The 72089-nt window shown below is 41.8% G+C and overlaps 2 protein-coding genes across 3 annotated transcripts; both read left to right on the top strand.

Moving 5' to 3' along the window:
- Positions 1-14820: 14820 nt before the first annotated feature.
- On the top strand, positions 14821-28603 carry LOC123401235 (myosin-8-like). Its single transcript, XM_045094983.1, is given in 40 exon segments — positions 14821-14918; positions 15997-16125; positions 16284-16427; positions 16564-16709; positions 16840-16996; positions 17091-17149; positions 17243-17402; positions 17782-17931; positions 18032-18168; positions 18249-18395; positions 18513-18614; positions 19418-19475; positions 19583-19684; positions 20241-20278; positions 20381-20402; positions 20404-20508; positions 20583-20753; positions 20857-20988; positions 21063-21172; positions 21269-21329; positions 21912-22089; positions 22191-22396; positions 23010-23129; positions 23442-23540; positions 23953-24165; positions 24356-24495; positions 24611-24725; positions 24823-24861; positions 24951-25034; positions 25106-25276; positions 26132-26287; positions 26378-26563; positions 26690-26818; positions 26911-26981; positions 27059-27158; positions 27233-27289; positions 27394-27450; positions 27562-27642; positions 27876-27958; positions 28059-28603. Coding segments are annotated over 40 exon segments (4533 nt in total). The 5' UTR covers positions 14821-14915; the 3' UTR covers positions 28174-28603.
- Positions 28604-29346: 743 nt separating this feature from the next.
- Positions 29347-35156, top strand: LOC123401237. 2 transcript variants are annotated; one of them, XM_045094984.1, is made up of 7 exons: positions 29347-29517; positions 30383-30589; positions 31201-31764; positions 32671-32735; positions 32836-33053; positions 33134-33372; positions 33686-35156. In XM_045094984.1, exons 1-7 carry the CDS (start codon positions 29362-29364, stop codon positions 34991-34993), a joined length of 2757 nt encoding a protein of 918 aa, XP_044950919.1. In that variant the 5' UTR covers positions 29347-29361; the 3' UTR covers positions 34994-35156. The 2 variants fall into 2 exon arrangements, with proteins under 2 accessions (XP_044950919.1, XP_044950920.1); XM_045094985.1 differs by lacking the exon at positions 29347-29517 and adding an exon at positions 29598-29907.
- Positions 35157-72089: the final 36933 nt, after the last annotated feature.

Genomic DNA, 72089 nt, shown 5'->3' on the forward strand with positions numbered 1-72089 from the left:
ATCCTCACTTGGGATCCCAAAATACCTCTCCTTGATGAAGGTGTCCTTGTCTGGCGGGCTCTTCCCCATCTCTAAATCCCCTTCCTTCGACTATGATGCCCTTGTTCCAGCAAGTTCTTAACCCTAGAGAACTAAAATCCCTTCCACAGATTTTACACATATACTGCAACAAATACTAGGGCATACGCCACCATTTTGTTCTTATTTGCATGGTTATATTGGGGGCTTTGAGATGACAATAGACACATAGTTAGTAGTAAGCACAATTTGTTTCCACGGAGAACCAGTGTTGTTTGTCCTAATGCACCCACATTACACCTTGCCTAAACTGCAGCTTTTTAGTTGATTCTTCAATTTTAAAGCTTGATACGAGATACTATATCTAGAGATTTCATTTGATAGTGGTGCTTATAATTCACAATGCAATCAATTTAATGTAGGCGCAACCATGACGTTGGATCTTTGGGAGGCTAGTATGTGGGGGCGGCAATTCACTTGGGCTAATAACCTATTTGTGTCGACATACGAGAAGCTCGATAGGATCCTCATGGATACCGAATGGGAATTAAAGTTTTCTCTGGTAACCGTACGAGCCCTAGAGCGTATCGAGGCATTATCGGATCATGCACCAATCATTCTGGATTCTAATTCTACAAACTCAGCTGCCCGACGCCCTTTCAAAGTTGAATTGTGATGGCTGCATCCAGAAGGATTTGTAGACATAATACAAGAATGTTTGGGAGAGGCCCACTATTGGTCGTACACCTATTCAGATATGGAACTTTAAAATAAGGGCCATGAGGCAACACCTCACTGGATGGGTGAAACATACCAACGAGGTATACAAAAAAGAAAAACAACGACTCTGTAACATCATTGATGACCTCGATAAAATTGCTGAGACGCGGACCTTATCTCAACAAGAGATTGAATCGAAAAACCAATCTAATGAGAAGGTTGCACGTCTTCTGCGAGAAGAGGAGATCAAATACTACCAAAGATCCAAAGCTGATTTCATTTTGATGGGTGATAGTAATACAAGGTACTTCCAATTGGTCGCCAATGGGTGGCATAGGAAGAATGTATTTGCAGTCTCCAACGAGATGAGGGCGGATCTAAGGTCAGGAGGAGCTCAAAAAATATATCACCAGATACTACAAATCTCTGTTCGGGGCAACGGTCGAAGGGAATTTCGCTCTTGAGGAGACCCGAACAGATGGTATTCCACAAGTCACGACAAAAGAAAATAATATCCTTATAGCAGCATTCTTCGAAGAGGAGGTGAGAGTTGTGGTGTTCCAAATGGGACACAACAAAGCTCCAGGCCCAGATGGTTTCCCGCAGAATTTTATGAGATTTTCTGGGATATCATTAAGTCTGGCCTTTTGGAGTTGTTCAATTGTCTTCATGCCGACAATCTTGACCTATTCAGACTTAACTTTGGCGAGATTGTCTTGTTGTCGAAGATTAAGGAGGCAGAACGGATCCAATAGTTCAGACCCATATGCCTCCTTAATGTCAGCTTCAAAATTTTCACCAAAGTGACTACGAATAGGTTAAACTTAGTAGCTGACCATGTTGTTCAACCATCTCAAACGGCTTTCATGCAAGGAAGAAATATACTCGATGGCGTAGTAATCCTGCATGAGACCGTCCAAGAGATGCACCGGAAAAACCTGAGGGGAGTCATTTTCAAAATTGACTTTGAAAACGCCTATAACAAGGTCAAATGTTCTTTCCTCCAACAGGCCCTATGGATGAAAGGTTTCTCCGATAAATGGCACAAGTGGATCCATAAATTTGTAACTGGAGGTAGTGTAGCCGTCAAAGTCAATGATGACGTAGGCCATTATTTTTATACAAAAAAAGGACTAGGACAGGGTGACTCCATGTCCCCAATATTATTTAACATTGTCGCTGACATGTTGGCTATTCTAATTGAGCGCGCTAAGCAGGACGACCGGATTGCAGGAGTAGTGCCACACCTTGTGGATGGTGGCCTCTCTATTCTGCAATACGCCGATGACACAATTCTCTTTATGGAACATGACCTAGATAAGGCTCAAAAACTAAAACTCTTGTTGTCAGCGTTTGAGAAAATGTGGGGTTTGAAAATTAACTTTCATAAAAGTGAAATTTTCTGCTTCGGAGAAGTCGTTGAGGCGGTGACCGATTATGCTGACCTGTTTGGTTGCGCACATAGCCAATTCCTAATTAAATATCTGGGAATAGCGATTCGCTATTCATTATCGGTGTCTCACCATAGTGGAGTGGAATCATGTAGAGGAGTGGCTAGAGGAACGGCTGAGCAGTTAGAAAGGCAAGTTGCTCTCAGTTGGAGGACGGCTGGTTTTGATTAACTCGGTCCTCACAAATATGGTTCTATATAGGGTCAATTTTGTTTTTTACCATTTTTCCTTATGCCACTCTAAATTTTGACATTTCAGTTTTGCCACTCTTAGTTTTTAATGATTATCACAATTGCCATTTTCATAGCAAAAACAAAAAATATCACAATATTTTTGGTCATTGGTTGGACAATATTCCAAATAGGTTCAAAACTCTAATAAGAGTGGGAGCGTATGTGTTACTTTTGTCGCTTTGACTATGTAGAAATGGTTTGGTTTTCAATAACAAAAATGATTCTCCTTTGCATGTTATTTTGTGTTGTATGCACTTGCTTTATATATACGTTGTCTACGCTACAACGAGCGTGAAGTACCAACCAATGTTCAAGGCGTGTGTACGTGGTTGGAGCAGGTGGCTACGGAGATTTTTACACAACATGGATGGCAGCATAATCTTCGGATCGGTCCATCATCCCTTTCGACATAGGCATAGTGTCGGTCTATATGACTCTAGTGTCACCGATTTGTCGGTTTTTCTTTTCTTTTCGTGAGACTTTACGTGATTGGTTGTGTGAATCGTAGTTACGCAGAGGCCGGTTTTACTCATAATGCTTTGTATCCGATTGATGCTACATTTTAAAATAATAAAAAACGTCCTTTATCGAAAAATGACGTGCCTTCTAATTCTACTTCTAAACAATTATGTTGATGCTTAACTAAGAATGTCGTGCATGAGTAGAAGCTCTCTTTGCACTTCTAAACATATAAGATGCATGTTAGAAACAAAATGAGAGAGACCACTAGAATATTGGGCATAAGAATAATTTTTATCTTTTTTGCTTGGATGGATGAAGCACTCGGTAATGAAATGAGCTCGTTAGGCCATTGCATAGGGTACTTTTGCTAGCATTAGTTTCATGATGCATGTTCTAGAAAAATAATAAATGAAACTTACTTGGTTTACTCACCGAATACTGAATGCACAGTCTGAATGCACAATTAAAATTGGTAGCATGCTTGCAACATTTAGCAAGTAACTGCAACAACAACAACGTCCCCAAATGACTATTAGCATAAGCAGACTTCGAATGCTATAAGTTTCACATAATAATAATTAATAATTTGTATAAATTGCACATTCAGCTCGGTTTGATTGCACATTTTCATATTTCGTAAACTTAGGCGGATTTTCTAAATGGTGAGAGGTAGCCTAGTAGGATCATGAATGACGCAAACAAAATCATGCGACTGAACGCTAGCCTTTTCCTTTTACTACTAGATAATAAATGCTCGTGCCTTGCAAAGGGATATAAATATTCTAATACGTTAGCCCATGATTCACATGTCATATTAATGTGATTATGTAAATAAATATTTATCAAATCATTGATATGATTTACCTACATAAATAATTTTTCAAAAGAAAACATAATTTATTTGGTAAAAATTTGATAAAATATGATACAATTAAGACTGTCTTCAAAAACAACCGATAAAAGAATAAAAATAGGAGGGGGTTAAAAAGGAGAGAGGGGATAACTTACGTAAGATTGGACGGAGCATTTTCCATGCGAGAAAAAGGAACCTTATGTTTTTTAAGTAAGAAATAGAGATTATTCTTATAATTCTGTGTTTTTTAGAAAAAATGTAATCTATTTATTTTCAATCATGACAGTACAACGAATATTCGAATATAATCAAATTGTCACCCAGATATGTAGACCATTTAGCGACGACTACACACACTGAAATGAGTCGATGGTGTGCCACCATCATTGCGCCTCCCTCGTCGGAGCAGGGCAAAACTTGTTATAATAGACAGCCAGAAATTCGTCGTGCTAATGTCCCATAGGACCAGCACACTAGAACAACAATAGTCATCATCGATGATAACGTAGATCGAAATGATCCAACTTAAAGACACACGGACATAGACAAACGACAAACATATCCGAGCAAATCCAGCGAAGACATACCTCCACATGTCCATCGATGATGCTAGACACACCACCGGGACAAGACTAGACGGGAACAACCTTATTCCATCTCGAGGAAGCCGTTGCCATCATGTCTTCCTGAACATGACACAATCCCAAGCAAAACTAAAAGAAAACTAAAAACGAAGCCCTCCCGCAGGCAAGGACCGAAATTCACCATGCCCCATGGCCCTAAGGCCACCGGAGATGATGCGGACCGGCGGAACCCTAATAATTGTAAGGGAAGGAGGCGGCGGTTACGTGTTCCGTCCCGTTGAAATACATAATGTGTGTTTTTTAACATAATACATATACAAACGGTCAAGAATTCTCCCCTTGCCCAACCATCGTGTGACTGCCTCCCGCACGGACGCCTCTGTCCTGGAACCGACGTCTCTCCAAAGTGTTGTGTTTCTCTAAAGAGTATAAATGACACTATGAAAATAACTCAAATATTACACTCAAACATACGCACATGCACGGACTTATACGAACGCACGCACCCACACTACATCCCATAGGCATTTCCAAGAGACTGAATCGGCACACCATCTAGAGATGAACGAAGTCGGCACAGACGTCTTCATAGTTAACGAAAACCTCTCCTCATACTAAACACACATCGTCAAAAGACCCGAAATAAATTCAAAAAAAAACGAGCACATGTGTCTAGGACTTCATGGTTGACAGATATACCACTGTCCTCCTAACCATGCAACCAGAATTTGGTTTAAATTCTGTACGTATTAGTGGTGAAGGTCTTGATCACACACGAATTAAGCATTTGTAGGCATAGTAATAATTACTACTACCTCAAAAAAGGCATAGTAACAATTATTCGAAAAAATAAAATGGATTTTTAGCTTTTTTTACGGGTGAATGGATTTGTAGCTGCATAAATAATCAAGCGTTTCTTTTTTCTTTTCTTTCCAAGGGGAGGCCTAAAAGCAAAGAAAAACGCCACCGACCAATCGTGCGGGAATGCCCGAAACGCCCCCGCCCCCGCCCCCGAATCCTCTGCGTTGTGAAACCGCGTCCGTGTGCAGCGTGCGTATGCGCGGCGCGTCGCTGTTGCTCGCCCCAGCTGCAACACACACACACACACACACGCCGAAAGGGTCACGAGGACACGCTGGAGCCACACCGCTTAAAACCCCAGCCCGCTCCGGCTCCGTCGCATCCCCGTCCCCCGGCGACCCCACCACCGCTCACCGACACGGCCGGGACCACACGGCGGCCAGCAAAGCATATCGCCGGCCCCACCGCCACGGGCGAGTTGCCTCACCCGGGGACGTGCTGCTGCTGCTGCCTGTAGGCTGTAGGCTGTAGCCCGCGATCTCCGTTACTTCTTGATTGTCCCTGGCCTGGCCAATGGGGCGGCGCCGCGTGTGCCGTGGAAATAACCCTGTGTCTGTCTCGGGCCTTGGCGGGTCGCGGGCGTGGTTGCGGCTGGCTTCGCGGGTCGGGTCGGGGAAAGGAAGGAGTTCGGGCGTGCGTTTTGCCAGGGTCGCACGACGAAGTCAACAGCTACCGCCTACCCACCATGGGGCATGCTACAAGCGAGCGAGCGAGCCACCACTTTTGCCGAGTGTGTATTGTACTCTCGGATTCTTTGAGTCTAAGCCTCAACGGTGCAACTTTAAGTCATTTCAAGCTCGAAGGTCGTTCTCGGGTGAATATACACCCTCCGTTTTTAGATATAAGTTCTTTTACAAGTTGCATTAAAAAAACTACATGTGAATTTAGATAGACATATTTTAAAGTATATATATTCATTCGTTCTACATATTTAATCTCTTAGTAAAAATCTTAAAAAGTATATTATATTTAAAAATGGAGGCAGTATTTGTGAGAGCCATGTAATGAGCTTAGTTGGCTCGGCATAGTTAGTGGGTTCTCCCAAAGAAAAATAGTTCATGTAGAATCTTTTCTTCTTTTTGGAAGTCATAGTTCATGTACACTCGCACCCGTTAATCTTCTTGACCAGGCTCTCAACCGAGGAAAATGTGATTTATCTACGTCCCCGAGTTTTTGACTTCATCAAAACTGGATCAAAACTTACTTCAAAAAAAATAATTGGATCAAAACTACTCCCTTCGTTTCTAAGTATAAGTTTTCTAAAGATTTCACTCTAAACTATATGCGGATGTGTATATGCATGCTTTAGAGTATAGATTCATCTTTTTTACTTTGTATGAGTCCTAATATGTGTATAATTATGCGTCTTGGTTATCGTGTCAGAAACAAGACACCTTATATAAAGAAATGGCGGGAATATTTAAGAATGGGAGTAGTAGTGTAACTATTCTTTTGACAACCTACCGCTCATATTAAATCATGTATAATTGCCTATCAATATATACAGCGGAACGTCTATGCGTGAGTTATGATAATTTTTGCTCTGTATATGACCTCAAGTTTGGCTGAGGTTTTGGCTTGGCTCGCACAGAATTGAACTCGAGCTCGACTAGGGGTCAAACTCGTATCAAGATTGAACCATGACTAATATCTTGTGTCAACCCAGGATATCTTAGGGCATCTTCAAGGCTAACCCGTAAAATTCTTTGGTATATGCCCGGTTTTATGCTCGGACATGGTCCACAAATATGATACGGGATGGAGTTGTCCAACGCTAATTATAAAGTATCCGGCTAGGAGAAGAAAAAGTAGGTAAAGACCATGCATGTGGTGGTCTATTTGTGTTGTGGTGTTCGGTTGGATGGAGAAAGAGAAGAGGAGGACATGTGATTGATCAAAGTGCATGCCCGGACTTCCGTAAAGCTACCCACATTTATCTTCACTTTATCGAAATCCGTATGTCCGGAATGCTAGGAGGACATATACATGCCCCCATTAAATGAAAAAAAGATCCGAACACTGCGGTTGGAATATATACATGAGGTTTGATGATCCACCTTGGAGATGCCTTTAACCTATCAATTGTCTTTCATGCCGAGACGGTAATTTTGCGAGGGAGGTGCCAAACTAATAGCGTTTGTGATAATGTTACATTGACGGTTACCCAGATTTGATGTCATGAAATTAATGTTACTATCATACACTACATTTTTGGATTGACTAAAAACATCATTTCACTACATACCATCCTATGATAACCACGAGGTGTCCACGTCTCTTGCTGCTCGCCCAATCATCACGTGTCATCTCTATAGCAATCATTAATGATGTGTACTGCTTTCTTTTCCAGCCTCACTCACTTATCCGCATCCTAAGACACAACAAGAACTTTTCACCCAGTTGTTTGTTGGTTTTCATCGACCTATCGGCATGCCTAGGCGCTAGCCTCCATGGTGCACACAAACCGCCTAGGAACCAAGGTCGAAGGCCGCCGACAAATCCATCACCGCTAAATTGTAGTCATCTTTCGATAGACCACACCTCAGAGTCGCTACGAGGTGGAGCACTCCTAAGACCACATTGAGGAGTTAGGTTTAATAGAAGAAGAAAATGTCATGTTTTTCCATGAATTTCTCTGAGAAGAAAAGTTTATGTTTTTAGCGATAAAACTAGTGTTTAATTTGCATGGATAAATCAAAGATCACATACTCAAACCTGCTAGAAGATGGGTAGATGAGGAGACCTAGAGCACCCGGAGGAGAAAGAAAGGGAATCGTTGTTGTCAGACTCAAACTTCTCACGGGTAAATGGGAATTTTCGACATAGAATTCTAGAGTATCATATTCATTACTTATGTTTCCCTGCAAAAAAAATCATTACTTATGTTTAAGTAAAAAAATATTGACATGGATAATTATTTGGGCAATATGTATTGTATTTCTCGAGTCAAGATACTTTGTGGCTCGAGGGGAGTATAATATTTGCGTAGTATTCATGTGGGTGACAATGCTCCTAATAATTAAGAAAACTATGCTTTTATGTATGAGCTCGGGTTTGGCTAGTTTTTTTTTTCTATTGGCTCGTAGAGACTTGAACATAGTTGTACATCAAGCTCGACTAGGGGTCGATCTCGTATATAAAATGGATCTGAAGACCTTCATATAAATGGATCTAGAGATTGAGCATAGTTGTACATCGAGCTTGAACATAGTATGTTTAAAGCTACACACATGGATAAACGATGAAATGATATGAATGACATCAATCATGTAACAATTACATACTAGAGCGAGACAAAGTAGCTTCAATTCATCAATATAATGTAGGCACGTATTTCGTATATAGTTATACGTGCGTGCGATACGAACTTGCATGACATCTTTTGTCCTACCCTCTTGTGGCAGCGGGATCTTATTGGAAACTTAGGGATATTAAGACCTTCTTTTAATAGAGAACCGGAACAAAACATTAACACATAATGAATACATGAACTCATCAAACTACGACAATCACTCGAAAGAATCGCAATTATTGCCACTCGGGGTAATGCGGATCAAGACACATAATAGGTGCATACAACTTGCAAGATAGGATCAAAATACTTTTCATATTCAGAGAGAACATAATAAGTTTAGATCTGAAATCATGACACTCGGGCCCTAGTGACAAGCATTAAGCATATCAAAGTCACAGCAACATCAATCTCGGAACATAGTGGATATTAGGGATCAAGTCCTATCAAACTTAACTCGATTACATGATCAATCTAATCCAAACCTCATCACCATCCAGCGAGCCTACTAAGAAATTACTCACATCCGGTGGTGAGCGTCATGGAATTGTTGATGGAGAAGGGTTGATGATGACGACGGCGACGAGTCTCCCCCTCTCTGGAGTCTCAAACGGACTTCAGATCAACCCTCCCGAGAAAGAATGGGAGGTGGCGGCGGTTCCATCTCGTAAAATGTGATGAAATCTTCTGTCTGGTTTTCTCTCTCTCAAGATGTGAATTTATAGGACTGAATTAGGGCCGAAGGAGCCACGTGGGCCCCACAAGCCATCAGGGCACACCTTGTTGGCTTGTGGCCCACAGACAGCCCTCCTTCGGTGGATCTTTGCTCCATAATTCATTATATATTTCAGAAATAATTCACAAAAAGTTTCGTCTAATTTTGAGAACTTTTATTTTTGTAAAAAAAATAACACCAAGGTAGTTCTGCTGAAAACAACATTTATTCAAATCATGCAAATTAAAGTCCAAAATCAAACCAAAAGTGTTTGGAAAAGTAGATACGTTGGAGACGTATCAGTATCTGAAAGTTGTTTTGCGTGACAAAACCGGATAATTTTGATAGTTGTTTTGTGTTAGCGATAACGACACATTGACGGTCGTCGAGACTTGATGTTGTAGAGAAAGACAGAAACAAAAGCGTCGTACGTCCCCCCTCCCCCATTCCCTTCCCCTCCGTGAAAACAAAGCCTTACTTTTGTTTTTTACTTATGTGTTAAAAGCCTTACTTTGATCATGTGTTAAAAGCCTTACTTTTGTTTTTTGTACAACCCTCATTTTAATTTATTTTAAAAAAAATTACACACATGTGTGTTACGCCCTCACTTATTTGTGTATTTTTTCAGATTTTTTTGAAATGTAAAATATGATTTTTTATGAATTTTGGATTTCAAATTTAAAGACATCTATGAAGGTTGAGCTCCAAAAGCAATTTTCATTGCCATGTCATGCATTTTCTTTATAAATAGTTCCACTTCGCCATCGACTATCCTAGGGCAACCACAAGGCGTCTATGTTCACGTCTACCTTTTTCCTTCATCGTATACCGCCACCCACTCAAGCACACAATTCACAGCCTCACCAACAGTCCTCAACGATTTTTGTTGCTTTTCTTTCCATCCATTTCCTCATTTGTATCCAACGCCCAACCCAAATTTTTCATCCAGTTGTTCTCGATTTTCGACAACATCTCAACTCATATAGGAGCTAGCTGCCATGACATCAACAACCGCTTAGGAACCAAGGTCGAAAGGCCTCCCCACGATAGATTCATCGTGCAAAATTGTGGTCATCTTTTTGTATACCACACCTTGTAGTCGTCACAAGGTGGTACACTCCTTTCCACATTTCGAGGGGTTAGGTTTACCAAAAAAATGCCATGTTTCCCCATGAATTTCATCTAGGAGAAAGGCTTTTATTTGTAGCCGGTAAAGTCAAGGCATGTCATTTTGAACCTAAGAGCATCTACAACCGGACACCTCATGTCGGTCTCAAAACATCCAGAAAGGTCGTCCGATGAGTGATCGATCATAAAAATGCGATCCAACCGGACCCCTCCTACCCGTTTCAAAGGTCCAGACTGACCGACACCCCTCATATTCATCTTAAATAAGAAGACAATATAATGGCTCACAGACGCGCCCGGGCATGCCCGATTAGTACGCCATGTAGGACGCGGCCTCATCCTGAACCATCTTTTCTCTTTTTCTTTATTCATTCTTTTTTTTTTCTTTCTCTTCTTCTCCACTAATCACGTGCAAGTGATCAGACATATAAGATAAAAAAAAGTGCGGCTGCTCGTACGAAAAAATAAGGGTTCAAAACGGACACGCCCGATCAAATGCTCCCAAAGCGGATTGAATATTTGATCATAAGGAAAAACAGTGCATGGACCCAAAACCCGCTAAAACCAGAGCACCCGGAAGAGAAAGGGCAGTGCCGCGGTTAGACCCCAAAAACTCCCCAGGTAAACGAAAACTCAAGACGAAGAAATCAGGCAGAAAGAAAAAGATAGAAACAAAAGCGTGGTACGTCCCCCCTCCCCCATTCCCTTCCCCTCCGCGAAAACAAAGCCTTACTTTTGTTTTTACTTATGTGTTAAAAGCCTTACTTTGATCATGTGTTAAAAGCCTTACTTTTGTTTTTCTACAACCCTCATTTATTTTTATTTTTTTACACACATGTGTTTTACGTCCTTACTTATCTGTGTATTTTTTCAGTTTTTTTTGAAATGTAAAAATATGTTTTTTTTATGTAATTTGAATTTCAAATTTAAAGACCTCTATGAAGGCTGAGCTCCAAACACAATTTTCATTGCCATGTCATGCATTTTCTTTATAAATAGTTCCACTTCGCCATCGACTATCCTAGGGCAACCACAAGGCGTCTATGTTCACGTCTACCTTTTTCCTTCATCGTATACCGCCACCCACTCAAGCACACAATTCACAGCCTCACCAACAGTCCTCAACGATTTTTGTTGCTTTTCTTTCCATCCATTTCCTCATTTGTATCCAACGCCCAACCCAAATTTTTCATCCAGTTGTTCTCGATTTTCGACAACATCTCGACTCATCTAGGAGCTAGCCGCCATGACATCAACAACCGCTTAGGAACCAAGGTCGAAAGGCCTCCCCGCGATAGATTCATCATGCAAAATCGTAGTCATCTTTTTGTATACCACACCTTGTAGTCGTCACAAGGTGGGACACTCCTTTCCACATTTCGAGGGGTTAGGTTTACCAAAAAAATGCCATGTTTCCCATGAATTTCATCACGGAGAAAGGCTTTTATTTGTAGCCGGTAAAGCAAGGGCATGTCATTTTGAACCTAAGAGCATCTACAACCGGACCCTCATGTCGGTCTCAAAACATCCAGAAAGGTCGTCCGATGAGTGATCGATAATAAAAATGCGATCCAACCGGACCCCTCCTACCCGTTTCAAAGGTCCAGACTGACCGACACCCCTCATATCCATCTTAAATATGAAGACGATACAATGGCTCACAGACGCGCCCGGGCATGCCCGATTAGTCCGCCATGTAAGACGTGACCTCATCCAGAACCATCTTTTCTCTTTTTCTTTATTCATTCTTTTCTTTCTTTCTCTTCTGCTCCACTAATCACATGCAAGTGATCACACATATAAGATAAAAAGTGCGGCTGCTCGTACGAAAAAAAAAGAATTCAAAACGGACACGCCCGGTCACTGACCGAACGCGCCCGCAGATGTAAAGGGGGTCACATTTGCTAAGCCCGGTTGTAAATGCTCTAAGGAGCATTTGTTAATGGGATGAACCACAAACTCTAAACAAATTATGATTTTTTCACATGTAATGTCAGCGTTTAAAGCACGCATGACAATTTTCATGCCAAAAAATAAAAGTCAAGTAGTTGAGAAATGCCAAAAAATCATCGTCCAGTTTACGTTGTTTGTGCAGATAACATTTAGACATGAATGAATGTTTACATGTCCATTTTTTTAGTACTATCATTTTCTTCTGACATTTATAAAAGCATTGTTTGCAGAGAGGAGCAAATGCTCCCAGGATTGAATATTTGGGCATAAGTAAAAACAGTGCATGGACCCAAAACCCGCTAAAACCAGAGGACCCGGAAGAGAAAGGGCAGCGCCGCGGTCAGACCCCCAAAAACTCCCCGGATAAACGAAAACTCAAGACGAAGAAATCAGGCAGAAAGAGAAAGACAGAAACAAAAGCGTCGTACGTTCCCCCTTCCCCATTCCCTTCCCCTCCGCGAAAACAAAGCCTTACTTTTGTTTTTACTTATGTGTTAAAAGCCTTACTTTGATCATGTGTTAAAAGCCTTACTTTTGTTTTTTGTACAACCCTCATTTTTTTTATTTTTTTACACACATGTGTTTTACGCCCTTACTTATCTGTGTATTTTTTTCAGATTTTTTTGAAATGTAAAAATATGATTTTTTTTATGAATTTTGAATTTCAAATTTAAAGACCTATATGAAGGCTGAGCTCCAAACGCAATTTTCATTGCCATGTCATGCATTTTCCTTATAAATAGTTCCACTTCGCCATCGACTATCCTAGGGCAACCACAAGGCGTCTATGTCCACGTCTACCTTTTTCCTTCATCGTATACCGCCACCCGCTCAAGCACACAATTCACAGCCTCACCAAAAGTCCTCAATGATTTTTGTTGCTTTTCTTTCCATCCATTTCCTCATTTGTATCCAACGCCCAACCCAAATTTTTCATCCAGTTGTTCTCGATTTTCGACAACATCTCGACTCATCTAGGAGCTAGCCGCCATGACATCAACAACCGCTTAGGAACCAAGGTCGAAAGGCCTCCCCGCGATAGATTCATCATGTAAAATCGTAGTCATCTTTTTGTATACCACACCTTGTAGTCGTCCCACCTCCTGTCCACATTTGGAGGGGTTAGGTTTACCAAAAAAAATGCCATGTTTCCCCATGAATTTCATCTCGGAGAAAGGCTTTTATTTGTAGCCGGTAAAGCCAGGGCATGTCATTTTGAACCTAAGAGCATCTACAACCGGACCCCTCATGTCGGTCTCAAAACATCCAGAAAGGCCGTCCGATGAGTGACCGATCATAAAAATGCGATCCAACCGGACCCCTCATACCCGTTTCAAACGTCCGGACTGACCGACACCCATCATATCCATCTTAAATATGAAGACGACATAACGGCTCACAGACGCGCCCGGGCATTCCGATCAGTCCGTCATGTAGGACGCGACCTCATCCTGGACCATCTTTTCTCTTTCTTTATTCATCCTTTTGTTTCTCTCTCTTCTTCTCCACCAATCACGTGCAAGTGATCAGACATATAAGATAAAAAAGCGCGTATGCTCGTACGAAAAAAAAAGGGTTTAAAACGGACACGCCCGGTCACTGACCGAACACGCCCGCGGATGTAAAAGGGGTCATATTTGCTAGGCCCGGTTGCAAATGCTCTAAGGAGCATTTGTTCATGGGATGACCAACAAACTCTAAACAAATTATGACTTTTTTTACATGTAATGTCAACGTTTAAAGCGCGCATGCCAATTTTCATGTCAAAAAATAAAAGTCAAGTAGTTGAGAAATGCCAAAAAATCATCGTCCATTTTACCTTATTTGTGCAGATAACATTTAGACACGAATGAATGTGTGTTTAGTACTACTATCATCTTCTTTTGACATTTATAAAAGCATTGTTTGCAGAGAGGAGCAAAAACAGTGCATGGACCCGAAACCCGCTAGAACGAGAGGACCCGCTAGAAGAGAAAGGGCAGCGCCGCGGTCAGACCCCCCGAGTAAACGAAAACTCGAGACGAAGAAATCTGGCAGAAAGAGAAAGACAGAAACAAAAGCGTCGTGCGTCCCCCATTCCCTTCCCTTCCCCTCCGCGAAAACAAAGCAGCAGCGCGAGCGACACAGAGGGAGGGAGATTCGGAGGGGGCAGCGGCAGACAGCCCACGCCGAAGCAAAGGCAGGCAGCGCCGCCCACCACCAGCCGCAGCCGTCGCGCGCAGGCGCAGCAAAGCGGGAGATAAAAGCCAGCGCCGCACGAGGGCGGCGGCGTGCGAGGCAGGGGCGGGGGGAGCGCCGCATTTCGTCGGAGCCAGGAGAGATTCGGGGCGTCGCGCGCGGAGATTCGGAGGACGCGCGTGGGAGGAGCCAGCGACCGCGGCTCGCGGGCGGTGTCGGGGGAGCAGCTCGGCCCCGATCTCGGCGTCTCCCGTCGGCGTTTCGGGGCGGCCGCGTCTCCTCCTGCCTGCCCGCCCGCCCGCGGGGACTGGATCTCGGCGGCGCGTGGGCGCCGGACTCGGCAGGATCTCGCCGGCCGCGGGGCCGTACCCCCGGGGTCAGCAGCCGTCGCCGCTCTACACCTCCCCGCTCTACTGGGCTTGGACTGGCCTCTGGAGCGGAGATCCGCTGCTCCCGACTTCTGATCGATGGTAAGGGAGCCCTAAGCTTGCTCTGGATTGCTCTTCTAAGCGTGCTTCTGACCTTCTGTTACCCTAAGACTAGTGCTGCCGGCAGCAGTTTCCCTCCTGAAATTTCGGGGGTTCTATTCGCCGTTCAACTGAATCCTAGGAAACATGCATGCCTAGCCCTCGGAGATTCACACCGCGGGTGAGAAATGAGCATGGTGGATGTGACCGATTCTGCTGCTGTAGGCGTTGACCTGCTTGTTGATGATGCCTTTGTGATTGTTTGGTTCGGCGCCCCGCCCTTTTTCGCGCCAGAAAATCGTTGATGGATGTCTTATGCTGGTGTTTGTTGTTTGTTTTGATGTAACGCCGCTATGATTACCGCGGAATGCGCGGGGGGCAGCATTTTAGGAAATATGCATTTATTCAGGGTTGGCGGTATGCAGCTAATTGACCTGCCTGTTGCTGCCCGCGCCACCCTTCTGATTGTTGGGTTCGTCATAACGGCCTTGTTCGTGCCACCCTTCTGATTGTTGGGTTCGTCATAACGGCCTTGTTCGCGCCACCCTTCTGATTGTTGGGTTCGTCATAACGGCCTTGTTCGCGCCACCCTTCTGATTGTTGGGTTCGTCATAACGGCCTTGTTCGCGCCACCCTTCTGATTGTCCGGTTCGTCATACCGGCCTTGTTCGCGCCACCCTTCGGATTGTTGGGTTCTTCATAACGGCCTTGTTCGCGCCAGAAAATGCTCGATGGATGTATGATGCCGGTGTGTTATTTGTTTTGATGTAGCGCCGCTATGATTACCTCGGAATGCACGGGGGGAAACATTTTACGAAATATGCATTTATTCATGGTTGGCAATATGTGGCTAATGACCTACCTGTTGCTACCCCCGACACCCTTCTGGTTATTGGGGTCGCCATACCGGCCTTGTTCGCGTCTTAAATGTTGAGCTCTCATGTTTGTGTAGGTTGCTTGTTTTGATATAGCGCCACTGTGATTAACGTCAAATGTATGAGGGCCAACATTTTAGGAAACACATTTTTTTTTTCAGAGTAAGCAACATGCGCCTAGTTTCATGTCACATCTATTCATGCAGGCGGCTCAAGCTTCCATCGCGGTGGGATCCCAGGTTTGGGTCGAGGATCCCGACGAGGCCTGGCTTGACGGGGAGGTCGTAAAGGTCAATGGAGACACGATTACGGTCAAGTGCTCCAATGAGAAAACGGTAAGTTTTTTGTATGTATTGTTAGGATTCGGCCACCTGGCCAGTTTATTCTGTGTGGTTTAGTAATGACAAAACTGCTTAGAAATACCATGTGAATCTGATCTTTCATAAAAGGGTGTGTTTGCACCATGTTCTAATTTGGCCCCTTTTTTTTCCAGGTTACAGCAAAAGCATCTCATGTCCATGCTAAGGATCCCGAGGAATCACCATGTGGAGTTGATGACATGACAAAACTTGCCTATCTGCATGAACCTGGGGTTCTTCAAAATTTGAAGTCTAGATATGACATGAATGAAATATATGTAAGTCAGGATCTCTTTATATAACTTGTTACTGTAGTCCGATTGTCCGACACATATACTTTCCACTAATATTATGTTAAGAATGTCATTCATTTTTCTCATTTATGTCTTCCCTATTTCTTTGTTTTGAAACCAGACGTATACTGGAAGTATTCTGATTGCTGTAAATCCTTTCCGAAGACTGCCTCATTTGTACGATATTCAGATGATGGAACAGTATAAAGGAGCAGAATTTGGTGAATTAAGCCCCCATCCTTTTGCTGTTGCAGATGTTGCATATAGGTAGGTTTATGTTGAGATCACTAGGTTGTTATAATTTAAGTAGACATTTCCAAAAATAGGAAATGAATAGTATTTTCCCTCTCTTCCCACTTTGACTCGAGGAATTTTTTTGATTAACCTACCGTTACAGATTGATGCTAAATGAGGGAATTAGTCAGTCCATCCTTGTCAGTGGAGAAAGTGGCGCTGGTAAAACAGAAAGCACTAAAATGATCATGCGTTATCTTGCGTACATGGGTGGAAAGGCTGCTTCTGAAGGCCGAACTGTGGAGAAGCAAGTTCTTCAGGTAGTTAATTTTTAGACTCATCTGGTCCTGAGCAACTATTTCTGTGACCAACTGGTGTTTTTGTTTGACTGATTAATCCGCATCCCTCCCACAGTCAAATCCTGTTCTTGAAGCATTCGGAAATGCAAAGACTGTGCGAAATAACAATTCAAGGTAAGAAGCATTCCTTATATGATTGTTTCAATTAGTGTTGTGGGTGACTGTTGGTTCACTCAACCAATTTCAATTTGTCTGTTATCACTGCAGTCGCTTTGGTAAATTTGTTGAGATCCAGTTTGATCAGAAGGGGAGGATATCAGGAGCTGCTGTCAGAACTTATCTTCTCGAGAGATCTCGTGTCTGTCAAATATCGGAATCAGAGAGAAATTACCATTGTTTCTACATGATTTGTGCTGGCTCACCTGAGGTGCTGCCCCTTCCCTGTCCATTAATGCCTGTTCTTTACTAGAAGTTTTATATAAAATTTAAGATTAATCACCTGAGGAGTTATTCGAATTTTACCATTTCTTGTGGCATGCAATAATTTATTGAAATTCAAGAATTCTAGTCTCTTTCCAATGACATTTTCCTTCTCCTAATTGTTTGTTACTCTCACAATGGGAGTCAGAGCCTTTGTGAATCAAAGCTCTGTACATGAAAGCTATTCAATGACATGTCCCTCTGGCTACCATTTTGCTAACATCACTGTATATTAGGGCACTAAACATCATAAGCTTCTGCTTTAAAATACTGCATTTCATATTAGAAAGCAATGCATGGTTAAATTATGCTATTCTCCGTACCAGGAACGGGAGAAATACAAACTAGGGGATCCCAGTACATTTCACTATCTTAATCAGTCCGGCTGCTATAAGATTGATGGCCTCGATGAATCGAAGGAGTATCATGAAACTAGAAAGGCCATGGATATTATCGGAATCAGTTCTGAAGAGCAGGTACATATTTGGTTCTGCAATGATCTCCTGCTACTCTTTTTTGATCACTTGAGGCCTTGTTGACTCTACCCCTTGCTCTGTGTGCTGCTTTAAAATTCAGGAAGGAATTTTCCGTATTGTTGCTGCTATTCTCCACTTGGGAAATGTTGAGTTTGCAGAAGGGGATGATGTGGATTCATCGAAACCTAAAAATGAAAAATCTATGTTTCATTTAAGGACCGCTGCCGAGCTCTTCATGTATGTATTCTGTATAGCTTCTTTTGAGGAACTGTTAAATTCTTATGCATTTGACAAAATCTCAAACTTTGGTCTTGTAGGTGCGATGAGAAAGCACTAGAAGATTCATTGTGTAAGCGTATTATTGTGACCCGTGATGAGAACATAGTAAAAACTTTGGATGCTGAGGCTGCCAAGGGTAGTAGAGATGCACTTGCTAAGACCGTGTACTCACGATTGTTTGATTGGTGAGTTCATTTCGGAGTTATATACACCGACTGCTATTCCAGTTCAAAAGCAGCTGCTTGACTGTTCTACAAATGTTTCCTTTTGGTTCTTATCTGACAAATGACCTTTGATCCTAGGCTTGTGACTAAGATAAACAACTCTATTGGTCAAGATCCAACTTCAAAATGCTTAATTGGGGTGCTGGATATCTATGGGTTTGAAAGCTTCAAGACAAACAGGTGCTTAACTGGTACACTTTTGTAGATTTACTGTGTGTTGGATATGTCTTGGTCAATTCGATTGACAGAATGACAGTGAGAGAACTGTCAGGTGGTTTGGACCCGCTTTAGTTCTAGGTAAAAGAGGGGCTATTTGACTGCAAACCTTTTAGTGATCATGACATGATTACTAGCTACTTCTCCATCTTGAGGTTCTTGTTCACAGCTGAGCTCCATTTTTCTCTTTTGTTGAAGAACTGAACACAGTCCACTGATGAAAGGTGCCACTGTGCTGCTAGGCCTTTCTTTTTACCTTTGATTACATTCTAGACTCATCACAGTTGGATTTTCCGCAAGATCAGCATACATAATATTGGCTGTAGTACATGGCAGAAATATAACATTTGGTACAAAACACTTGGATGCTGCTTTTTTCTTTTAAGAACATTCGCTATTGCTTTTTGCTTGTTTGATGTGAACTTACTGTTTTTTTGTTCCGGTGATCATGAATTATGATCGCACCATCAGTATAGTGGTGTTAGTTGATCATTAGGGGTGTGCAGGTCTGCTTGTGCATCTGTATCTGTTACTCGTAGTACTGTCATCATGATGTTTAAGGTTTCCTTCCCTCAGTTCCTTTCTGATCATCCAATTAACTAAGACTATGATATTCTATTTTTGTGCGTACAGTGTCTTGTCATTATTATATTTTCACAATTTTGTCTCCTCACTAATTAATTTCTATAGTTAATTTTTACATACTAGGTATTACGTGCTTCTTATGTGTAGTTATCAGTCTGATACACTTTTTTGGGCCTTGATAGCTTTGAGCAGTTCTGTATCAACCTGACAAATGAAAAACTGCAACAACACTTCAATCAGGCAAGTTTCTAGCTTTCTTGGTTGGAGCCTAATCCAGCAGCTTCACTGTTTTAGAGTTCTTTCATTTATAGAAGAGTTGTTAACTCTGAAGTTCTGCTTCTCTGCAGCATGTCTTTAAGATGGAGCAGGAAGAGTATACTAAAGAAGAAATTGACTGGAGTTACATTGAGTTTGTTGACAACCAGGATATTCTTGATCTCATCGACAAGGTATCCCCCCCCCCCCCCCCCCCCCCCCTCTTTCTTTGTTATCTTGCTGTAGGGTTGGGTTTGTCTCCGTGCATGACACGATCTAATATCTGCACAACTTGCTGTTTGCCTGCCTGAAATAAACAAGTTCATTCGAATGAGTCTATGTGTAATTGTGTACCTCATGTCTGTTGAGTTCATTACTGCCCATTTAATCTTTTGGTGTTAGTAGTAATTGTCCACGGTTAGTGATTTCTGATCAGCAATGTCAAATGGTCATTACTAGCATTGGTTACTAATGATCAATAGTGGTTCATTGTTGATTGATTACAATATAAGCACTGATTATTAGTAGCTTATTATGTTGAAAATAGTTATTTGTTATCTACGTCGAGAATTTGAGGTTTCCATGCCGTACATCTTGTCAATGCAGAACGCACCTAGTCAAAAAATAAAGCTGCTTCTACCATTTTAATAACTTATGTATTAGCTTTGACATTTTGCTGAAAAACATTGGTATGTTATGTTGCTTCATTGTCTTGCCGTGTTCTATAAACACTCAATTCTTCCATTTCAGAAACCTGGTGGAATTATTGCCCTTCTGGATGAAGCTTGGTATGGATGACTGATAAGATCTCATTTTTTCCACTAGTTTTCTAGCATAGAAAAAATCAATCTTACAAATAGTTTCTGTGTACATATGATTTTGTGTTGCAGTATGTTGCCAAGATCAACACACGAGGACATTTGCTCAGAAGTTGTACCAAAGTTTCAAAAATCACAAGCGCTTTGTGAAGCCAAAGTTATCTCGGTCAGACTTTACAATATGTCATTATGCCGGAGATGTAAGTATGAACTGCCTTTGCTCTGTTAGTTAGAGTTATTTTTTAATAAATCTGATGGAAACATTGATGTGTAGGTCACATATCAAACTGAGCTATTTCTGGACAAGAACAAAGATTATGTTATTGCTGAACATCAGGCTCTCTTGGGTGCTTCAGGATGTCCGTTTGTTTCAGGCCTTTTCCCTCTTCTTTCCGATGACTCCTCAAAATCGTCAAAGTTTTCATCGATTGGTTCCAGATTCAAGGTGCATAATGAATTGCTTTTATTATTATAATGTTTCAACTGAAATTCTACTTGCTTCCAGTTCTTCATGCTTCTAATATTTGCAATTTATATAAAAAATGTAGCAACAATTGCAATCTCTCTTGGAAACATTGAGTTCAACCGAGCCCCACTATATCCGTTGTGTAAAGCCTAATAGTTTATTGAAGCCAGCAATTTTTGAGAACCAGAATGTTCTTCAGCAGCTCAGATGCGGAGTAAGTTTTTGTCGTTGTTGGCATTTTCGTTTGCTTCAGACTTCCAACATCAGTCCTAATATTGTTTTTCTCAGGGGGTTATGGAAGCAATTAGGATAAGCTGTGCTGGGTATCCAACTAGAAGAACATTCCTTGAGTTCATTGACCGTTTTGGTATTCTTGCGCCTGATGTTTTGACTGGAAGGTACTAATTTTATAACTTAAATGAATAACTGTTCTTGCTTCTCGGTTTAGTTGGTTGAGCCTTGTACTGATATTGGCTTGTGTTCAATGATACAAGTTCTGATGAGATTACTGCTGTAAGAAGGCTCTTAGAGAAGGTAGATCTGCAAGGTTATCAGGTATGGACATTGAAGAGAAACTTACGTTTTTGGCATTGTTGATCTGTTGTATTTGATAGTTTAAATGGCTATTTTTTTCTTTAGGAACACCATTGCTAACTAATGTTGTCTGATATAGGCTTTTTATATGTGACCTTCTATGGTCAACGTATTTGATACTGGCTGTATGTTGGGGATACATATTGGCTTGATGCTAGTTCAAAAAAGTCACCACTTGTCTGTCTATAAAATATTACTCCATCCGTCCCAAAATAAGTGTCTTAAGCTTAGTACAACTTTGTACTAGAGTTAGTACAAAGTTGAGACAGTTATTTTGGGACAGAGGGAGTAGATTTTAGAGGTTCATCGAAGATATGTTTCCTACGTTATGTCTACTTGTATAGACTACAAATTCAAGATGTTCAAAACAGTGTGCAATATATGCTGCAAGATCGCTTTTTAGTTGATTAGGTGAATCACTTAAAATAGATATTTCGCTCTGATAGAACTCCTTTCTGAAATAATTCTATTATAATACTATCCTTTTGCATACTTTTATGTATGGACTAAACTGTATATGCTTTTGCAAATGATATTATTTAGGTTGGCAAGACAAAAGTTTTTCTTCGTGCTGGTCAAATGGCTGAACTTGATGCTCGTAGAAATGAAGTGTTGGGGCGTTCAGCTAACATGATTCAGAGAAAGGTCCGTTCATTTTTGGCCAAGAAGAGTTTCATTGCACTTCGGAGATCAGCTGTACAAATTCAGACGGTTTGTCGCGGTGAGATTTTTGTTCTTTCGAATCATAGTCTGTTTGGTCCTACCTAATGAACTTTATTCATGCAATGATTTTCTGATATGGCTTTTGTTGAATATTTGAAGGAGAGCTTGCAAGAAGAGTTTACCAGAGTCTCCGCAGAGAAGCTGCTTCTCTCAAAATCCAGACTAGATACCGTATGCATAATGCAAGAAAGGCATACACTGAACTTTCTGCTTCCGCGCTTACCATCCAATCATCTTTACGTGGGATGGCTGCACGTAAGGAGATCCATTTCAGACGACAAACAAGAGCTGCTATCATTATCCAGGTAACATAAAATTAAAATAATTTGTTTTGCGCGCTTGTGTAAATACAAGCAAATGGACAAAAGTTGGGAATAACAATCGGCATAAGTGTTCATTAATAGTTAGTAGTTTCTCTGAAACTGCAGAGATCATGTTTTGTTTCGCTGATTGTATCTTTGTTCAGCAGTTGGTCATTGTTTGGATGATTTTATCCTTGGTAGAAACTGCAATAAGCCAATACAGTTCCTGAAAGCTAATTTTCTTCATTGTTTCTGTTTTACCATTCAACATTATATATAAAGGGAGTTCTAGATTATGAAGTTTCCTCTTTAGTAGTGAAAGTCACATATTTTCAGTCATCCCAGTTCAGTTTCTTCATGAAATCAAGAGCTGAAAGCCTGCTTAGCATGCATAATTACGAGTCGTGGGCTATAGATGAATTATAGTGCTCTTTTCTGCTATCTTCCTAAACATGACACATATATCTGGACTTAAATATTATTACCATGATGAAATCCTACAATTTCATTGCTACTATTCGTCCACACATTTGCTGTCTCTGAAGTATACCATTTAATCCCAAATTAGCAGATCAGATAAAAAATGTTCACTTTATAATCCGTATTTCTGTTTCAGAGTCGCTGCCGTCAATTCTTGGCGAGGTTGGACTATTCAAGAACAAGAAAAGCCGCTATTACTACACAGTGCATCTGGAGAGGAAAAGTTGCTAGAAAGGAGCTTCGAAAACTCAAATTGGTATGTTTATGTGTACCAGGCACTTTTTATATTCCATATACAATGTTTCTACAAATATATCGTGAGGTGGGCACTGAAAATTTCCTTGGGTAAAACTTCTCAACATGCTGCCTTTTCCAATCCTGGAACCATGTAATTCGCTATTACAGGGCATTGTACAATTTCACGTTTGCTGGTTTCCAATATACCTGATGGTGCATGATTTCTATAGGCATTAGTAATGGAACTGGTCTGAAAACCCTTGGTGGTGAATAGTGCAAATATACTCTCTCATATCAAGGTTCAGTCTTATTCATTTTCATTGCTCACCAGGCTGCACGGGAAACTGGCGCATTGCAAGCTGCCAAAAATAAACTGGAAAAGCAAGTCGAAGAGCTTACGTGGCGCCTACAGTTGGAGAAGCGCATGCGAGTGAGTAGTTTGTTGCAAAATTTCCCCGTATCATTGTAGCTTCAGGAATACTGCATGCCACTGATATAACATTATCTGGGTTTATGCACACCAATTCATATAATTTATATGGGATTTAACATAAGCAAATATGTTGTTAATGGACCTGCTGTTTGTTCGGCTTACTCTAAAAGTGCATTTCATAAGACATGTAATGTATTTTATCTGATATAAACATGAATGATAATATTATTGTCTAAAAAAGTGATCTGAGTGAACTTATATGTTTGTAGAGTATATCCTAAGAATTTTGGAATTTGGATTGGAGATCTTTATTTGTTGTCCTGTTCTTCTGTAGAAATACAATGTTGACACTTGATTAGCTCACCTGAGGATATTGTATTATTGCTTAATGCATGGCTGTTCGTTGTAGGCTGATCTTGAGGAATCTAAATCACAAGAGAATGCAAAGTTGCAAGCTGCCTTGCAAGAGGTACAACAACAGTACAAAGAAACAAAAGACACACTGGTGAAGGAAAGAGAGGAATCCAAAAAGGTGGCGGAGATAGCTCCAGTTATTAAAGAGGTTCCCGTTATAGATACAGAGCTGATGAATAAGCTTAGAGATGAAAATGATAAACTTAAGGTGAGACCTGAACATAATTTTGATTGACAAGTGCTTGCATTCTGTTGGTTCTTCTGCTATAAATTTACAGAATTGCTATGGTTTGCTTTACTCCTTTTGCGGAGATTTCTTTCCTTGTACTATTCAGCACAATCTGATATTTTTGCAGTTACTTGCTGTGTTTATAACACTTTGCATTTCATGACTACAGACTCTTGTCAGTTCTCTTGAAAAGAAGATTGATGATACTGAGAAGAAATATGACGAAACAAACAAAATCAGCGAGGAAAGACTAAAAAAGGCAATGGATGCTGAGTCGAAAATTGATGATTTGAACATGGCAATGCTAAGGTTGTTCTTTTCTCTAACACAACTTGATATTATAAGTACCTCTGCATATACTTTGATTGCTGAGAAAACCATAATTAGTATTTATTGATTGACTTGTTTTTATGTTCTGCTTCAGGCTTCAAGAAAAAATATCCAACATGGAATCTGATGAGAAAGTGCAAAGACAAGCGTTGTTGAGCACGCCAGTTAGGAGCATGTCTGAGCATTTGTCGATTCCAATTGTTCCAAAGGTAGAATTGGTGGCTTAAAGTGATGTTTCTTGTTCCTTCTGCTGTTAATGCTCATGCTTCTTTACTCAACTCTTCTGCTTTGTTCTCTATTATTCAGAACCTAGAGAATGGCTATCATGAGGCTGAAGAGCCAAAGGTTTGGATTTTACACCTTTATATTTCTATGTAGTCTCTTCAACTTCCATTGCGCCCTTAATCTCATGGCAAACTGCTATCCTTTTTCAGGAACCCCAAAGTGCACCCCCTGCCCTAAAGGATTATGGGAATGGCGATCCAAAGTTAAGAAAATCTTCCGCTGAGAAGCAACAGGTAAGTCAACATTTTTTAGTTCTTTAAACTGCTTCTGTAAACATGGTTATTTAACATTAATCTTTCTGTAGGAAAATGTCGATGCACTTATTGACTGTGTAGCGAAAAATCTTGGCTACTGTGAGGGGAAGCCAGTTGCTGCTTTTACCATTTATAAATGTCTCCTTCACTGGAAATCTTTTGAGGCTGAGAAGACCAGTGTTTTTGACCGTCTTATTCAGTTGATAGGATCTGCAATAGAGGTAATCTGGAACCTAAACTTTTGTCTTAATATCGAAGCCATAAGTTAAATTAGTATAAATGAGTGACCATTTTTTTTCTTCATTTTGGACCTGACCATTGTCCATTTAACATCTAGCTTAGATGTGCCCTTTTATTTTCATAAGTTGTCCTCATATTAGAAACTTTTTTTTGCTCTAGAAGATTGATTTTCCTGATATTCCTTTGTTTGAGTAAGTTCTGAACTTTGAATGCTATGTTTTTAGAATTTTGAATATCAGCAGAATTTGGTTTTGTTCAAAGTTCTGCTACCGAAGAAAACACCGATGAATGGGAAAGTCATGTTATGCTCCCGAGCTCATTTGAGCTCGGGATGAACAGTAAATTCGAAAATAAATGAACAACATTTTTTGCAACCATTGACAAAAGTTCTCAGTGCTTGTAAAATTTCATAAAAAATGACATCCGTAGAAGTCGTGGAAAGAAAACAAAATCAGTACCCCAAAATGTTATCGAAAATATCACTTTTAGAGCACTAATTTTGTTATTTTTGCTACGTCTTCTACAAATGTTATTTTTTGACGAAATTTTATGAGCACCGAGAACTTTTGTCAATGTTTGCACAAAAAAAATTCAGAATTTTTGAATAATTTTCGACGGTCACGTCCTGATGAATGATCATATTACTTCACTATTCTTCAGGCTTCCTTTAGACTTTACCTTATATGTAGTCTGATCATCTTTTTTAATGAACTTGGATGTTGGATTCCCCTACAATTATTAATTAATTTGTTGTTATTTTGAATTTTGAACGTGTGAAGCTCCTTTCCCCCTCCTCCCTAAAGTCAGCTTACGTTTTGGATCTGTCTTTGATGCAGAATGAGGAGGACAATGACAACCTTGCTTATTGGCTCTCAAATACATCTAGCTTGCTTTTCCTTTTACAAAGAAGTCTCAAAGCTGCTGGTGCACCTGGGGGTGTTTCACGAAAGAAACCTCCTCAGCCGACATCATTGTTTGGTAGAATGGCTCAAGTATGTTACTGTCCTTTTCATGCTGATTAGTAAAGGGGGAGAATTGTCGAATGTGATAATTGGATTTTTGATGTTAATTTATTTGTCTAGGGCTTGCGCTCGGCATCTTTTGCCAACATGCACGTTGAGGCGACTGATGTTGTGCGCCAAGTTGAGGCTAAGTATCCGGCGTTGCTTTTCAAGCAGCAGTTGACTGCTTACGTGGAGAAGATTTATGGAATCATCCGTGATAATATTAAAAAGGAATTGTCATCTTTGATTTCTCTATGCATCCAGGTAAAATATCCTCCTTTTTTTTTCTGTTTACTGATAGCTGGCATCAGGTCCTATAAGTTACCAGTTGGTACATGAGCATAAACATATTTGTGATTTACTATTAACCATGCTCTTGTTTATCACAAGGCTCCAAGAACAATGAAAGCTAGCATGCTGCGAATTTCTGGAAGGTCATCTGGTCAAACTCAGAGCAACCATTGGCAGAAAATTATCGAGAACTTGGATATCCTTCTAAAAATTCTACAAGATAACCATGTATGCATATCTCTCTTTGACCCTTTGTTTATGTGGGATTCGCTTCAGCTGGATGTATATTTAACTGTCATTTTATTTTATATTATCCTCAGGTACCCCCAGTTTTAGCTCAGAAAATCTTTACCCAGATATTCTCATACATCAATGTACAGCTATTCAATAGGTGAGCTTAACTTCTGAAGTTTTGTCTTTTGATTGTACGAACGCTTGTGCAGTACATGCTTACTGTTTGTTCTACAGTCTGCTCCTTCGTCGTGAGTGCTGCTCCTTCAGCAATGGAGAGTATGTCAAAGCTGGATTAGCTGAGTTGGAATTGTGGTGTGCAAAGGCAACATCTGAGGTGATCTGCCTGCTGTGTGATCCCTTGATTTCTTTTTGTATATGATTCAAATTACTGAAGTGTCTTGGTTACAGTATGCAGCATCATCATGGGATGAAATCAGGCATATCAGACAAGCTGTTGGCTTTTTGGTACGGTGCTCTATTCTATTCAGTTACATGTATATAATTCAGCACGCGCCATCATCCAATAACTTGCAAATACTCATACATTTTAAATACTCCTTTCCTTCCAGGTTATATTCCAAAAGTTCAGGATATCTTATGATGAGATTGTCCATGACCTATGTCCGGTAAAATCCCAGTTGATTTTCTAATGCTTTTTCTGGTTTGTTTTCTTAATTTTGTAAAGTATATGAAATTGCCCTGGTCCTAATCAATGTTCAATTGTATTCCTTTTGTAGATCTTGAGTGTCCAACAACTATACAGAATTTGTACACAATACTGGGATGACAAGTACAATACACAAAGCGTATCGTCAGATGTGAGCTCCATTTCTTTAAGAACTTCACCGCTTTATTTGCAATTATGCATTCTTATCAGCCAGATATTTCCATCGCTCGGCTCCAGAAGTACACAAGTTCCACAATTTTCCAGTTGCATTGTCGTAGAACGTTACTAAATGTGAATTCCTGATTGATGTTGTAGCTATAGAATGCATATACTACCAAATTATATTAAAGGACAAACATAACTTGGCCCCTCTAATATTTTCAGGTCCTTAGTAACATGCGGGTCCTAATGACAGAGGATTCGAACAATGCAGAAAGTAGTTCATTCCTGTTGGATGATAATTCAAGGTAACATAAGCACCAACTTTTCTAATGTTGCTATTACTGTATTGATCTACAGCGTTCTTAATATTCTGATATTTCGCTTTGTGCTTCTTTTGCGATCCAGCATCCCATTCTCAGTGGAGGATATCACCAACGCGATACATGAGAAGGACTTCTCGGACGTGAAACCCGCCGAGGAGCTGCTCGAGAACCCTGCGTTCCAGTTTTTACAGGATTAGGGCCGAGCTTTTATACTACCGCTTGCTAGATACCTCATCAGATTTGTTTCTTCATTTGTTGTACATTTCTTTTTTCTACCCTTTTCCGCTGCAGCATGCGTGCCGTGCCTTCTTCGGGGTTTACGTTTTCTCTCCTTTATTATATAGGGTAGTCACTAGGGTTGGGATGGGATTTCCTCCCTTGATAGTAGAAGAAAAAGCCACACCTTTTAAATGGAGGCAAATCATTCTTTGTAGGGCAAGTTTGAAGCCAGCCAGTCGTCAGTCAGTCCTTTTTTTGGTTTTATTACCCAGGGGCAGGGGTAGTTGGGAGAAAAAGAAGCAATGTAGTAATGTGTTGGTAGCTTTCCATTCCCCCCCACAGTTATAGATTGTACAAATTTACAGTGTAAATCAACAACAGTGCAAGAAAAGAAATCCATATACCAAAGTGATGAACATTTTCCTGTGTCTGTCTACCAAAATGCTCTGTGCGGCACTTGATGGTTCGGTTATGCTTATTTTTTTTTCTGGCGTGCATCGTCGAAAGTCTGAAAGTGAATGTCGCTTTTGGATTCAAGTTGTGTGTTGAGTGTTGAAAATGACAGAGGATGCCAACCTTATAAGCATCGTTTTCTTGAGTGGTGTGGCATTTAACCAACGTATATGCTGTCGGTATCAGCATAACATTATTATATTTTTCGCCCAAGGAGTGGGTTCTAGGCTGTAATCAACCATCCGAGTGCGGTTTCTACGTTATTTATTTTTCGGAAAACCACGCCACTTATTTTTGAACGGAGCGGAGGTGGTAGGCAGTACACTGAAAACCACGCCACTTATTTCGGAAAACAAATCTGCAGGTTTACACCAGGCTGAATACAGAAAACCCAATGATTCAACAACAATTGATCTTTGTGACGCAAATCCCATTTTGTTTGACTTTGAGAGTTGAGACGCATATCCATTTGGAGCTTGCGTCCGGGGCACGCGGTAGGATTTGGAAGGCTGTGGCGCCAACCGTGACATTCCCCCCAAGGGCCGAAAGCGAAAAAACAAAGACGGGGCGGGCGGGGGTAGACGTTTCCCGAATCTACCCCTCCTCCCCGCAGCCCCACCCGGGCGCCTCTTTCCACCGCGCGGGAGGGCATTCCGGTACAATGACCTCAGCCGCTGGAAAAAAGTGGCGATGCCCGAGGAAGGAACGAATGAATGAAATACGGCGGGCGCAGCCGCTCTCCTCCTCCTCCAGGAAACAGAAAAAAGGGGAAAAGGGTGAACGCAGCAGGAGAACCCGCCCGCCCCCTGTCCCTGTCTGGTCTGTCAGCGGCGCCCGCCCCCGGAATTCCGCCGCCGCGCCGGATCGAGGTATAATGGGCTCCTCCCCCCCCCCCCCCCCCCCCTCTCTCTCCCTCCCCCTCTCCGTCCTCTCCGCCGCGCCGTTCGTTCCCGGTCCGGTCCGGTCCGTGCGTGCTGGCGGCGGTTGGCGTCTGTTGGTTTCGCCCTGTACCTGTTTGTTGGTGGCGTCGACGAGGTAGTGGGGCAAGGAGCCGTGCCGCGGAAGGCGCCGCCGCCGTTCGCGGCCATTCCGCTCCGGCGGGCTCGGTTTCCAACGGGGTTCGGTTTGGCTGGTTAGCTCGGTGCCGATTTCGGGGTTCCGGGGTTCCGGATTGTCGGCATGCTCGGAATTGGGATAGCTTCAGGCCAGGGTTCTTCAGAGCTTGACTAGTTCTTCAGAGTTTCAAGTTGTTTGTGGAGGTATGTAGCCGCCTGCTGGTGCTGGGGTGATTGTATCAGGGCCGGACACAGAAACGCCGTGCGCATTTCAGCTCGATTTCGTGTTGGTACTACATACATACACGGTGGTTCTGTGTTTAGGTTGGGTGGGGGAATCGATTCTCCATTGTTCGAGGGATGGGGCGAGTGCTGCGTTAGCTTTACTTTTTATTACTGATGGAGAGTTGGGAATATGTGGACATGGGGTTAGTACTTACCCCCTCCGTCCCATAATAATAATATAAGACCGTTTTTGACACTAGTGTAGTGTCAAAAACGCTCTTATATTATGGGATGGAGAGAGTACTAGTTAAGCATCTTCTTCTTCTTCTTCCAAACGATATATCCAGTCTCTTGTCCTAGCATTGATAGGTCTCTCTACAACGAAACCCCGATTTATATTTCCAGCAAGTCCAGGAGATTAGTCACAGCCACCGTTTTCTTCTGTTATATGCAGGCTCGCTCGAGCAGAGGTTTGGCGGGGTTCAAGATGAGCGCCAACATCACGGTGACCTACAAGAGGAAGCGTGGCACGTCGCTCGCTCCGACGACCGATGGAGCGGCTCCTGAGCCTCCTTCGGTTTCTAGCGGTGGGGTTGCCGACACCGAAGCAACGGAAGACGGGGCGGGCGCCGATAACGACCTGTTGAGCGGATATGATCATGTAAGGGACCTTGGGTTCTCTCATTCCTGTTCCTCGTCATAGAATTGTTGATGTTATCTCGATTGCATCTGTCTGTACATGTCAGTTCTGCTGGCACTGATTTTCCCGCCTTCTAAGGTGGTGGATTTTTGCGCCATTTTTAGGAAGGCATGTAAGTTCTTCGCCAATTGGTACAGTATGAGCCATGTGGTTTAAGAGCTCATATCGTCCGTGCATTTGGAAATTTGTGGTATCAATATGATGCAGACATAGCTCCTCCTTTTGGTTTGGCTGGTTTTGCAGTGGCTGTGGGGCTGATGTCTGCAAGATAAATCCTTAATAGTTGCTTTGCCTTGGTAGTAGTTTGTAGTAGCTAGGTTCTGAACCATATGGTTTCTCTCAATGGAAATCGAAGGAGGTGGTCCTTCCTCTAATAAAATAAAATGATGCAGACATTTATGTCTGAAAATATCAATAGCTGGATGTTCTCAGAATATCATAATAAGAATATTTCTCCGAATGTTTATTGTGCCATAAATTCAATACTTTATGACATTCTAATTCTATATCCATATGTTGATCGTCTACCTTCTTTTGCATCTTATACCTTTTCTCTTCTGGAAAATTGACAGCCTGCCTCTACAAAACAACAGCATGTCTGCAAGTCAATGCAAGAAAGCGCCAGAGAAGAAACACCTAAGCCATGTGCACATGCACCAGATAAAGAACAAAAGGAAACTCCATTGTGCGAACCATTGCCACGGATGGAGCAACCTGAGATTTGTTCTGTCACCACTCTCCCAATAGCAGAGGCGTGTAGTGATAAATTACAATGCACCAATGATGCAGTTAATCCCATCCCTGCTTCCAGTTCTCCATGCTATCTCAGACATGCTGATGGGACAACTAACCAAGCAGAGGATTCTAATAACTCTGCTCATGCGGCAATAAATTCTCATCAAGGGCCAGAAGATACCTCCAGGCCTAGTCAATGTAAGAACAGATTTAGTCCTCAGCTCACCTTCCGGAGGCGTGTTAAAAGGAAAATTAATTTGGATGAACTAATAGAGGGAAATTATATGAATGATAACGACAAAGGGTACTCAACACTGGCATGTAGCCCACCAAGTTTATCAGTTAATGCTTCTGCCTTGGTCAAAGTAACCGATGCTGATTATTTGGATACTGCAAATAAGGTATGTTTTCTCACTTGTCCTACCACACTCTTGTTCCGTGCTCCAAAAATGAAATTGTTTTAGTTCTTTACTCATATTGATGGTGCTATGGTTTTTCCTAATACGTGGTTATTTGCTTAAGAACTTGGATTTGAATATGGTAAGTTTATAACAAGGTGGATATTGAAGTTCAAATAATTCAGTTGCCTTTGTACCCGACTGTAATGATGTCCTTATTACTGTTTTTTTAATCTACTTTTGAAGTATGATCTTATCAAGCCATCATGATAATTTTGAAAGCGTATATTCTCTACCTTGCTTATGCTGATTTTATATATTTTCGTGTGTGAAAAGGGACTTCACAAATTTTACCCAGCTGACAAACAGGAATAATGCGTCTATTAGTTTCTTTATTATATAAAAATATGGGGGCAGAGAACTGAGTGCTAGCTCAGTGGCACGAATTCAGGCTGTTGAACGCGCCCACCGGCGTTCGAATCCCCATAGGGTCACCGCTGACCCGGTGAGGACTCGAACGCTGTTGGGCGGGGTTCAACAACCTGAACTCCAGCCACTGAACTAGTACTCAGTTCTGACTAGTTTTATTATTATATGATTGCATAATTTGTATATGGAAGAACCAATCAATATTACAGGCAAGAGATTTGCATTGTAACTATGACATAGATGTGCAGACACCAAAGTCACAAGGCATCAACAAAAGAGAATTTCATATATGCTCCACTGTAAACAGTTGATATGCCCTATTTATCTCGCTGTATATGGTAAAATCATCAGTGACAGAGAACATAAACATATTAAATACTTGAATACTTCACCAGTGCCCGTAAATGGCGCACCCCGCGATGGCTAAATGTGTCCAAAATTATAATATAGCATTAACTCTGGCACATATTCTGTGTGCAGGTAGCTACAGAAGGAACAAGTACTGGACTAACTGTACCAGCTCAATGCTTGCTTGAACAAAAAAGGTAAGGACATTGTGTTTACTAAGCGCTGTGATCTGACATCGGAGTGATGTTATTGCTAGACTTACATGTTCGAAGGACTAATTAAATGCTTCTTTTGTAGTTCATGCATGCTTAAATCTGCAGTACAGCATACAGTTTCCACACAGCATATTGAAGATCGAAACCAAGCCTTAACTTCGCAACGTGATGGTACACCAGTGTCAGAATCTACTAGTTTGCAAGTGATCAGCGAGCCAGATGTAAGAGCGGAGGACTTGAGCAAAACTCTAGGTCGTGTTAATGAAGCACCAAAAGTTGTTGAAATGAAGCAGTTACATGGTAATGGGCTTCTTCATAGTCAGCAAGGCAAAATAAATAAATTTAAATAGGTTGAAACTAACCGCTGTATCTGTGTACAGATGATCCTCCTGAATCCCAAGGTTCAACAAAACATATTCCAGTAATTGTCTTGGACGGTGATAATGATGAGACAGCCAGGGGTAAACTACCGGAAAATTCAAAGGTTCCTGATCAATTGGTCCAGGAGGAAAACAAAAGCAGATTTAATTTAGGGAAGTTCAACCTGAATTCTGTTGAATTACCTCAAGAGAGGCTTCTCGATCTGGATGACTCGTCTGTTCAAGGGCTGCCAGACCAGGTTAGAATGACAAAATCACATAACTGGCTCATCTTTTAGGAAGTGCTTTATTGGTAGTTTTGGCTTGCGTCAAGAATTCCTATGCCTCACCCGCTTAGAGGATTATTGTCAGCCAGTAAAACCGTTTTTCCTTCCCAAATCATACGTAGTTCTGCCCTTTTGTTTGAAACGAGTTTGTTTTTTCCTTGATATTTTATCAATCTGTGGGTGGTTTACAAAACTGTATTTAATTCTATCTGAGTTTACAAGCTTGGTACATGTATTATACCGCCTCATATCTTTCCATGCATTAAACATTTTCTACTGCTTACAGGATCATTTTGGTACTGAACGAAAACAAGTTTCTCAACCAATTGAAAGGTTATTTTTTACAAAGGAGAAAGAAACCGTCCATGGTAAAGAACAACATCAAGAGGGAACCTCAACATTGCATACCCTGTACTCAAATTTTTATGATCCAACTCTGTCATGGAAAGCTGGAAGTTCCAAGGAACCAAAGAGCATGCCTTCAGAACTGAAATTCAGAATAATGGATAAGGCTCCTGAGTCCAGTTTGGAACTCCGCTTGGATAGTTTCCAAGACAGTGGCATGTCTGTCCTGAGTCATGATAAGTTGTTTCATGGGGGCAAGTCCAGCGGATCTCATGTACTGACAGAAAGGGTTGGCACATACTCCTACAAAAGACGCCAGGTTACCTGGTCAGAAGAAGAGTTAGATTTTCTGTGGATTGGAGTGAGGAGGTATGGAACGAGTAACTGGAACGCAATGCTTAGGGATACGCGGCTACGGTTCTCAAGCTCAAGAATGGCTGAGGACCTTGCTAAACAATGGAACAAGGAGCAAAAGAAACTTCTAGGCATAGATCTTCAATCAATCAGAACATCTGCTCTAGGTTCTGCACCGCCTCCCCATATAGCAGAAGATTATGCTGGAAGCAGTTCGTGCACTGGATGCTCAAATCCTCCATTTCTTGCAACCCAATCGGACCTTTCCTTGGGAGATGTGTACCTTCGCAATGCCCGCGCTTCAGATAGAGGCCAACATTATTTGTCAAACCTTGACAGGTTTAACCTTCATGGAATGGACAATGTGCCCAGAAATTTGTCTCTGGGAGGCTTCCCTGGAGCTTCTTCCTCACAGGGGAGAACTGGGAGCAGGCGTAGGAAGACAACCAAGCTTCAAAATTCATACTATGACAACAGGTCACACTGGTGCCAAGAACTACCACGGATGATGCCGTCTCAGCCCCTTCCCACCAACCAACAACCAATCAACAGCCTTCCTCAGTGGCTTACCAAGGGTGCCGAGACCGGTAAAAGCTGGCTCAACCCAGAGATGTGGTCGAGCGTGTCACAGGCGCCAGGCCATTCTGCTGCAGATCCACTGAATGACAGCCTGAGAGCTGCCGCCTTTCTTTTCCCCGACAACAAGAAACCACATGCCATGCCCGACGCGTCTTTGAAGCTCGCGCTGAAGAGGAAAGCGGAGTGGCGCAGTCTAGGCAAGAAGCTTTTCCGGACCAGCGGTGACACCTTGGATCTGAACCAGAGGGCCGCTGCTATGGCAGCAGGGCCGAGCGACACCGGTGCGTCGTCTGAAGAGACGGTGTCAGATAGCTGAGTTCCGTGTGCCAAGTGTCATGATCTTGCGCATGTTAGCCCCTTCCGTTGTGTCAGTTAACAAACTTGTTGTCTTTGATGCTGAAGTTGGTGGAACACTAGTTTGAGTAGCAGGGAATGTTTTGCTGCATTTGCCTTTAAAAAATACTCCCTCCGTTCCTAAATATAAGTCTTTTAAGATATTTCACTAAAAGTCTACATACGAAGCAAAATGAGTGAATCTACACTTTAAAGTATGTCTATATACATCCGTATGTTGTCCATTAATGAAACCTCTTTAAAGACCTATATTTAGGAACAGAGGTAGTATATTCAAGCGTAACTGGAAATGATGTATCGATGGCCAATGGACGTACTAATACAAGCTATCTACACCCACAAGCGTCGTGTCGTTCTTTGCTAAAGGAATGATCTTCGGGATGGCCATTGGGTTTGGTTCGTCTAAATCTAAGGCGATCCGGTCCTTTGAAGGCAATGATGGAGAAATTAGAGTTAAAAAAAATTGATGGAGAAATTAGGCTTTGCCAGAGAGTGGATTGATATGATCATGGATGTGTCTCCTTGGTAAGATTCTCTGTCCGGTTCAATTCTACCACCTCCAAGCTTCTCTGTTCGGTTCAATTCTACTACCTCCGTAAAGAATTATAAAAGCATTTAGAGTATCAACAGCCGGACGCCCTAAATCCATCACAAAAGGCCCGGCCAGAAAAAACTGATACACGGGGCTGATTTTCATGTTTTGATTGGTCTCAAAAAATTTCAGGATTTGTCCTTTTTTATTATCGCCAGTGTGGATGATGATAAGGGTATAACATCCTACCGTCGCGGACCGGTGGTGTCCAATGACGACATCTAACTTGGTAGACCAATTCACTCTTTTGCAAAAGAGCTACGTGGTTGGAGAGACTTGTGATTGAACACAAGAGCAAATCTCTCTCTGTCCTATTCTCCTTCAACTCGAAGCTGATCATATTCCGGTTGATTTCATCGTGTTAGATACTCGTCAGCGATCTCCAAACCTTTGACAGACTTAGTCTTCGGTGACCACTGTTAGTCTTCACTACTGCAGGAAGGTCTTAAGACAACACATGTATTAGAGAACCTTTGATGAAAATGTGTGCTATGTATACATCAATCTGTGTGTGATGTAACATCAAAAAGCGTGTGCGATGTCGTAATATAGCACACATTCAAAATCATAATTATGTGTGATGTTGGGCAAACAGTTTTTGATGTTGCCTATTATTGCACACGGTTTTAAAAGACATGAACGTGTGTGATACTTTACACGGGTTTTTTTTATAAATGATGTATGTCTAATGTAGTCTATCATTGCACACATTTATTACAATGCAATCGCGTGTGATGTCATGCACACAGTTTTTGCAAAAAAGTATGCGTGTGATGTAGAACATCATTCACATTGTGTCAAAAACGCAAACGTGTGTGATGTCTTGCACGCGTTTTTTACATACATTGTGTATGCGATGTAGTCTATCATCACACACAGTTTAATAAATGAAACTGTGTGTGATGCCTCAAATTATTATTTTCCTCAAGAATAATGGTTTCCGCGATAATTTTGAAGGTGAACTCACATTTTCCTTTGTCGTTTGACTTTGATTTTTTTTTTCTACACTTAACATTCACCGTAAAATCCTCCATATTAAAATTTGGTACTTTTCAGAGCTCAATTGCTATATTTTAGTCATTAACTGCATTTCTAGTCAATTAATGGATATAATTCGAATTTGAATTATGAGTGCATGGAATAATAAAAAAAAAATCAGATTTAGGGTACTGAGTATATTTGTATGCCTCATACAAGAAATGGATATAAATTTATAAGATATATGTGACAAGAATCAACCATGAACATGGGGTTTATTGATATTTAAATTAAAAAATTTATAAATGAAGTCTGAAAAATATGAAACTTGGCATAGTATCACGATATGACCTCAATATGATGTGGTAAAATTTTGAAAATGTTTTACTTTTTTATGTACATCCTTTATAAATCAGACTACCTCCAAGGAACGATCATGGTTTCGAGAGTGAATGCACCAAATTGGCGGCAAACTAATATTTTCCTTCATCATTTGACATTCAATTTTTTTCTACAGCTAAGATACACCATAGAATCCTCCATATTAAAATTTGGCACCTTTCGGATCTCATTTGCTATATTTAAGTCATTAACTACATTTCTAGTCATTTAACGGATACATTCAAGTTTGAACTACGAGTACAGAAAACAATATACAAAGATGATTTGAAAAATCATATTTAGGGCAATTAGTATATGTGTATGCCTCATACAAGAAATAAATATAAAATTAAAACATCTATGTGGCAAGAGTCAACCATAAACCTGAAGTTTATTGGTATTTTAATTTTGGAAAACATATATGATGCCTAGTAAATACGAAACTTGACATGGTGTCAATAATGACCTCAGTATGCTGCAGTAATAATTTCAAAAGGTTTTTTTGCAATTTTTTGATGTGTAAGGGCAAAAATCAAATGGCAAGAAAGCACACGTGTGTCTACTAATTTTTTATTGATGAAAAGATTAAAGGCTTAGATCGATGACATAGCATGAACCCATCCATCCATACTCTACACCCAAAAAAAATATCTAACTTTATCTCATCCTTATCTCTTCATCACGGACTCTACCACATCCACACATAAAATATGTGTCGATCTAGCTTGCTTTTGTTTGTGTGAACATTTGATGGAATATAAATAGGGATATGTACCGGTGCTTGTACTATAATTGTCATGCAGACTATAATTGTTATGCAAACATGAAATCTTCTTATAATATATCTTCCACCACTTATATTTCTAATCCAAAGAAACTAGTCATATGCTCGTACCGTTAGATGCCTGAGGTTTGGATGGTTGATCTACTTTTTCGCTACCAAAAAAAAGTAGGCCTAGTATGAAATCCTCTTAGCTTCGCTGTGAAATTATTGGCTGAAACAGGTTTTTTTTTTTTTTTACTTTCGGTTTTTTCTCACCTTTTCTTTTTCTTTTTTCCTTTATCTTTTAGTTTTAGGTATTTTACCATTCTGTTTTTTTATTTTATTTTATTTTTTTGTTCCAAATTTCTACATAATTTTCTGAAATCGGAAAACATTTATTTCAAATCGGTGAACATTTTGTAAATTCAAACTCTTTTACAAATTGTAGTGAACACTTTTTAAATTCAATTTTTTTTCATGGAATTAAAAAAAAATCAAGAGTTCGTGAACATTATTTCAATTCATGAATTTTTTGGAAATTATGAACATTTGTCAAATTCAATACATGTTTTGGAAAATTGTACATATTTTTAAATTTTTATTTTTTTTACAAATTTGTGAACAATTATCGAATTTCTCGAATATTTTTGAAATGGTATGCATTTTTGAATATTAAAAATTCATGACCATTAGTTTCCAATTGTGAACAGTTTTTGAATACACGAACGTATTTCTGAATGAAGAACATTTTTCTGAATCTATGTGCATTTATCATTTCTTTAACATTTTTTAAATAAGGAGCATTGTCTAAATTCACAAGCATTTTTTTTTCACAATTCGCAAGTTTAAAAAACAAAGGAAAACTAAAAACACAAAAGAATTTAAAAACAAATGGGCTTCCCGCCCCGCAGATAGGCCTTCCAATGATGGCGCACGTTGGATGGGAGGGGGGGGGGGCACCCGCTTGGAAGATACCCAGCTCGCCGGTCGCCATATAGGAGTTCATGTGTATGTTGCCCCAAATAGACCTGACAACGAACGACCGCAGGCTAGTTAGTAAAGGCATCTCTAATGCAACCCTCAAACTCGACGTCCGTCTGGACCGCGTAGTCCGGACGTATTTTACCATCTAACGTGTCCAAATGTTTTTTTGCAGGTAGAAACCGTGTGTGTGTGTGTGTGTGGGCGGCGGCGGCGACGCGCGCGGGGGGGGGGGGGGGGGGGGGTCTTGTTGGAGTCTGGACCCTTGCCACCAACGCGTCCGACAACCATGGCCCTCCCAAAACTCCTCTCCGTCACCGGCGTCCTTTCCCATCAGAGCGTCGAAGCCGCATTCACGCCGACCCAAAGCGCACACGATCACTTACTGGAGCGAGCATTGAAGTGCCACTCTGGCCGAGAGCGCCGCATGTTGCACATCCTCTCTCCGCATTATACAATTAGGATTTTGGGCGGTCGTTGAAATATTTTTGATCTTTTTTGCAAAGATCAGCGGAACCAAGGGAACTGTAGCAATTACTGCACATATATCTGCTTGCAACCCGTCAGATGTAAGTACATGTGGTAGGTCACGTGAGCGACCGCGCATGTGCCCCCTCTCCTCTGATGTCGTACATGTGGGTCGGCCCAACTAGCTCATATCCGGTTTTGGAAAGGTTCTATAATCTTCCCAAACTATTTTTTTCTCTCAACTTTTTTTCTCCTTTTCATTTCCTTTATATTTTAGTTTTGGGATTTTCACTTTTTATTTTTTCCTTTTTCTTTCCAAATTTCTAGAACATTTTCAGAAATCCAAGGACATATATTTCAAAGCATTAAACATTCTTTGAAGTTTGAATTTTCGTTTTCTAAACAGGGTAAACATAATTTGCAAAATTTGTTCACTGAATTCAAAAAATTGGACATACTGAAGTAGATTTTTTTTAATTCATGAACATTCTTCTAACTTGTGAACATTTTTAGTATTTACAAACATGGCATAAATTTGTGAAAATATTTAGGAACCACGAATAGTTTTGAAATCATGAAAATTTTATAATTTTAGTGCATGCTTTTGAAAATGGTAAACATTTATTCTATTTGCAAAAAATATTTACAAACTACTCCCTCCGTTCTTAAATATAAGACTTTTTAAAGATTACACTATGAACTACATACGGATGTATATAGACATCTTTTAAATGTAGATTCATCCATTTTGCTTTGTACATAGTCTATAGTGCAATCTCTAAAATGTCTTATATTTAGGAACGGAGGGAGTAGTGAACATCTTATCGAATTTCATGAATATTTTTACAACTTGTGTATATTTATTTAATATTTCGAACATTTTCTAAGGATTCAGAAACATTATTTTCCAATTGCGAACATTTCTTATTACATGAACAGTTTTCTGAAATCGCGAACCATTTTTGTATCCGTGAGCATTTATCATTTCCTGAACATTTTTTGAAATCAAGGAAATTTTCTGAATTCAAGAACATTTTTTCACAATTCGCAACTTTTTCGAAATACTGAATTATTTATTTGAAAAGAAAAAACAACAAACAGAAAATGAAATAAAAAAGGAAAAAAACAATGGGGCTTCCTGCCCCGCACATGGGCCGGCCCATTATTGCGCGTGGGGGCGCCACGGGGGTACGCACTTGGAATATATCCGCCGTGCTGATCGCCACATTGATCTCCCGGTGTATGTTGTCCCAAGTATAGCTCACAACGAGCGACCACATGCTAGTTGTTAAGGGCATCTCTAACGCGGACCCTCAAACTGCACATTCAGAAGTTGGAAGCAAATCGGGAGGGGGGGGGGGAAGCTTTGGGGAGAGAACACTGGTCGCCATATAGGAAGTCCCGGTGTTTTGCCATCCAACGGGGGCCTGTCCTATTTTTATCGTAACCCGGAAGCAAATCGGGAGGGGCAGGGGAGGGGGGCTTTACGTGAGTTTGGACCACTATCGCGTACGCGTCCGATAATCTTGGCCCACCCAAAATCCATCTCCCACGCGGGTGCCCTTTCTCACTAGCGCATCAAAACCGCATTCATGCCGGCACAAAGCGGATGAGACCACTTAGTGGAGCCAATGATGAGGAAAAGTAGACCATGGGAATTCGTCGCGTCTTGGGTCCCAGGAAGGCCACCGCCACCGCATTGCTGGATTTCATAGCGGATTACTGACGGCTTTGCCGCGCGGGGGGGGGGGGGGGGGGTGGGTGGGGTGGCATAGGTTGCGGCAACCGTCTTCCCGCGGTCAAAAACCAACCGCCGATCCGGTCTTTGTAGAGGCAGAGGCTATTCTTCCCTTTCATTGAAGCATTTATCTCTGGGGCTCACGTCGGTCTAGTGAGCTGACTGACGGACATAGGGATGACATGTCGTGGGAGACGGATGCGCAGTGGCCGACAACAGACTAGGTTAGACTAGCATAGCCTAGTCCGCTATAGTTTAGTTGAAATATGTGTGAAATGTAAATGTTTTCATTCAGTGTATATGAAAATCATCCATTTTGCACGAATTTTGTCTGATTTGTTGAAATCCTCCTCGAAATGTATGCGGCTACAGTTGGATGGCCGGCTCCCGCATCAGTGTCCACGTAGTTTCTCCTTGGTCCGCACACGGATGCAATGTCTGGTTTGGTGGTAAACATTGGAGATGCCCTAAACTCACATGTTTTAAAATGGGAAACCTATGGTAGTATAAAAAAATACTATGTTCGTACTACACACAATTTCCTCATTTCTTCCTCCTTATAGCATCTCCAACACCCGCGCTTCGCGCCGCGCCCAAAATATTTATTTGCCGCGCGCGCTTCGGCTGGTTTGGCGCGTCGCGCAGCGCTAAAATGTAGCGCGCGCCGCTCCAGCAGTGCGCAAAAATGCAATGAACATGTGAATTTTACACAAACAAGTTGCTGCATAAAAGTTCATGCCCACAAGTTCATCCAACCAAGTTCAAAATGCAAACAAAAGTTCTAGACATATAACACTTCATAGCAATGAGGCAAGGTAAAGATCTTGCCTTTCTTGATCTTCCCCTTCTTGGTTGTCCTCGTCTCTTCTTTGAACAAGTTTTGTGCAATGTTGTACTACAAGAAAAACAAAACAAGTTAGCACTTCGGACACCAAAAGCAAGTATGATGAACAAGTTTTGTGCAATGTTGTGCCGCCGCCCTGCAAGCTTCTTTCCCTTCGAGCTACCGGAGCCGTCCGTCGCCTTGTTCTTCTTCCCGGAAGTTTTTCCCTTCTTCGACCGCGCCGCATTGAGAAGCTTCGGCGGTGCGGCGGCGGCACGGGACGGCGCCGTCGCGACCCACCCGTCGCCGTGGTCCGCGGCGGCAAGAAGAGGCTGCACGCGAGGCCGACGGTCGGCGGAGCTCCGGCGGTGGCGACGCCAACGCTCCCCGCGCTAGGGTTTTCGGCGGCGGCGGCGCGCGCGCGGGGGGGGGGGGGGTGTGGCTGTACAACGGGGTGAGCGGGGTGCCGGTGTGCGCGTCCATGGGTGCGGTGGCAGGGCGCCGGCGACGGCGCGCGCGGTGCATAGGAGGAAGAGGAGAGACTTTCGCGCGAGCGTTCGAGTCTGGCGCGCACGGAAGCGGACGCCCCAAATACACCGCGCGTGATTGCGTTTCGGCCAGCGCGCTGAACAGCATATGCCGCGCGCGCCGTTTTTACGCGCCCGCTGGAGCTGACCGCCGCGTTGCACGCGCGCTAAAACTGCTTTTTTTGCGGCGCGGCGCTAGTATAGCGCGACTGTTGGAGATGCTCTTACCTACGTATAGGAACTACCAAGAAGCTAGGCATTGACTAGCTTTGAAGAGATCTACCTCGAGGCTCGTGTCACATCGATTCCTTTGTAAAGGGAATCCACCTTGAATGAAAAGACGATTCATAACCTGGAATGGAATGTAATCCCAAACACATCGAATTTGGTCCCTTAGGAGATCATAGGCCCATGATCATCACAACCTAGATATGGCCTATACAGTGGCCTTCACCATGCATTGACGTGATGAATGATCCCTAAGATAACTTGCATGATGAGTTTTGTTTCCTCTTATCAGGTTTCCTACATATCGCCCTCAAACGATATGGGGATATACGAGTGTTTCCATGAGTGTAGGGTGAAATTTTCCATGAGTGTTTCCCAAAGCATTACTTTGGATCTATCGTCAACATAAGTAACCCCAACCATTTTTTGGTTATTCCATTCTTCAATGCTGATCGGGATGCTGTCCGTAACAACAACTCCGCACTGATGTATAAATCGGTTTGCGTTGTGCGTGGGAAGAGTCGGTTTGCCATGTGCAGCGACTTCTTCGAATTGAACCTTTCATTCTCGCCCAACCTTTTCTTCGGGCCTCGTTTCTTTATAAAAGATTGACTCAATCCGGAGGGCTATATAAAAGAATAAAGAAGCGTTAATATATATACATACAAATCAATTAATGCATCTAGTCAACAAAGGCTTAATTAATATATCCCACCGGACTTTGTACTAATAATTAAGGTCCCAACACTGGAGCCATCATCTTCTCTCTCCAATTCCTCACAGGAGCCGTCATCTTCTGCCGGCTCTACTCCCTCACAAGAGTCGTTCAGAAACTATGTGGTGATATCATCATCTCCGTCGCGGATTATTTCCCCTAACATCTCTTCTTGTTCTTCGTTTGTGCCGTGTTCCATAGTTTCTGCAAATATTACAACTTGGCATAAACATAGGAGCAACAATTTCATGGGAATCATCAAGGCAATATACAACCATGAGATAAGCTGTTTTTCAGACTTAATGAAATCATATGCATATGAGCAATGGATTAGTGGAAAACATCATGCAATGTCAACAAGTTTTATAACATGCAGTTTCAGACTTAGCAGTTTTTTAGCAAGTGTAAAACAGTGATACTTGTTATCTGCGTTGGGTTTTCCATGAAGAGGAACGAATTATCACATCACAAAGTGGGTAAGTATTTCCCTCAGTTATGAAACCAAGGTTTATCGAAGCAATTGGAATATCAACTACAACCGTCTTCAGCGGCTGCACACAAAAGAACAAACAACTTGCACCCAACGCGGGCAAGAGGGTTGTCAATCTACTTGGTCTCGTTATTTACAAGCGAATGAGGTTTGTAGATAATTGTAAAAATAAAAATAAAATAAAAGCAAATAAATGGCAGCAAGGTATTGGAGGTTTTAGCAATATGTTGTGAATAGACCCGGGGCAGTAGGTTTGCCTAATGGCAACTCTCATGAAAATAGCACATGGTGGGTATACAAATTACTGTTGGGCAATTTATAGAAGAGAGGATAGTTATGCGATTTTCACAATAATGATCATATAAATATAGGCATCTGCTACCTCTTTAGCTTGCGTTGGTTTTTCCTTGAAGAGGAAAGGATGATGCAACGAAGTAGATAAATATTTCCCTCAGTATGTTGAGAACCAAGGTATCAATCCAGTAGGAGGAACAAGCAAGGCCCTAATCGTAGTACCTACACAAATAATCAAATTCTTGCAGCCAACGCTAAAAAGGGGTTGTCAATCCCTTCAGAGTTATTTGCAAGGATGAGATCTGATAGAGATAGATATAAAGATAGCGAAAACAAAAGTAAATAAATTACAACAATATATTGTTGGTATTTTTGGTTTATAGATCTGAAAGTATAATATGGAAAATAGACCCGGGGGCCATAGGTTTCACTAGAGGTTTCTCTCATAAAGGAACGGTGGGTGAACAAATTACTGTCGAGCAATTGATAGAAAAACGAATAATTATGAAGATATCTAAGGCAATGATTATGCATATATGCATCACGTCCGTGTCAAGTAGACCGAAATGATTCCGCATCTACTACTATTACTCCACACATCGACCGACTCCTGCCTGCATCTAGAGTATTAAGTTCATGAAGAACAGAGTAACGCATTAAGTAAGATGACATGATGTAGAGGGATAAAATCAAGCAAGATGATGAAAACCCCATCTTTTTTATCCTCGATGGCAACAATACAATACGTGCCTCGCTACCCCTACTTTGTCATTGGGTGAGGACACCGCAAGATTGAACCCAAAACTAAGCACTTCTCCCATTGCAAGAATTATCAATCTAGTTGGCCAAACCAAACCAATAACTCGAAGAGACTTGGTAAGATATGAAATCATGCATATAAGAATTCAGAAGAGATTAAAATAATATTCATAGATTATCTGAACATAAACCCACAATTCATCGGATCTCGACAAACACACCGCAAAAGAGTATTACATCGGATAGATCTCCGTGAAGATCATGAAGAACATGGTATTGAAGATCAGAGAGATAGAAGAAGCCATCTAGCTACTAGCGATGGACCCGTAGGTCTGTGGTGAACTACTCACACATCATCGGAGGGGCAATGAGTTGATGTAGATGCCCTCTGTGATCAATTCCCTCTCCGGCAGATTACCGAAAAAGGCTCCCAGATTGGATCTCACGGGAACAGAGACTCCCAGCGGCGGAAACATATTTTTGTGGCTCTTTTTTCCGACGGGGAATATTTGGGAATTTATAGGCCGAAGAATAGGGTTCGGAGGCCTGCAGGGGACCCACAAGCCAGGGGGCTCCCCCTAGGGCGTGCCCTGCAATTTACCAAAGAATATGTGGGAGGTTTGTTCTTCTTGAATCTCGATAGTGACGATACACATATTCATAACATAGATGCCAAGAGTTGTAGAGTTAATGATGATAGTACCACTTTCTTGTGGCACTTCCGCTTAGGTCATATTGGTGTAAAATGCATGAAGAAACTTCATGCTAATGGACTTTTGGAGTCACTTGATTTTGAATCACTTGACACATGCGAACCATGCCTCATGGGCAAGATGACTAACACTCCGTTCTCTGGAACAATGGAGCGTGCAAGTGACATATTAGAAATCGTACATACTGATGTATGTGGTCCGATGAGCATTGAGGCACGAGGTGGACATCGTTATTTTCTCACCTTCACCGATGATTTAAGTAGATATGGCTATATTTACTTAATGAAGCACAAGTGTTAAATGTTTGAAAAGTTCAAGCAATTTCAGAGTGAAGTGGAGAATCACCGTAACAAGAAGATCAAGTTCCCACGATCTGATCGAGGAGGAGAGTATGTGAGTTATGAGTTTGGCACTCATCTAAGAGAATGTGGAATTGTTTCACAGTTGACACCGCCTGGAACACCACAACGTAATGGTGTGTCCGAACATCGTAATCGTACTTTATTAGATATCACTACAGGAATCAGCTTCTTTGCCGTCTGCCATCACAGACGGCAAAGTAAATCCCGGATGACAAAGACAAAACAACAGACGACAAAGAATCTCACGGCCGGCAAAATTTCTGCGTCAGCCTACGACGGCATAGGACCTTCTTTGCCGTCTGTCCCCCCAAAGCGGACGACAAAGCTCTTTTCCGTCAGCTTTCCTTAGGAGCAGTCGGCAAAGTGGTCGAGACGGCAGCCGACAGGCGTTGCCTCCGTTAGGGGTTAACGGAGGCTTTGCCGTCTGCCTCCCCCTTAACCTTTGCCGTCTGCCTCCCCCTTTATCTTTGCCGTCTGCCTCCTCCTCCCCCTCCACTCTTTGCCGTCTGCCTCCTCCTCCCCCTCCTCTGTGCCCTCTTCTTTGCCGTCTGCCCACCCTGGAGGCAGACGACAAAGAGCCTATATAGACACCCCAGGATGCACAGCTGGGTGCCATGTGGCACCTTTGCCATCTGCCAGCTGATGGCACATGTCTTTGCCATCAGCTAGCAGACGGCAAAGAGCCCATATAGTACCTGTTTTTTTGTTTTATATTATTTCACAACACACACACACATATATATATTTGACAGCACATTTATATAATTCACCACACATATATGATATATAGTTCACCACACATATACTTGCCAACACATATATATAATTCACCACACATATATGATATACATATAAATCAATGTACATCCCCATATATCGAAAGAACCAACATACAAAGTATTGCACTGTTTATCCATATATACATATACATATAGTTCGACATTGTTCATCAACTCAAATGAAAACTAGATGATATACATATAAAGTTCATCCATCGACATTGTTCAACTCCATGAATGCCAGCTTCCATGCATGTAGTATATCCAATCTGCAAAAATGTGAATAAGAAAGTCAGAAGAAGAACAAAATATGATGTTTTAAGCTAATTATGTCATTTTTAGCGGAAAACAAGCTAAGAATATAATATTCATGAGCTAACCAAGGTTATTATGCCAGTTTTAGCTTATTATGGCATTTTGGAGCTAAATGGGTTAATTAAAGCAAGGATAACATGAAAGAGGAGAAGAAACAGGAGGAGGAGGAGAAGAAGAAGAAATCAAGAAGAAGGAGGAGAAGGAGGAGAAGGACTAGAAGGTCCTTGGCCTTCTCCTCCTCCTCCTCCTCCTCCTTCTTCTCTTCTTCTTCTTCTTTCTTTTCATTTTGCCTATTTCTTCTCCTCTTCTACTCTTCTCCTCTTGTTGGAGCTAAATTACCTAATTATGTCTTTTTGGAGCTAAATGTGTTAATTATCCCATTTTATAGGAAAACAAGCTAAGTATATAATATTCATGAGCTAACCAAGGTTCTTATGCCATTTTGAGCTTATTATGGTATTTTGGAGCTAAATGGGCTAATTATGTCATTGTTGGGGAAATTAAAGAAAGGATAATATGAAAGAGGAGAAGAAAGAGGAGGAGGAGGAGAAGAACAAGAAATCAAGAAGAAGGAGGAGAAGGAGGAGAAGGAGGAGGAGGAGAAGGACTAGAAGGTCCTTGGCCTTCTCCTTCTCCTCCTCCTCCTCCTCCTTCTCCTTCTTCTCTTCTTCTTCTTCTTCTTCTTCTTCTTATTCTTCTTTCTTTCTTTCTTTCTTTTCATTTTGCCTATTTCTTCTCCTCTTCTCCTCTTGTTGGAGCTAAATTACCTAATTATGTCTTCTTGGAACTAAATGGGCTAATTATCCCATTTTAGAGGAAAACAAGCTAACTATATAATATTCATGAGCTAACCAAGGCTCTTATGCCATTTTCAGCTTATTATGGTATTTTGGATCTAAATGGGCTAATTATGTCATTGTTGGGGAAATTAAAGCAAGGATAATATGAAAGAGGAGAAGAAAGAGGAGGAGGAGGAGAAGAAGAAGAAATCAAGAAGAAGGAGGAGAAGGATGAGAAGGAGTAGGAGGAGAAGGACTGGAAGGTCCTTGGCCTTCTCCACCTTCTCCTCCTCCTCCTCCTTCTTCTCTTCTTCTTCTTCTTCTTCTTCTTCTTCTTCTTCTTCTTCTTCTTCTTCTTTCTTTTCATTTTGCCTATTTCTTCTCCTCTTCTCCTCATGTTGGAGCTAAATTACCTAATTATGTCTTGTCGGAGCTAAATGGGCTGATTATCCCATTTTAGAGGAAAACAAGCTAAGTATATAATATTCATGAGCTAACCAAGGTTCTGATGGCATTTTGAGCTTATTATGGTATATTGGAGCTAAATGGGCTAATTATGTCATTGTTGGGGAAATTAAAGCAAGGATAATATGAAAGAGGAGAAGAAAGAGGAGGAGGAGGAGAAGAAGAAGAAATCAAGAAGAAGGAGGAGAAGGAGGAGAAGGAGGAGGAGGAGAAGGACTAGAAGGTCGTTGGCCTTCTCCTTCTCCTCCTCCTCCCTCTCCTTCTTCTCTTCTTCTTCTTCTTCTTCTTCTTCTTCTTCCTCTTGTTGGAGCTAAATTACCTAATTATGTCTTCTTGTATCTAAATGGGCTAATTATCCCATTTTAGAGGAAAACAAGCTAATTATATAATATTCAAGAGCTAACCAAGGTTCTTATGCCATTTTGAGCTTATTATGGTATTTTGGAGCTAAATGGGCTAATTATGTTATTGTTGGGGAAATTAAGCAAGGATAATATGAAAGAGGAGAAAAAGAGGAGGAGGAGGAGAAGATGAAGAAATCAAGAATAAGGAGGAGAAGGAGGAGGAGGAGAAGGACTAGAAGGTCCTTGGCCTTCTCCTCCTTCTCCTCCTCCTCCCCGTCCTTCTCCTTCTTCTCTTCTTCTTCTTCTTCTTCTTCCTCTTGTTGGAGCTAAATTACCTAATTATGTCTTCTTGGAGCTAAATGGGCTAATTATCCCATTTTAGAGGAAAACAAGCTAAGTATATAATATTCATAAGCTAACAAAGGTTCTTATGCCATATTGAGCTTATTACGGTATTTTGGAGGTAAATGGGCTAATTATGTCATTGTTGGGGAAATTAAAGCAAGGATAATATGAAAGAGGAGAAGAAAGAGGAGGAGGAGGAGAAGAAGAAGAAATCAAGAAGAAGGAGGAGAAGGAGGAGAAGGAGGAGGAGGAGAAGGACTAGAAGGTCCTTGGCCTTCTCCTTCTCCTTCTTCTCTTATTCTTCTTCTTATTCTTCTTCCTCTTGTTGGAGCTAAATTACCTAATTATGTCTTCTTGTAGCTAAATGGGCTAATTATCCCATTTTAGAGGAAACAAGCTAATTATATAATATTCAAGAGCTAACCAAGGTTCTTATGCCATTTTGAGCTTATTATGGTATTTTGGAGCTAAATGGGCTAATTATGTTATTGTTGGTGAAATTAAACAAGGATAATATTAAAGAGGAGAAGAAAGAGGAGGAGGAGGAGAAGAAGAAGAAATCAAGAAGAAGGAGGAGAAGGAGGAGGAGGAGAAGGACTAGAAGGTCCTTGGCCTTCTCCTGCTTCTCCTCCTCCTCCTCCTCCTTCTCCTTCTTCTCTTCTTCTTCTTCTTCTTCTTCCTCTTGTTGGAGCTAAATTACCTAATTATGTCTTCTTGGAGCTAAATGGGCTAATTATCCCATTTTAGAGGAAAACAAGCTAAGTATATAATATTCATGTGCTAACCAAGGTTCTTATGCCATTTTGAGCTTATTATGGTATTTTGGAGCTAAATGGGCTAATTATGTCATTGTTGGGGAAATTAAAGCAAGGATAATATGAAAGAGGAGAAGAAAGAGGAGGAGGAGGAGAATAAGAAGAAATCAAGAAGGAGGAGAAGGAGGAGGAGGAGAACGACTAGAAGGTCCTTGGCCTTCTCCTCCTCCTCCTCCTCCTCCTTCTTCTCTTCTTCTTCTTCTTCTTCTTCTTCTTTCTTTCTTTCTTTTCATTTTGCCTATTTCTTCTCCTCTTCTCCTCTTGTTGGAGCTAAATTACCTAATTATGTCTTCTTGGAACTAAATGGGCTAATTATCCCATTTTAGAGGAAAACAAGCTAAGTATATAATATTCATGAGCTAACCAAAGTTCTTATGCCATTTTGAGCTTATTATGGTATTTTGGATCTAAATGGGTAATTATGTCATTGTTGGGGAAATTAAAGCAAGGATAATATGAAAGAGGAGAAGAAAGAGGAGGAGGAGGAGAAGAAGAAGAAATCAAGAAGAAGGAGGAGAAGGATGAGAAGGAGTAGGAGGAGAAGGACTAGAAGGTCCTTGGCCTTCTCCTCCTTCTCCTCCTCCTCCTCCTTATTCTCTTCTTCTTCTTCTTCTTCTTTCTTTTCATTTTGCCTATTTCTTCTCCTCTTCTCCTGTTGTTGGAGCTAAATTACCTAATTATGTCTTCTTGGATCTAAATGCGCTAATTATCCGATTTTAGAGGAAAACAACCTAAGTATATAATATTCATGAGCTAACCAAGGTTCTTATGCCATTTTGAGCTTATTATGGTATTTTGGAGCTAAATGGGCTAATTATGTTATTGTTGGGGAAATTAAAGCAAGGATAATATGAAAGATGATAAGAAAGAGGAGGAGGAGGAGAAGAAGAAGAAATCAAGAAGGAGGAGAAGGAGGAGAAGGAGGAGGAGGAGAAGGACTAGAGGGTCCTTGGCCTTCTCCTTCTCCTCCTCCTCCTTCTCCTTCTCTTCTTCTTCTTCTTCCTTTTCATTTTGCCTATTTCTTCTCCTCTTCTCCTCTTGTTGGAGCTAAATTACCTAATTATGTCTTTTTGGAGCTAAATGGGTTAATTATCCCATTTTAGAGGAAATCAAGCTAAGTATATAATAGTCATGAGCTAACCAAGGTTCTGATGGCATTTTGAGCTTATTATGGTATATTGGAGCTAAATGGGCTTATTATGTCATTGTTGGGGAAATTAAAGCAAGGATAATATGAAAGAGGAGAAGAAAGAGGAGGAGGAGGAGGGGAATAAGAAATCAAGAAGAAGGAGGAGAAGGATGAGAAGGAGGAGGAGGAGAAGGACTAGAAGGTCCTTGGCCTTCTCCTCCTTCTCCTCCTTCTCCTCCTCCTCCTCCTTCTCCTCATCCTCCTCCTCCTTCTCCTTCTTCTCTTCTTCTTCTTCTTATTTCTTTTCATTTTGCCTATTTCTTCTCCTCTTCTCCTCTTGTTGGAGCTAAATTACCTAATTATGTCTTCTTGGAGCTAAATGGGCTAATTATCCCATTTCAGAGGAAAACAAGCTAATTATATAATATTCATGAGGTAACCAAGGTTCTTATGCCATTTTGAGCTTATTATGGTATTTTGGATCTAAATGGGCTAATTATGTCATTGTTGGGGAAATTAAAGCAAGGATAATATGAAATAGGAGAAGAAAGAGGAGGAGGAGGAGAAGAAGAAGAAATCAAGAAGAAGGAGGAGAAGGAGGAGAAGGAGGAGGAGGAGAAGGACTAGAAGGTCCTTGGCCTTCTCCTCCTTCTCCTTCTTCTATTCTTCTTCTTCTTCTTCTTCTTCCTCTTGTTGGAGCTAAATTACCTAATTATGTCTTCTTGGATCTAAATGGGCCAATTATCCTATTTTAGAGGAAAACAAGCTAAGTATATAATATTCATGAGCTAACCAAGGTTCTTATGTCATTTTGAGCTTATTATGATATTTTGGAGCTAAATGGGCTAATTATGTCATTGTTGGGGAAATTAAAGCAAGGATAATATGAAAGAGTGGAAGAAAGAGGAGGAGGAGGAGAATAAGAATAAATCAAGAAGAAGGAAGAGAAGGAGGAGAAGGAGGAGGAGGAGAAGGACTAGAAGGTCCTTGGCCTTCTCCTTCTCCCCCTCCTCCTCCTCCTTCTCATTCTTCTCTTCTTCTTCTTGTTCTTGTTCTTCTTCTTCTTTCTTTTCATTTTGCCTATTTCTTCTTCTCTTCTCCTCTTGTTGGAGCTAAATTACCTAAATATGTCTTGTTGGAGCTAAATGGGCTAATTATCCCATTTTAGAGGAAAACAAGCTAAGTATATAATATTCATGAGCTAAGCAAGGTTCTTATGGCATTTTGATCTTATTATGGTATTTTGGAGCTAAATGGGCTAAGTATGTCATTGTTGGGGGAAATTAAAGCAAGGATAATATGAAAGAGGAGAAGAAAGAGGAGGAGGAGGAGGAGAAGAAGAAGATTCAAGAAGGAGGAGAAGGAGGAGAAGGAGGAGGAGGAGAAGGACTAGAAGGTCCTTGGCCTTCTCCTTCTCCTCCTCCTCCTCCTTCTTCTCTTCTTCTTCTTCTTCTTCTTCTTCTTCTTCTTCTTCTTTCTTTCCTTCTTTTCATTTTGCCTATTTCTTCTCCTCTTCTCCTCTAGTTGGAGCTAAATTACCTAATTATGTCTTCTTGGAACTAAATGGGCTAATTATCCCATTTTAGAGGAAAACAAGCTAAGTATATAATATTCATGAGCTAACCAAGGTTCTTATGCCATTTTGAGTTTATTATGGTATTTTGGATCTAAATGGGCTAATTATGTCATTGTTGGGGAAATTAAAGCAAGGATAATATAAAAGAGGAGAAGAAATAGGAGGAGGAGGAGAAGAAGAAGAAATCAATAAGAAGGAGGAGAAGGATGAGAAGGAGTAGGAGGAGAAGGACTAGAAGGTCCTTGGCCTTCTCCTCCTTCTCCTCCTCCTCCTCCTCCTTCTCTTCTTTTTCTTCTTATTCTTCTTCTTTCTTTTCATTTTGCCTATTTCTTCTCGTCTTCTCCTATTGTTGGAGGTAAATTACCTAATTATGTCTTCTTGGAGCTAAATGGGCTAATTATCCCATTTTAGAGGAAAACAACCTAAGTATATAATATTCATGAGCTAACCAAGGTTCTTATGCCATTTTGAGCTTATTATGGTATTTTGGATCTAAATGGGCTAATTATGTCATTTTTGAGGAAATTAAAGCAAGGATAATATGAAAGAGGAGGAGAAAGAGGAGGAGGAGGAGAAGAAGAAGAAATCAAGAAGAAGGAGGAGAAGGAGGAGAAGGAGGAGGAGGAGAAGGACTATATGGTCCTTGGCCTTCTCCTTCTCCTCCTCTTCTCCTCTTGTTGGAGCTAAATTACCAAATTATGTCTTTTTGGAGCTAAATGGGTTAATTATCCCATTTTAGAGGAAAACAAGCTAAGTATATAATATTCATGAGCTAACCAAGGTTCTTATGCCATTTTGAGCTTATTATGGTATTTTGGAGCTAAATGGGCTAATTATGTCATTGTTGGGGAAATTAAAGCAAGGATAATATGAAAGAGGAGAAGATAGAGGAGGAGGAGGAGTAGAAGAAGAAATCAAGAAGAAGGAGGAGAAGGATGAGAAGGAGGAGGAGGAGAAGGACTAGAAGGTCCTTGGCCTTCTCCTCCTTCTCCTCCTCCTCCTCCTCCTTCTCCTTCTTCTCTTCTTCTTCTTCTTCTTCTTCTTCTTCTTCTTTCCTTTCATTTTGCCTATTTCTTCTCCTCTTCTCCTCTTGTTGGAGCTAGATTACCTAATTATGTCTTCTTGGAGCTAAATGGGCTAATTATCCCATTTTAGAGGAAAACAAGCTAAGTATATAATATTCATGAGGTAACCAAGGTTCTTATGCCATTTTGAGCTTATTATGGTATTTTGGAGCTAAATGGGCTAATTATGTCATTGTTGGGGAAATTAAAGCAATGATAATATGAAATAGGATAAGAAAGAGGAGGAGGAGGAGAAGAAGAAGAAATCAAGAAGAAGGAGAAGGAGGAGAAGGAGGAGGAGGAGAAGGACTAGAAGGTCCTTGGCCTTCTCCTCCTCCTTCTCCTTCTTCTCTTCTTCTTCTTCTTCTTCTTCCTCTTGTTGGAGCTAAATTACCTAATTATGTCTTCTTGGATCTAAATGGGCCAATTATCCCATTTTAGAGGAAAACAAGCTAAGTATATAATATTCATGAGCTAACCAAGGTTCTTATGTCATTTTGAAGTTATTATGGTATTTTGGAGCTAAATGAGCTAATTATGTCATTGTTGGGGAAATTAAAGCAAGGATAATATGAAAGAGTGGAAGAAAGAGGAGGAGGAGGAGAAGAAGAATAAATCAAGAAGACGAAGGAGAAGGAGGAGAAGGAGGAGGAGGAGAAGGACTAGAAGGTTCTTGGCCTTTTCCTTCTCCTCCTCCTCCTCCTTCTCATTCTTCTCTTCTTCTTCTTGTTCTTGTTCTTGTTCTTCTTTCTTTTCATTTTGCTTATTTCTTCTCCTCTTATCCTCTTGTTGGATCTAAATTACCTAATTATGTCTTGTTGGAGCTAAATGGGCTAATTATATTATTTTATAGGAAAACAAGCTAAGTATATAATATTCATGAGCTAACCAAGGTTCTGATGGCATTTTGATCTTATTATGGTATTTTGGAGCTAAATGGGCTAATTATGTCATTGTTGGGGAAATTAAAGAAAGGATAATATGAAAGAGGAGAAGAAAGAGGAGGAGGAGGAGAAGAAGAAGAAATCAAGAAGAAGGGGGAGAAGGAGGAGGAGGAGAAGGACTAGAAAGTCCTTGGCCTTCTCCTTCTCCTCCTCCTCCTTCTCCTTCTTCTCTTCTTCTTCTTCTTCTTCTTCTTCTTCCTCTTGTTGGAGCTAAATTACCTAATTATGTCTTATTGTAGCTAAATGGGGTAATTATCCCATTTTACAGGAAAACAAGCTAATTATATAATATTCATGAGCTAACCAAGGTTCTTATGCCATTTTGATCTTATTATGGTATTTTGGAGCTAAATGGGCTAATTATGTTATTGTTGGGGAAATTAAAGCAAGGATAATATGAAGGAGGAGAAGAAAGAGGAGGAGGAGGAGAAGAAGAAGAAATCAAGAATAAGGAGGAGAAGGAGGAGAAGGAGGAGGAGGAGAAGGACTAGAAGGTCCTTGGCCTTCTTCTCCTTCTCCTCCTCCTCCTCGTCCTTCTCCTTCTTCTCTTCTTCTTCTTCTTCTTCTTCTTCTTCTTCCTCTTGTTGGAGCTAAATTACCTAATTATGTCTTCTTGGAGCTAAATGGGCTAATTATCCCATTTTAGAGGAAAACAAGCTAAGTATATAATATTCATGAGCTAACCAAGGTTCTTATGCCATTTTGAGCTTATTATGGTATTTTGGAGCTAAATGGGCTAATTATGTCATTGTTGGGGAAATTAAAACAAGGATAATATGAAAGAGGAGAAGAAAGAGGAGGAGGAGGAGAAGAAGAAGAAATCAAGAAGGAGGAGAAGGAGGAGGAGGAGAAGGACTAGAAGGTCCTTGGCCTTCTCCTCCTCCTTCTTCTCTTCTTCTTCTTCTTCTTCTTCTTCTTCTTTCTTTCTTTCTTTCTTTTCATTTTGCCTATTTCTTCTCCTCTTCTCCTCTTGTTGGAGCTAAATTACCTAATTATGTCTTCTTGGAACTAAATGGGCTAATTATCCCATTTTAGAGGAAAACAAGCTAAGTATATAATATTCATGAGCTAACCAAAGTTCTTATGCCATTTTGAGCTTATTATGGTATTTTGGATCTAAATGGGCTAATTATGTCATTGTTGGGGAAATTAAAGCAGGGATAATATGAAAGAGGAGAAGAAAGAGGAGGAGGAGGAGAAGAATAAGAAATCAAGAAGAAGGAGGAGAAGGATGAGAAGGAGTAGGAGGAGAAGGACTAGAAGGTCCTTGGCCTTCTCCTCCTTCTCCTCCTCCTCCTCCTTATTCTCTTCTTCTTCTTCTTCTTCTTTCTTTTCATTTTGCCTATTTCTTCTCCTCTTCTCCTGTTGTTGGAGCTAAATTACCTAATTATGTCTTCTTGGAGCTAAATGGGCTAATTATCCGATTTTAGAGGAAAACAACCTAAGTATATAATATTCATGAGCTAACCAAGGTTCTTATGCCATTTTGAGCTTATTATGGTATTTTGGAGCTAAATGGGCTAATTATGTTATTGTTGGGGAAATTAAAGCAAGGATAATATGAAAGATGAGAAGAAAGAGGAGGAGGAGGAGAAGAAGAAGAAATCAAGAAGAAGGAGGAGAAGGAGGAGAAGGAGGAGGAGGAGACGGACTAGAGGGTCCTTGGCCTTCTCCTTCTCCTCCTCTTCCTTCTCCTTCTCTTCTTCTTGTTCTTCTTGTTCTTCTTTCTTTTCATTTTGCCTATTTCTTCTCCTCTTCTCCTCTTGTTGGAGCTAAATTACCTAATTATGTCTTTTTGGAGCTAAATGGGGTAATTATCCCATTTTAGAGGAAAACAAGCTAAGTATATAATATTCATGAGCTAACCAAGGTTCTGATGGCATTTAGAGCTTATTATGGTATATTGGAGCTAAATGGGCTAATTATGTCATTGTTGGGGAAATTAAAGCAAGGATAATATGAAAGAGGAGAAGAAAGAGGAGGAGGAGGAGGAGAAGAAGAAATCAAGAAGAAGGAGGAGAAGGATGAGAAGGAGGAGGAGGAGAAGGACTAGAAGGTCCTTGGCCTTCACCTCCTTCTCCTCCTTCTCCTCCTCCTCCTCCTTCTCCTCCTCCTCCTCCTCCTTCTCCTTCTTCTCTTCTTCTTCTTCTTCTTCTTTCTTTTCATTTTGCCTATTTCTTCTCCTCTTCTCCTCTTGTTGGAGCTAAATTACCTAATTATGTCTTCTTGGAGCTAAATGGGCTAATTATCCCATTTCAGAGGAAAACAAGCTAAGTATATAATATTCATGAGGTAACCAAGGTTCTTATGCCATTTTGAGCTTATTATGGTATTTTGGATCTAAATGGGCTAATTACGTCATTTTTGGCGAAATTAAAGCAAGGATAATATGAAATAGGAGAAGAAAGAGGAGGAGGAGGAGAAGAAGAAGAAATCAAGAAGAAGGAGGAGAAGGAGGAGGAGGAGAAGGACTAGAAGGTCCTTGGCCTTCTCCTCCTTCTACTTCTTCTATTCTTCTTCTTCTTCTTCTTCTTCCTCTTGTTGGAGCTAAATTACCTAATTATGTCTTCTTGGATCTAAATGGGCCAATTATCCTATTTTAGAGGAAAACAAGCTAAGTATATAATATTCATGAGCTAAGCAAGGTTCTTATGTCATTTTGAGCTTATTATGATATTTTGGAGCTAAATGGGCTAATTATGTCATTGTTGGGGAAATTAAAGCAAGGATAATATTAAAGAGTGGAAGAAAGAGGAGGAGGAGGAGAATAAGAATAAATCAAGAAGAAGGAAGAGAAGGAGGAGAAGGAGGAGGAGGAGAAGGACTAGAAGGTCCTTGGCCTTCTCCTTCTCCCCCTCCTCCTCCTCCTTCTCATTCTTCTCTTCTTCTTCTTGTTCTTGTTCTTCTTCTTCTTTCTTTTCATTTTGCCTATTTCTTCTTCTCTTCTCCTCTTGTTGGAGCTAAATTACCTAAATATGTCTTGTTGGAGCTAAATGGGCTAATTATCCCATTTTAGAGGAAAACAAGCTAAGTATATAATATTCATGAGCTAAGCAAGGTTCTTATGGCATTTTGATCTTATTATGGTATTTTGGCGCTAAATGGGCTAAGTATGTCATTGTTGGGGAAATTAAAGCAAGGATAATATGAAAGAGGAGAAGAAAGAGGAGGAGGAGGAGAAGAAGAAGATTCAAGAAGGAGGAGAAGGAGGAGAAGGAGGAGGAGGAGAAGGACTAGAAGGTCCTTGGCCTTCTCCTTCTCCTCCTCCTCCTCCTTCTTCTCTTCTTCTTCTTCTTCTTCTTCTTCTTCTTCTTCTTCTTCTTTCTTTCCTTCTTTTCATTTTGCCTATTTCTTCTCCTCTTCTCCTCTTGTTGGAGCTAAATTACCTAATTATGTCTTCTTGGAACTAAATGGGCTAATTATCCCATTTTAGAGGAAAACAAGCTAAGTATATAATATTCATGAGCTAACCAAGGTTCTTATGCCATTTTGAGTTTATTATGGTATTTTGGATCTAAATGGGCTAATTATGTCATTGTTGGGGAAATTAAAGCAAGGATAATATAAAAGAGGAGAAGAAATAGGAGGAGGAGGAGAAGAAGAAGAAATCAATAAGAAGGAGGAGAAGGATGAGAAGGAGTAGGAGGAGAAGGACTAGAAGGTCCTTGGCCTTCTCCTCCTTCTCCTCCTCCTCCTCCTCCTTCTCTTCTTTTTCTTCTTATTCTTCTTCTTTATTTTCATTTTGCCTATTTCTTCTCCTCTTCTCCTATTGTTGGAGGTAAATTACCTAATTATGTCTTCTTGGAGCTAAATGGGCTAATTATCCCATTTTAGAGGAAAACAACCTAAGTATATAATATTCATGAGCTAACCAAGGTTCTTATGCCATTTTGAGCTTATTATGGTATTTTGGAGCTAAATGGGCTAATTATGTCATTTTTGAGGAAATTAAAGCAAGGATAATATGAAAGAGGAGGAGAAAGAGGAGGAGGAGGAGAAGAAGAAGAAATCAAGAAGAAGGAGGAGAAGGAGGAGAAGGAGGAGGAGGAGAAGGACTATATGGTCCTTGGCCTTCTCCTTCTCCTCCTCTTCTCCTCTTGTTGGAGCTAAATTACCAAATTATGTCTTTTTGGAGCTAAATGGGTTAATTATCCCATTTTAGAGGAAAACAAGCTAAGTATATAATATTCATGAGCTAACCAAGGTTCTTATGCCATTTTGAGCTTATTATGGTATTTTGGAGCTAAATGGGCTAATTATGTCATTGTTGGGGAAATTAAAGCAAGGATAATATGAAAGAGGAGAAGATAGAGGAGGAGGAGGAGGAGAAGAAGAAATCAAGAAGAAGGAGGAGAAGGATGAGAAGGAGGAGGAGGAGAAGGACTGGAAGGTCCTTGGCCTTCTCCTCCTTCTCCTCCTCCTCCTCCTCCTTCTCCTTCTTCTCTTCTTCTTCTTCTTCTTCTTCTTCTTCTTCTTCTTTCCTTTCATTTTGCCTATTTCTTCTCCTCTTCTCCTATTGTTGGAGCTAGATTACCTAATTATGTCTTCTTGGAGCTAAATGGGCTAATTATCCCATTTTAGAGGAAAACAAGCTAAGTATATAATATTCATGAGGTAACCAAGGTTCTTATGGCATTTTGATCTTATTATGGTATTTTGGAGCTAAATGGGCTAATTATGTCATTGTTGGGGAAATTCAAGCAATGATAATATGAAATAGGATAAGAAAGAGGAGGAGGAGGATAAGAAGAAGAAATCAAGAAGAAGGAGAAGGAGGAGAAGGAGGAGGAGGAGAAGGACTAGAAGGTCCTTGGCCTTCTCCTCCTCCTTCTCCTTCTTCTCTTCTTCTTCTTCTTCTTCTTCTTCCTCTTGTTGGAGCTAAATTACCTAATTATGTCTTCTTGGATCTAAATGGGCCAATTATCCCATTTTAGAGGAAAACAAGCTAATTATATAATATTCATGAGCTAACCAAGGTTCTTATGCCATTTTGAGCTTATTATGGTATTTTGGAGCTAAATGGGCTAATTATGTTATTGTTGGGGAAATTAAAGCAAGGATAATATGAAAGAGGAGAAGAAAGAGGAGGAGGAGGAGAAGAAGAAGAAATTAAGAAGAAGGAGGAGAAGGAGGAGAAGGAGGAGGAGGAGAAGGACTAGAAGGTCCTTGGCCTTCTCCTCCTTCTCCTCCTCCTCCTCGTCCTTCTCCTTCTTCTCTTCTTCTTCTTCTTCTTCTTCTTCTTCCTCTTGTTGGAGCTAAATTACCTAATTATGTCTTCTTGGAGCTAAATGGTCTAATTATCCCATTTTAGAGGAAAACAAGCTAAGTATATAATATTCATTAGCTAACCAAGGTTCTTATGCCATTTTGAGCTTATTATGGTATTTTGGAGCTAAATGGGCTAATTATGTCATTGTTGGGGAAATTAAAGCAAGGATAATATGAAAGAGGAGAAGAAAGAGGAGGAGGAGGAGAATAAGAAGAAATCAAGAAGGAGGAGAAGGAGGAGGAGGAGGAGGAGGAGGAGGAGAAGGACTAGAAGGTCCTTGGCCTTCTCCTTCTCCTCCTCCTCCTCCTTCTTCTCTTCTTCTTATTCTTCTTCTTCTTCTTCTTTCTTTTCATTTTGCCTATTTCTTCTCCTCTTCTCCTCTTGTTGGAGCTAAATTACCTAATTATGTCTTCTTGGAGCTAAATGGGCTAATTATCTCATTTTAGAGGAAAACAAGCTAAGTATATAATATTCATGAGCTAACCAAGGTTCTTATGCCATTTTGAGCTTATTATGGTATTTTGGAGCTAAATGGGCTACTTATGTAATTGTTGGGGAAATTAAAGCAAGGATAATATGAAATAGGAGAAGAAAGAGGAGGAGGAGGAGAAGAAGAAGAAATCAAGAAGAAGGAGGAGAAGGAGGAGAAGGAGGAGGAGGAGAAGGACTAGAAGGTCCTTGGCCTTCTCCTCCTTCTCCTCCTCCTCTTCCTCCTTCTCCTCCTTCTCCTTCTTCTCTTCTTCTTCTTCTTCTTCTTCTTCTTCTTCTTTGTTTTCATTTTCCCCATTTCTTCTCCTCTTCTTGGAGCTAAATTACCTAATTATGACTTGTTGGAGCTAAATGGGCTAATTATCTCATTTTAGAGGAAAACAAGCTAAGTATATAATATTCATGAGCTAACCAAGGTTCTTATGCCATTTTGAGGTTATTATGGCATTTTGGAGCTAAATGGGCTAATTATGTCTTTTTGGGGAAATTAAAGCAAGGATAATATGAAAGAGGAGAAGAAAGAGGAGGAGGAGGAGAAGAAGAAGAAATCAAGAAGAAGGAGGAGAAGGAGGAGAAGGAGGAGAAGGACTAGAAGGTCCTTGGCCTTCTCCTCCTCCTTCTCCTCCTCCTCCTTCTCCTTCTTCTCTTCTTCTTCTTCTTCTTCTTTCTTTTCATTTTTCCTATTTCTTCTCCTCTTCTCCTCTTCTTGGAGCTAAATTACCTAATTATGTCTTTTTGGAGCTAAATGGGCTAATTATCTCATTTTAGAGGAAAACAAGCTAAGTATATAATATTCATGAGCTAACCAAGGTTCTTATGCCATTTTGAGGTTATTATGGCATTTTGGAGCTAAATGAGCTAATTATGTCTTTTTGGGGAAATTAAAGCAAGGATAATATGAAAGAGGAGAAGAGAAACTTACCGTAGTGGTCATCAAGGAGGAGAAACACCACGGTTGCTCGCGGCTGCTTCGTTTAGAGACGGTTGCCCTGGAGAAGGGTCGTGCGATGCCGCTCGGGAGTTATTCTGCAGAAAAGAAATTTTGCAATGTCTCAGTTAGCATGATGACACTCAATTATTAATACTAGTTTATAATGTAACTCACCGTGCCAATCGAAGAGAAGACGGGCATCGGCGGAGGGACTTGACCGCTCTTCTCGTACAGACCCTGAAGAGTGGGTCATATTAGTTAGTAATGAAACATACATTACACACATGATTTGGCTAATGTGAAAAAAAACATACCACAAAAAGCTCGTACAGGGCCCGTTGACCCGCCTCATTCCGGGCCCTCTCCTCCTCAAGCAATCGTGCCGTGGTCTGGTCCCTCTCATCAAGAGCAGCCTGGCTTGCCAATCTCTCTTTCGCAAGAGCAGCCTGGTTTGCCGCTCTCTCTTTCTGAAGAGCAGCCTGAAACACCATTCCTCGTTACCACAGTAATGATCTATGGTGACACACATAATGAAATGGATGAAAGTGTTCTTAGTCCGTATAACTAACCTCGATGGCAAGTTCGACTGACCGTGGACGACGCGTTATCTCAGGACAACTGCTCGACTGGCGTGCCTTGATCTCCGGAAGAGTGAGTGGACAACGTATTATCCCATCTCCAATGGCTATCGAGCCATGGGGCCTCCCGCCACCAGATATCATCACCAGCTCTGGATCCAAAGGTTCTTGGCTAGGGTTAAAGTCATCCCCTTTCGTAGCCTTCCCCGCGTCCCTGTATGCCACGAGCTTCTGGTGGGATGATATGTTGGTGAAGTTATTGGGATCATCCAGGTCAGACTCAGAGAATGACTTCGCCTTCTTGTACGAGGCAGTATGGGACATGCCATAAAGGTCGTACAAGTGTGGCATCTCAGTCTTATTGTGATGCGCCTAAAAGAGAGGAACAAAATATTAGCATCAAGAATGAATTGCATGAATCATGAAGCAAATCACATACCCAGTTTTGTCCAAACTGAAGTAAGTTGGTGTTGGAATTATGCCGTAGAGGCACTAATAAATGTATAGTTATTATTATAATTCCTGTATCAAGATAATAGTTTATTATCCATGCTATAATTGTATTGAATGAAGACTCATTTACATGTGTGGATACATAGACAAAAACACCGTCCCTAGCATGCCTCTAGTTGGCTAGCCAGTTGATCGATGATAGTCAGTGTCTTCTGATTATGAACAAGGTGTTGTTACTTGATAACTGGATCACGTCATTAGGAGAATCACGTGATGGACTAGACCCAAACTAATAGACGTAGCATGTTGATCGTGTCATTTTGCTGTTACTGTTTTCTGCGTGTCAAGTATTTATTCCTATGACCATGAGATCATATAACTCACTGACACCGGAGGAATGCTTTGTGTGTATCAAACGTCGCAACGTAACTGGGTGACTATAAATATGCTCTACAGGTATCTCCGAAGGTGTTAGTTGAGTTAGTATGGATCAAGACTGGGATTTGTCACTCCGTGTGACGGAGAGGTATCTCGGGGCCCACTCGGTAATACAACATCACACACAAGCCTTGCAAGCAATGTAACTTAGTGTAAGTTGCGGGATCTTGTATTACGGAACGAGTAAAGAGACTTGCCGGTAAACGAGATTGAAATAGGTATGCGGATACTGACGATCGAATCTCGGGCAAGTAACATACCGAAGGACAAAGGGAATGACATACGGGATTATACGAATCCTTGGCACTGAGGTTCAAACGATAAGATCTTCGTAGAATATGTAGGATCCAATATGGGCATCCAGGTCCCGCTATTGGATATTGACCGAGGAGTCTCTCGGGTCATGTCTACATAGTTCTCGAACCCGCAGGGTCTGCACACTTAAGGTTCGATGTTGTTTTATGCGTATTTGAGTTATATGGTTGGTTACCGAATGTTGTTCGGAGTCCCGGATGAGATCACGGACGTCACGAGGGTTTCCGGAATAGTCCGGAAACGAAGATTGATACATAGGATAACCTCATTTGATTACCGGAAGGATTTCGGAGTTACCGGGAATGTACCGGGAATGACGAATGGGTTCCGGGAGTTCACCGGGGGGGGGGGGGGCAACCCACCCCGGGGAAGCCCATAGGCTTTGGGGAGACACACCAGCCCTTAGTGGGCTGGTGGGACAGCCCCAAGGAGTCCTATGCGCCAAGAAAAGAAAATCAAAGGAAAAGAAAAAAAAGAGAGGGAAGAAGTGGGAAGGGAGGGGGACTCCTCCCACCAAACCAAGTCCAACTCGGTTTGGGGGGGGGGAGTCCTCCCCCCTTGGCTCGGCCGACCCCTTGGGAGTCCCTTGGACCCGAAGGCAAGGTCCCCCTCCCTCCTCCTATATATATGGGGCTTTTAGGGCAGATTTGAGACGACTTTCTCACGACTGCCCGACCACATACCTCCATAGTTTTTCCTCTAGATCGCGTTTCTGCGGAGCTCGGGCGGAGCCCTGCTGAGACAAGATCATCACCAACCTCCGGAGCGCCGTCACGCTGCCGGAGAACTCTTCTACCTCTCCGTCTCTCTTGCTGGATCAAGAAGGCCGAGATCATCGTCGAGCTGTACGTGTGCTGAACGCGGAGGTGCCGTCTGTTCGGTACTAGATCGTGGGACTGATCGCGGGATTGTTCGCGGGGCGGATCGAGGGACGTGAGGACGTTCCACTACATCAACTGCGTTCTCTAACGCTTCTGCTGTACGATCTACAAGGGTACGTAGATCACTCATCCCCTCTCGTAGATGGACATCACCATGATAGGTCTTCGTGCGCGTAGGAAATTTTTTGTTTCCCATGCGATGTTTCCCAACAGTGGCATCATGAGCCAGGTTCATGCGTAGATGTCTTCTCAGTAGAACACAAAAGGTTTTGTGGGCGGTGATGTGCGTTTTGCTGCCCTCCTTAGTCTTTTCTTGATTCCGCGGTATTGTTGGATTGAAGCGGCTTGGACTGACATTACTCGTACGCTTTCGAGAGACTGGTTTCATCGTTACGAGTAACCCCCTTTGCTCAAAGATGACTGGCAAGTGTCGGTTTCTCCAACTTTAGTTGAATCGGATTTGACCGAGGAGGTCCTTGGATGAGGTTAAATAGCAACTCATATATCTCCGTTGTGGTGTTTGCGTAAGTAAGATGCGATCCTACTAGATACCCTTGGTCACCACGTAAAACTTGCAACAACAAAATTAGAGGACGTCTAACTTGTTTTTGCAGGGTATGATTGTGATGTGATATGGCCAACGATGTGATGTGATATATTGGATGTATGAGATGATCATGTTGTAATAGAAATATCGACTTGCACGTCGATGGTACGGCAACCGGCAGGAGCCATAGGGTTGTCTTTATACTAACATATGTGCTTGCAGATGCGTTCACTATATTGCTAGGATGTAGCTATAGTAGTAATAGCATAAGTAGCACGACAATCACGATGGCAACACGTTGATGGATGATCATGGTGTGGCGCCGGTGACAAGAAGATCGTGCCGGTGCTTTGGTGATGGAGATCAAGAAGCACGTGATGATGGCCATATCATGTCACTTATGAATTGCATGTGATGTTAATCCTTTTATGCACCTTATTTTGCTTAGAACGACGGTATCATTATGAGGTGATCTCTCACTAAAATTTCAAGACGAAATTGTGTTCTCCCCGACTGTGCACCATTGCTACAGTTCGTCGTTTCGAGACACCACGTGATGATCGGGTGTGATAGACTCAACGTTCACATACAACGGGTGCAAAACAGTTGCGCACGCGGAACACTCGGGTTAAGCTTGACGAGCCTAGCATGTGCAGACATGGCCTCGGAACACATGAGACCGAAAGGTCGATCATGAATCATATAGTTGATATGATTAGCATAGGGATGCTTACCACTGAAACTATACTCAACTCACATGATGATCGGACTTGGGATAGTGTAAGTGGATCATGAACCACTCAAATGACTAGAGAGATGTACTTTTTGAGTGGGAGTTTAGCATATAATTTGATTAAGTTGAACTCTAATTATCTTGAACATAGTCTAAGTCCACTTTGAATATATTTGTGTTGTAGATCATGGCTCACGCAAGTGTCATCCTGAATTTTAATACGTTCCTAGAGAAAGCTAAGTTGAAAGATGATGGAAGCAACTTTGTAGACTGGGCTCGTAATCTTAAGCTAATCTTACAAGCTGGAAAGAAGGATTATGTCCTTAATGCTGCGCTAGGAGATGAACCACCCGCTACGGCTGATCAGGATGTTAAGAACGCTTGGTTAGCGCGTAAGGAGGACTACTCAATAGTTCAATGTGCAGTCTTGTATGGCTTAGAACCGGGACTTCAACGTCGCTTTGAGCGTCATGGAGCATTTGAGATGTTCCAGGAGTTGAAGTTTATCTTTCAGAAGAACGCCCGGATCGAGAGGTATGAGACCTCTGATAAATTCTATGCTTGCAAGATGGAGGAAAACTCGTCAGTCAGTCAACATGTGCTCAAAATGTCTTGGTACTCAAACCGTCTAGCTGAACTGGGGATTGAACTCCCGCAAGAAGCTATCACTGACAGAATCCTTCAATCACTGCCGCCAAGCTATAAAGGCTTTGTGTTGAACTACAACATGCAAGGGATGAACAAGTCTCCCGGTGAGTTGTTTGCGATGCTGAAAGTCGCAGAGTCTGAACTCCGTAAAGAGCATCAAGTGTTGATGGTGAGCAAGACCACTAGTTTCAAGAGAAATGGCAAAGGCAAGAAGGGAAATTCGAAGAAGAGCGGCAAGCCTGTTGCCAATCCGCCGAAGAAACCCAAGGCTGGACCTAAGCCTGAAACAGAGTGCTTCTATTGCAAGGGTATGGGTCACTGGAAGCGCAATTGCCTCAAGTATCTGGCAGATAAGAAGGCGGACAAAGAAAAATCAGGTATATTTGATATACATGTTATTGATGTGTACTTAACCGGCTCTCGTAGTAGTGCCTGGGTATTTGATACCGGTTCTGTTGCTCACATTTGCAACTCGAAGCAGGAACTGCGGAATAGACGAAGGCTGGCGAAAGATGAAGTGACGATGCGCGTAGGAAACGGTTCCAAGGTTGATGCAATCGCCGTCGGCACAGTGTCACTTCAGCTACCATCGGGATTAGTGATGAACTTAAATCATTGTTATTTAGTGCCTGCGTTGAGCATGAACATTATATCTGGATCTTGTTTATGGCGAGACGGTTACTCTTTTAAGTCTGAGAATAATGGTTGTTCTATTTCTATGAGTAACATCTTTTATGGTCATGCACCGAATGTGAGAGGATTGTTCATATTGAATCTTGATAGCGATACACATATACATAACATTGAGACCAAAAGAGTTAGAGTAAACAATGATAGCGCCATATTTTTGTGGCACTGCCGCTTGGGTCATATTGGTGTAAAGCGCATGAAGAAACTCCATGCTGATGGACTTTTGGAGTCACTTGACTTTGATTCACTTGACACGTGCGAACCATGCCTCATGGGAAAGATGACTAAGACTCCGTTCTCCGGAACAATGGAGCGTGCAAGTGACTTGTTGGAAATCATACATACCGATGTGTGTGGCCTAATGAGCATGGAGGCACGCGGCGGATATCGTTATTTTCTCACCTTCACTGACAATTTAAGTAGATATGGTTATGTCTACTTGATGAAGCACAAGTCTGAAACATTTGAAAAGTTCAAGCAATTTCAGAGTGAAGTGGAAAATCATCGTAACAAGAAGATCAAGTTCCTGCGGTCTGAACGTGGGGGTGAATATCTGAGTTTCGAGTTTGGTGCTCACTTAAGACAATGTGGAATTGTTTCGCAGTTAACACCGCCCGGAACACCACAGCGTAATGGTGTGTCCGAACGTCGTAATCGTACTTTGTTAGAGATGGTGCGATCTATGATGTCTCTTACTGATTTGCCGTTATCATTTTGGGGTTATGCATTAGAAACAGCTGCATTCACTTTAAATAGGGCACCATCAAAATCCGTTGAGACGACACCATACGAACTGTGGTATGGCAAAAGACCAAAGTTGTCGTTTCTTAAAGTTTGGGGATGTGATGCTTATGTCAAAAAGCTTCAGCCTGAAAAGCTGGAACCCAAAGCGGAAAATGCGTCTTCATAGGTTACCCAAAAGAGACAGTTGGGTACACCTTCTATCTCAAATCCGAGGGCAAAGTGTTTGTTGCTAAGAACGGAACTTTTCTCGAGAAGGAGTTTCTCTCGAGAGAATTGAGTGGGAGGAAAATAGAACTTGACGAGGTTGTCGAACCTCTCATCCCTCTGGATGGTGGCGCAGGGCAAGGGGAAACCTCTGTCATTGCGACGCCGGTTGAGGAGGAAGTTAATGATGATGATCATGAAACTCCAGTTCAAGTTTCTGTTGAACCACGCAGGTCGACGAGATCACGTGCTGCTCCAGAGTGGTACGGTAATCCCGTCTTATCAATCATGTTGTTAGACAACAATGAACCTGCAAATTATGAAGAAGCAATGGTGGGCCCAGATTCCAACAAATGGCTAGAAGCCATGAAATCCGAGATAGGATCCATGTATGAGAACAAAGTATGGACTTTGGAGATACTACCTGAGGGCCGCAAGGCTATTCAGAACAAATGGATCTTTAAGAAGAAGACGGACGCTGACGGTAATGTGACCGTTTATAAAGCTCGACTTGTGGCAAAGGGTTTTTCACAAGTTCCAGGAGTTGACTACGATGAGACTTTCTCACCCGTAGCGATGCTTAAGTCCGTCAGAATCATGTTAGCAATAGCTGCATTTTTCGATTATGAAATCTGGCAGATGGATGTCAAAACGGCGTTCCTTAACGGTTTCCTTAAGGAAGAGTTGTATATGATGCAACCCGAAGGTTTTGTCGATCCTAAAAATGCTGACAAGGTGTGCAAGCTCCAGCGATCCATTTATGGACTGGTGCAAGCATCTCGGAGTTGGAACAAACGCTTTGATGAAGTGATCAAAGCATTTGGGTTTATACAAGTGGTTGGAGAATCTTGTATTTACAAGAAAGTGAGTGGGAGCTCTGTGGCGTTTCTAATATTATATGTGGATGACATATTACTGATTGGAAACAACGTAGAGCTTTTGGAGAGCATAAAAGGTTACTTGAATAAAAGTTTCTCTATGAAGGACCTAGGAGAAACTGCTTACATTCTAGGCATTAAGATCTATAGGGATAGATCGAAACGCTTGATAGGACTTTCACAAAGCACATACCTTGATAAAGTTTTGAAGAGGTTCAAAATGGAACAGTCCAAGAAAGGGTTCTTGCCAGTTTTACAAGGTACGAGATTGAGTAAGACTCAGTGCCCAGCAACTGATGAAGATAGAGAGCATTTGCGCTCCGTCCCCTATGCTTCAGCCGTAGGTTCTATCATGTATGCGATGCTGTGCACTAGACCGGATGTTAGCCTGGCCATAAGTATGGCAGGTAGATTCCAGAGTAGTCCAGGAGTGGATCACTGGACGGCGGTCAAGAATATCCTGAAGTACGTGAAAAGGACTAAGGAGATGTTTCTCGTGTATGGAGGTGACGAAGAGCTCGCCGTATAAGGTTACGTCGATGCAAGCTTTGACATAGATCCGGACGACTCTAAGTCACAAACCGGATACGTATTTATTCTTAATGGGGGTGCAGTAAGATGGTGCAGTTCCAAGCAAAGCGTCGTAGCAGATTCTACATGTGAAGCGGAGTACATGGCTGCCTCGGAGGCGGCTAAGGAGGGTGTCTGGATGAAGCAGTTCATGACGGATCTTGGAGTGGTGCCAAGTGCACTGGATCCAATAACCTTGTTCTGTGACAACACTGGTGCCATTGCCTTAGCAAGGGAACCAAGGTTTCACAAGAAGACCAGACACATCAAACGACGCTTCAACCTCATCTGCGACTACGTCGAGGAGGAGAACGTAAATATATGCAAAGTGCACACGGATCTGAATGTAGCAGACCCGCTGACTAAACCTGTTCCACGGCCAAAACATGATCGACACCAGAACTGTATGGGTGTTAGATTTATTACAATGTAATTCACATGGTGATGTGAGGGCTAGATTATTGACTCTAGTGCAAGTGGGAGACTGTTGGAATTATGCCCTAGAGGCAATAATAAATGTATAGTTATTATTATAATTCCTGTATCAAGATAATAGTTTATTATCCATGCTATAATTGTATTGAATGAAGACTCATTTACATGTGTGGATACATAGACAAAAACACCGTCCCTAGCATGCCTCTAGTTGGCTAGCCAGTTGATCGATGATAGTCAGTGTCTTCTGATTATGAACAAGGTGTTGTTACTTGATAACTGGATCGCGTCATTAGGAGAATCACGTGATGGACTAGACCCAAACTAATAGACGTAGCATGTTGATCGTGTCATTTTGTTGCTACTGTTTTCTGCGTGTCAAGTATTTATTCCTATGACCATGAGATCATATAACTCACTGACACCGGAGGAATGCTTTGTGTGTATCAAACGTCGCAACGTAACTGGGTGACTATAAAGATGCTCTACAGGTATCTCCGAAGGTGTTAGTTGAGTTAGTATGGATCAAGACTGGGATTTGTCACTCCGTGTGACGGAGAGGTATCTCGGGGCCCACTCGGTAATACAACATCACACACAAGCCTTGCAAGCAATGTAACTTAGTGTAAGTTGCGGGATCTTGTATTACGGAACGAGTAAAGAGACTTGCCGGTAAACGAGATTGAAATAGGTATGCGGATACTAACGATCGAATCTCGGGCAAGTAACATACCGAAGGACAAAGGGAATGACATACGGGATTATACGAATCCTTGGCACTGAGGTTCAAACGATAAGATCTTCGTAGAATATGTAGGATCCAATATGGGCATCCAGGTCCCGCTATTGGAAATTGACCGAGGAGTCTCTCGGGTCATGTCTACATAGTTCTCGAACCCGCAGGGTCTGCACACTTAAGGTTCGATGTTGTTTTATGCGTATTTGAGTTATATGGTTGGTTACAAAATGTTGTTCGGAGTCCCGGATGAGATCACGGACGTCACGAGGGTTTCCGGAATAGTCCGGAAACGAAGATTGATATATAGGATGACCTCATTTGATTACCGGAAGGATTCCGGAGTTACCGGGAATGTACCGGGAATGACGAATGGGTTCCGGGAGTTCACCGGGGGGGGGGGGGGCAACCCACCCCGGGGAAGCCCATAGGCTTTGGGGAGACACACCAGCCCTTAGTGGGCTGGTGGGACAGCCCCAAGGAGTCCTATGCGCCAAGAAAAGAAAATCAAAGGAAAAGAAAAAAAAAGAGGGAAGAAGTGGGAAGGGAGGGGGACTCCTCCCACCAAACCAAGTCCAACTCGGTTTGGGGGGGAGTCCTCCCCCCCTTGGCTCGGCCGACCCCTTGGGAGTCCCTTGGACCCCAAGGCAAGGTCCCCCTCCCTCCTCCTATATATATGGGGCTTTTAGGGCAGATTTGAGACGACTTTCTCACGGCTGCCCGACCACATTCCTCCATAGTTTTTCCTCTAGATCGCGTTTCTGCGGAGCTCGGGCGGAGCCCTGCTGAGACAAGATCATCACCAACCTCCGGAGCGCCGTCACGCTGCCGGAGAACTCTTCTACCTCTCCGTCTCTCTTGCTGGATCAAGAAGGCCGAGATCATCGTCGAGCTGTACGTGTGCTGAACGCGGAGGTGCCGTCTGTTCGGTACTAGATCGTGGGACTGATCGCGGGATTGTTCGCGGGGCGGATCGAGGGACGTGAGGACGTTCCACTACATCAACCGCGTTCTCTAACGCTTCTGCTGTACGATCTACAAGGGTACGTAGATCACTCATCCCCTCTCGTAGATGGACATCACCATGATAGGTCTTCGTGCGCGTAGGAAATTTTTTGTTTCCCATGCGACGTTTCCCAACAGTTGGTGCTGCCTTGATGGTGTGGCACACCAACCATTTGGCTACGCCGATCCTTCGCATTTTCGTGGACGGCTCGCGAGCTGCCTGTGCATCACTCATCAACCAACACCTCCCAACAATCCATCTTATCCGCACACCATCTCGGGGGCACCTGTAAGTTATTAGAAAGAATTTTCAGCGCTACGCCTATGAATGAAATCAAGAAAACTACGTAGGACTTAAGAATAGGTAATTACCTTCATGTATTGCTCCTTCTTCAGAAACTTTCCGCGGCAATCCTTCTTCTGCTTCTTAATACCACGCGTGGCGTAGTAATCTCGAATAGCCTGCGGCCGAGCCTCGTGGCGCCAGTTCTGTAGTAACCGCCTACACTCGGCCTCGAGAACCCTGGCCGCCTCCTCCTCATATCCATCCTCACACCTATAGAAGGTCTGCAATCAAACGTGAAAACACCGATTAGTACAATAATTAGCTATATTGTTAATTTTAGATTCTCTAAAAGGATAATTTACCCAAAAGCTCTTGATCACCGTCTCGGCCCTCGTGTGGCACAAGACACCATCTATAATCTCCTCCGACGGGGCCTGCGCAGCTTGGTAGTGCTCCCAGGTAAATCCTAGTGTAGGAACCTGACCCTCACTAGGTAACGTGACAAACCCTGGGAAATTTGTCCGGCAAAGCACACCAAGGACAAAGTTCAGCCTGCGGACTCCAAGAGGTTGTACCCATCCCCTGCAGTATGATATGGTCAACGCATTAGATATTTGAACAAACTTGAAGGCAAAAGCTAAAAAAAGGGTAAATGTACTTACCTATCTCCTTCAGGTTTAATTACCGGCCTCTGCTCGCGGGTAGCCGGGGCGACCGGGAGACGTCTACAACCACGCTTGTACACGGTGGCCCCGTCCACCTGCACATCGCCCTCATTATCCGTAAGCTCATCCCCGCCATCCCCGCCCCCTGAGCCACCCGGACCCTCGGTCCAATCCAGAAATTCGGTACGATCCGGCC

Source organism: Hordeum vulgare, chromosome 6H (genome assembly GCF_904849725.1).
Source record: "Hordeum vulgare subsp. vulgare chromosome 6H, MorexV3_pseudomolecules_assembly, whole genome shotgun sequence".
Taxonomy (NCBI): domain Eukaryota; kingdom Viridiplantae; phylum Streptophyta; class Magnoliopsida; order Poales; family Poaceae; genus Hordeum; species Hordeum vulgare.

Excerpts from the sequence above, each read along its gene's own strand:
- LOC123401237 (XM_045094984.1), top strand. The coding sequence starts at position 29,362 with ATGAAATACGGCGGGCGCAGCCGCTCTCCTCCTCCTCCAGGAAACAGA. Across the intron at positions 29,518-30,382 it reads CGCCGCCGCGCCGGATCGAG|GCTCGCTCGAGCAGAGGTTT; the intron begins GTATAATGGGCT and ends TGTTATATGCAG. Across the intron at positions 33,054-33,133 it reads TGAAATGAAGCAGTTACATG|ATGATCCTCCTGAATCCCAA; the intron begins GTAATGGGCTTC and ends ATCTGTGTACAG.